Raw genomic sequence first — 72,089 nt, 5'->3', positions numbered from 1 at the left:
AATTTCCTTGAGTCAAAGCTCCAAAAATCCATCCCTCAAAACCTCTAAACCCAAAATTAACCATAGAAATACACTCTGCTCATCAAAGGCAACAAAACCTAACCAAGATTTTCCCAAAAACTCCAACAAATCCCCAAAACCCATACTCAAGCTTTCAAGCCCAAAATACCAGTCAAACTCACCTCTTGAACTCAAAACTCAAGAACACTTAAATCAAGAAAATTAAACATAACCAGCATCAGAATTTGAGCTTACCTTACAATAATTATAACCCCAGAATTGAATCTTAGTCCATCCCAGCTCCAGCCTTTAATTTCCCTAATCCTTCAGCCACTAATTTCCCCCTTAGCTTCCTCAAAGACTTCTCTAGCTTCAACTCTCAACTTTGTTTCCCAAGCCTTTAATCCTCAGCCATCCTTGACTTCTCCAAGCTTTAAACCCAAGTTCATCAGCTCCTTAGTCCTTCAATTTCTTCAAGAAATTCCAGCTTAGGCCTAATTCCCTGCCTTTTTCTCCCTTATTCTCAAAGCATAAAACAGAGAGAGAGAGAGAGAGAGAGAGAGAGAGAGAGAGAGCATTCGTGAGATAGAGAGAGAAGAGAGCCAAAGTTGTTTCTAAAATGTTGTGCCTTTACCCAAAATAATTATGAGTATATCCTTATTATGAAAAGTCTATTCTACTCTCCCATATAACACTTAGTCCTTTAATCAATCCAAGGGTAAATTAGTCATTTCGTTTCTAATTCCAACTAAATCCTCAAATGTTCCTATTATCCATCAATTAATTCTGTCATCCAATTAATTACTAATTATTTATTCAATATCTAATAATCCCCAATATATATTCTAGATTCCCAAAAATACCCCCAGGCTCCCCCGAGCCGGGTATAAATCCCCACCGTGACTATTTCGTCAATCCGCTCACTAGGACCGTCTCGAGCCATATACTGCAAATATATCCACATAATAATGTGATCTCAACAATTTATCACAAATAATTACATTTATGTCATCAACAGCCAAAATTACAAATATGCCCTTATAAGCTAAACATGGCCCACATGCATATTTAATACTCATAAACATACATTTAATCATATCCATATAATCAAGTATTTAATCATTTATTTACATATATACCAATTATGCCCTCCCGGCACACTAATTAAGGCCCTTAAACCTTATTAGCAATTTTGGATCGTTATAGTATGACACCAAAGAGGAAACGATGGATTCCTGAGCACACTTTGTACCTGTCATAAAAGAATGTAGAAAGAAGGTAAAGAATAAAGAGGAAAGGGGTTTTGGGAGAAGAAATAATCAAAAGAAACTATAATACCATGTAAAGTGTAAAAAATTGAATGAAATAGTAATTAATCAATGTAGACTTAAGACTATATTTATACACGAGTGAGATTACAAAAAGACTAGAGTAAATTGCGTTAACCACTAAACATAATTATCTACACTCTAACTAATATCAAAGGTAGAAACAGAAAGAGGGAACTACCTAATGATATTGATTAATACTATTATATGGTTAGGTGAAGTAAAATTTACTTATAGATTTAAATATAATTTTATTTTCATAAAAACGTTTTCTTCTAATGTTTGTCTCGGCTTCCTATAGAATAGTAATAAAAATATTTTTAATCATTATTGGGATATTTTACACAAGGAAGATAGAATTCATATATGGAAATTATAATCAACGAGCATTGTTATCAATGACATACATAGAAACCCGTAGGCAATGATGGAGCGGAGATTTGTAGGTAGGGGCCAATTATTTTAATAAAAATTATCTTATAATCTATGTTTACATACTCGATAGTTTATAGTAAATCATCTTGACGATTCAAGTACACCAAACATAATATATAATCTTTATAAAAGTAAAACATAAAAATAAAATTAATATACACTTATATGTAATATTATTATACTTTCAATAGAAAAATAATAATTATGTTAAATTCATATGTCTCAAAATATCAATTTCTTTCCTTAAATGTAAGTTATGATTGGCGATCTTCATAGATAAAAACTCATCTATAATTAATTTACTACTAAGCACAAACGGCACTAGGATCTAAAGCAGTACTAAGAACAAGCAAGTCTACTGAATGTTCCTTGAACCTAGATACAATTTAATTGTTGCAACTGGTAATCAAGAGTGTAGTAATAAAGATAACAAGTTGATAATATAATACGCCATACTAATATCATCTTGTTTATTTTGAATAAAAGTATCAAACTTAATTAACTAGAAATATCCTCCAACAAGAGAGACATTAAATCAGAAGGAACATCACTCGCTCTAATAACACAGTCACCTTGGAAATAAGAGGCTCTAGCAAGGCAATGAGCACCTTTGTGTTGGGGTTAGGCTATAAACAACCCAAGTTTAAGGATACAACTCAAGAAAAAATATACAAGTAATCAACCTTTAATGAAAGTAACACAAAAGTTACATAAACACAATGAGATCAAAGTTTAGAGTAAACCTTTCTTGAAGAAAAACCCTTTAAACACAACATCACAAAGCTGTAATTTTATGTGAGACACAAAAGTTGCAAGACTTGACACAAATGTAGATTTGTTTTCCAACAATCTCTATTCCTAGCCTTCTCTATGGAAATGCTTGAAGCTACAACAATGGAAAGAAATTGGGGTACACAAGCCTTGATCCTTCGAACAAGCCAAGCTTTATTAATGAAGATCTTGGAAAAAACTAGTAATCTTGGAGCTAGAGAGAGAGAGAGTTCTTCTTTTAGAGAGACAGAGAGATGAGAGTGACCAAGTCACCAATTAACTCATATGAACCCCTTAAATAGTATATAACCCTCATTAGACTCAACCAATGAGATTAGAGCATTTGAATTACGTAACCGTACAGTCATGCATTAAAAGCCCAGGTGATGCATCGCTTGGCACTAGGCGATGCATTTCCTGGTTTGTCTTGTTTAGGGTTTCGTGGGCCAGGCGACGCGTCGCCTCCCAGGGGCAACACATTGCTAATGCTCATGACTTTGCACTCCAAAAATATCTCAAAACATCCTCAAATGCTTCCAAACTTCTTGGGTACTCTTATATACTACAAATAATCATTTTTAACCCAAAAAGATAATTTATAAATGCATATACCGAAAGTCAACTCTCACATGTTGAGTTTTGTGAAATCGTTATTGTTTTAGCATCTCTTCGTGCCTAAACAATTCCACTATGTATTTAATCAATCTCAATACTTTGTTCACAGACCGCTTAATAAAATAAACATCAACATTGCATAAACTTCCTATCATTTGCTTGCAATCATTAATTATTAAACCAAAAGGAGAAACCAAAACAGTAGTATTCCTAATAGCTTGAACAACATTCAAGAAATAAGACTCAATTGTCATTGTGCATTCATGTATTATACCATGTATCTCACAAAACACATTAAATTCATTGGAAAAGTATTCACCGCCCCTATCACTTCTAATAACTTTTATTTTTTTTTCCAATTGATTTTCCACTCTGGCTTTATAGATTTAAAACATGCTAAAGGCATCATCCTTATTCTTAAGCAAGTACACATATGTGAATCTAGAACAATCATCAATAAATGTAATAAAATACATATGTCCACCTCTAGTAATTATTCCATTCAATTCACATAAATCACTATGTATCAAATCTAACAAGTTAGTTTTACTTTCAACACTTGGAAAGTGTTTTTTTACCATCTTAGATTTAACACATAATTCACATTTATCATGATCAACATCATTGCATACAATTAAACCACATTTTATAACCCTATTAATTTTACTAAAACCTATATGAGCAAGTCTACTGTACCTTAAATTTATAGAATTATAACCAAACACATAATAGGAAGATGAGCATGCCTTATTATCAAAAACATTGTCTTTGGTAGACAAATTTATCATCCCATCACAAACATACCCTTTCCCCACAAAGTAATTTCCCTTAGATAGAATTAACTTACCCGCCTTAAACACCGCTTTGATGCCCCGTTTGCTCAAAAAATGCCCACTCAAAGCTTCCTACTCATATCCGGAACATACAACACATTGGTCAAGAGAACCTTCGTTTTGGATGTGAAGTAAAGATCAATATTCCCCTTGCCCAACATTTTGGACCTTTTACATTCCCCATTTGGATCTCATTCTCATCCTTTGATTATTCAAAGGTCTTGAAGACCTCTCTATCATAGGCAACATGAATGGTGGCACAAGTGTCATACAACCACCCTTGCACCTTCCCTTGGATGGCATTCACCTCACTGAAATTTGTAACCAACTCCGCTTCGGTTGTATTGATTTTGGATCCATGGTTATGGGGCTTTCGATACTTGCAATCTCTAGCCAAGTGACCACTCTTGCCACAAACAAAACAAGGGAAATGTTATTTTAAGAATAGATAACTTATTCATAATTACTTGAAGCTCATGTACTTGGGGGGAGTAAGGGTTTAGGATGAAATAATTTAAATTCCATGTATTGAGTGATATGGAATTTATTAGTACTTTCTTCTTCAGTTTTGTATTTCTTCTCAAGAGCTTCCCATATCTCCTTTGCCAATGTAGTGTTTGTGTAGAGATAATAGAGACGATTCGACAAAGCATTGATTATGTGGCCTCTACAAATGAGTTCACCATCTTCCCTTTTCTTCCTTTCTTTAATCACTTCTTGAGAATCATCATCCTTTGGAGGCTCCACAGTCTTCAAATCTTTGTCAAGAATGTAGTGGACTTTCAATGTTGTGAAGAGAAACTTGATCTTGTATTGCCATCTTACAAAGTTTGAGCCATCAAACCTATCTAGTCTAACCAGATCTTGAGACATGGACTTCAGGGCTGAGATTGATGAGCTTTCTTCCATGACATTCACTAGCACAAAAGCCTTTAGAAATATACAAAATTTGACACAAAACAAATGTTTAGAAATATAGATTTTTGATTGTTGGGGTTGCGCTATAAACAACCCAAGTTTTGTGATACAACTCGAGACAAAACATACAAGTGATCAAGCTTTAATGAAAGTAAAACACAAGTTACATAAACACAATGAGATAAAAGTTTAGAGCAGACCTTTATTGAAGAACAACCATTAGAATGTAAAATCACAAAGCTATGATTTTATGTGAGACACAAAAGTTGCAAGGCTTGACACAAATGTAGATTTGTTGTCAAAAAATCTCTATTCCTAGCCTTCTCTATGGAAATGATTAAAGCTACAACAATTGAATGAGAATTGGATACAGAAGCCTTGATCCTTCATACAAGCCACGCTTTCTAGAAGAGGATCTTGGAGAAAACTAGTAATCTTGGAGCTAGAGAGAGAGTTCTTCTTTTAGAGAGAGAGAGAAAGGTGAGTGATCAAGTCACCAATTAACTTATATGAACCCCTTAGATAGTATAGGACCCTCATTAGACTCAACCAATGAGATTAGAGCATTTCAATTTAAGTTTTGGAGCTAAATTACGTAACCATACGGACATGCATTAAAGGCCCACACGATGTATCGCCTACCACGTGATGCATCGCCTAACACCACATCGCCGGTCTGTCTCGTTTAGGGTTTCATGGGCCAAGTTACACATCACCTCCCAGGGGCGACGCATTGCCAATGCCCCTGACTTTGCACTCCAAAATATGTCTCAAAACATTCACAAAATGCTCACAAAATTCTTAGGTACTCTTATATACTTCAAACAAAAATTTTGGACCCAAAAAGATATTTTATAAATGCCTATACAAAAAGTCAAATTTCACGTGTTGACTTTTGTGAAATTGTTATTGTTTTATCACCTCTTCATGCCTAAACAACCCCACTATGTATTTAATCATACTCAACACTTTGTTCGCAGACCTCTTAATAAAATAAACATCAACATTGAATAAACTTCCTATCATTTGCTTACAATCATTAATTATCAAACAAAAAGGAGAAACCATAACAGTAGTATACCTAATAACTTGAACAACATTTAAGCAAGAAAACTCAATCGTCACTGAGTTCCATGAATGCCTTTTGATCTAGCTCAACGCTTTTTTCATCCCTAAGCCTTTGACTTCCACTGGTTCACTCTCCTTGGTTTTGAACAAACAATAGCTTTAATCAGTTTCCCTTCATAATTTCACGCCACACAATTGAAACCATACTTGCCTTCATTTGCAAAGGTAGCTACATCCACATTCACATTGATTATATGAACTTGTGGTCTTTTCCGATGCTCACTCCAATATCCTGCCTTTGCACTACAAGAGACAGTACCATCCCTATTCTTTGAGCAGATAACAATTGATCTAGGCTTGCTTTAGCTTATAAAACTATCTCGTCAGTTGAAGCACTCTTTTGGTTCCATACTAAATTATTTCTTGCCTTCCAAATTTCCCATCATAACACCCTTGCCTCCGCATTTGAATCTAAAGCTTCTCTAGAGAACATAACTTCTATCCATTCTAAAAGCTCTGATAAACTCCATATATTACACTAAGGGCAGTTCTCCACTAGCAACTTTGGGCAATATTACAGAAAACTAACGCATGTAAAATAGTTTATGAAACATTATTGCACATGGGACAAATTGGGGATACACCAACCTTCTTTGTTCTTAGCTATATACATGTCGGAAGGCACCCAACAACTGTTCGCCACAACAAATTTTTTGTCTTTGGTGGAGTCTTTAAATTCCATAATTTTTTCCAGAAACCCGAATTGTTAAAATTTTCCCATCTTCCATGGGATTCCTGAAGTAACGTATAGGCACTCCTCACTGTGTAACCCCCTGACGTCTCCTTCACCCAATGCCATTGTTCATGGTTAGCATAGTCACTCAAAGGGATGCTCAAAATCAACTCCCTATCCCTATTGTCAAACAAGTCAGATTTAAGATCAATATCACATTCCCTAATTCCATCTTTCAATAACTTGTTCACCCTTTAATTCAATAATATGGGATGATCAATAAGAACACACAACTGGCACTCATCTGGTAACCAAGGCTCTCCTTGAATTGACAAGCTTTCCCCTGTATCAATACTACACCAAGCTCCTTTTTAGATAAATGATTGGGATTCCCAAATGCTACGCCAAATAAAACTCGAATTTGACCCCAAACTATCATTCACATATGACCTCTTGCAAAGTAACGAGCCTTAAAGATCCTCCCCACCAGGGTGTTCTCTCTCTCCATCAAATGTCAACCTTGCTTTCCTAAAAGAGCAAGATTAAAATCTCTCAAATTATAGAAACCCATTCCACAACAATGCTTCTAAGAAGTCACCCTCTCCCAACTTGTAGAGTTCCAGAACTTTATTTAGCTAGTTAGATTATATCAATAGTAGTAATGTGGATTTTGGTTCAAGCCGACACTTAGTTGAACACTCTAGCAACACTTATAGATTTTATAAGTTTAACCTATAGTTTAAGAATATTAATTTTAACATAAGGTTTGATTAATATAGCTGATTATAAAGATGTTATTTATTATATTATAAGGTTTAGATAGAACCAATAAGATCATGACACTTGTTGGGTGCATGTTTATTGAGAAATTAAGCATTTTTGATGAATAGTTTTATAAGAGAAATATTTGAAAACCCCATAACCTACCAGCAGCTTTAAAATTGTTATATGACTCAGTCAAAACTATTTACCCAATTCAAATTAAGCTAAAAAAGTGCAATTAAGTGTATAATATTTCAGCGTATGCCGATATATCGCAGCTATAGGGGCGATATATCGCCACATGGGGGATACGAAAACACGTGAACTTCGCACAAACGCATCGACGAACACTTGGGGCATAAGCCCAGGTGATATATCGCCTACAATGGGCGATATATGGGCCCTAGGGCAAGTTTTTCAAACATTTTTGAAATCGAGCTCATTTTATTCCTTAACCTCTTAGCAAGCCTCTGAACATTTTGACCGAGTCTTAAGCCTCTGCTGAACGAATATTCAAATGCTTTTCAAGTAATATTCATTATTTTTATAAAAGCTAAAAGAAGATCTTTACACTCCTTGAACTCTATAAATAGGACCTAGTACCCAGCCATTTCACTCATTCTTCAAGCTGTGTTCAGAGCCTTCAAGCTGCTAGGTTTACTATTGAGTGATAAACACTTGGGTTGGGTTATAAGCTTTATCAATTTAAGCTTTATAAACACTTGGGAAGTAAGATAATAGTGTGTTTTTCTATATCGAGGTGCAGTTTGGTTCTAGTACATCCAGAGGTATTCCTATTGCTAGTTCATTTCTGTATGTCTCTTTAGTTTCTTTTAGTTTTCATTCTGATCCTAACTCATTATTTTAAATTCTTGGTTAGGTATTTAAGTTCTTTGAATTTAAGGTTTCCTTTCGGTAAGCTCTTCTTCTCGGTGGTTAAGTTCATTTCTTCTTCATCTCTTTCTTTTTAGAGATACTCACATTTTTATTATTGGTTTTAGGAGTGTTCCAAATCACGTCCTTGTTCTCATATCCCAGTATTGGTAAGGAAAATAGGATAGAATTTTGTATGCTTATATGATATGTTATGCTATCTTATATTATGTTATCTTATGTATTGTATGTTTATAGACCTTGGGCATATGACTTGTATAGCTAACAAGCCCCAATAAATTATGGGCATATGACTTGCTTGGCTAGCAAGCCCCACCAATCTATTGGGCATATGACTTGTTTAGTTTACAAGCCCCAAGTAGTATAATGGCCATTGTAGTAGTATATGACATATGTTATAGTATATGTTTATGTTTTATGTTATTAGTAGATTTTCCTTGCTGGGAATTAGGCACATTCCTTTATTTTTATGTATGCAGGAAAATAGTTATGACAGTGGAAGGATTCTTGGCAGCTTGGGGTTGTGTATTAAGTAAGAATGGATTCAGTGAACTGCGTGAACGATTCGAGGACGAAATTATTTTCAGTTTTTTTTTTAATTTTCTATGTATTTTCCGCATTTGGTTTTGTAAACAATTTTAATTAAGCTAAAGTTATGTTTTATTTTTCAAACAATGGGATCCCATACCCCGAATTTATGAATTTCAACATTTACTTAGAGTTTTAATAAAGTTTGTGAATGTTTCTTATGTATGTTTTCGTGAAAGTAGTGTCTATGTATAGTAGTTTTAATGGTCCAAAGTCTTAGCATTAGTTGGGTCATTACACAACTCATTCAATTAATACCTCTCCTATTATTAGATGACAATATCCACCAGAATTTTCTCATCATCCTCTCAACATTCTTACAGACCTCCAAAAGAAGGAGAAACACATTCATTGCATAGTTAGGAAGAGATTGAACAATAGTCTTGAGAAAGATCTCCTTACCTTCCCTTGAAAGAAATTTCCCATTCCAACTCTGAATTCTCTTTCTTATTCCCTTCTTTAGAAACCCCAACAGAGCTGAATTATTCCTTCCCAACGTGCTCGGTAGCCCCATATACTTACTATGCTCCTCAACCTCTGCTATTCCTATCAAAGAAACAACTTGATGACGAATTCCCTGGTTTTTATTTGCACTGAAGAAGACCGAAGACTTTGCTAAGTTAACTTGATGACTTGATTCTTCTTCAAATCATCTAAGTAAGTTCATCACTCGCCCTGCCTCCATCTCATTAGCCTTATAATATCAGTAGCTATCATCTGCAAATAGCATATGGGATACCATAGGTGCCCCTTTAGCCACCTTCTCATGTCATATTTCTTTGTCAAGGCTAAAAAGCCTTATGCACAAATAATGAACATATAAGGTGAAATAAGGTCGCCTTGCCTAATCCCTATACTCGGACAGATCGACCCCACCTCATTTTCCCCACATACCATCTTATAAAATGAAAAACAACATTCAATAAGCCTTGCCCATCTATTTGCAAACCCCATTGTAGAAAGAATAGTGCAAATATAAGGCCACTCAATACGATCATAAGCATTGCTCATGTCAAGCTTTCACGCCATATACCCATCTTTTCCACGTTGCTTTCTTTTCAGGTAGTGCAAGACCTCAAAAGAAACCATTATATTATTTGTAATTAACCACCCTAGAATAAAAACTTTTTGAGATTCAGATACATCTTTATTCAAAACTTGTTTGAGGCGATTAGCTAACACCTTAAAGGCCACTTTGTATAGAACATTACAAAGAGAGATTGGCCTAAGATCACCCATCTGCTTCGAGTTCTTCTTTTTTGGAATTAACACCACTTTCGTATCATTCATACCTCCCGGAAGAGCACCCATAACAAACAAACCTCTAACAAACTCCACCATATCTTTCCTAACTATTTCCTAATATTTTTGGTAAAAAGTAGGACTCATTCCATCCGGTCCGAGAGACTTATCAAGATGCATTTGGAACAAGGCTCTCTTATCTTTTTCATCATCTATCAGTGTTAACACATCCACATTTTGGGCTTCAGTTATAGATGGTTGGACACAATCTAGTATCTCACTCCATTCAGTTTGAGAAGCTGAAAACAACCCCTGAAAATATTCAAGCATAACATTTGGCAGCTCTGAATTCTAGTATGCCCATTCCCCATTACTTCCACGGAATCTAACTATCTGATTGTTTCTACGCCTCCCAGTTACTGAGGCATGGAAGTATTTACTATTCTGGTCCCCTTCTTGGAGCCACAATTGTTTTGATCTTTGTCTCTAGTAAATTTCCTTTTGAGTTAATGCTTCAAACAATTTTTTCTGATCCTTCTTATATCTTGAAATCGCCTCAACATCCCTCCTACCTTTCAACGACCTAAGAGCTATTTTGTAGGAACTAATCCTTTTGTTGAAATTTCTTGTGACCTCTTTTTCCCATCTACCCCACACTTCACTACAATAAGTCAATTTCCCCTAAATATTCATATTACAACAAGCCTCCCAGCTCTCTTGAACAATTTGTTGGCACATTGGTTCCCTAAACCAAGCATTTTCAAAACAAAATTTCTTAGTAGAGGCATTAAACACCTCATATATCGGATCCAACAGTAAAAGAGAGTGGTCAGAAGTAGATGAGTCAAGATTAAATAATTTAACTAAGCCAACTATGAGAAACCAAGGCTCTATCGATTCTTTCCTCCACCCCATCTTTTGTTACCCTGATTCATCTCCCATGTGAGTTGGTACCCATTAAGCTCCATATAAATCAAGTTATAGTCCTGTAACACTTGTTGGAATCCTTCGAGCAGCCAAGTAGGGTATGAATATCCACCTTTTTTATCTTCTTGGCTCACTACATTGTTCATATCCCCTATTAAGCACCATGACAACTCTTTTTCCTCAAACAATCGCTGACCTTGAGCCCACATCCTTCTCCTTAGATTAAGATTTGGTTCTCCATAAATCCCCATGAGCCACCACACAATCACCCCTTCCACTCTAATCACAACATCTATATGGTTCTGAGAGTAGCTAAACAGCTCAACTTCTTCTTTACTTGTCCAAACAAAGCAATACCTCCACTTCTTGCTTGAGAATCAACTTAGAAGGGTCCTTCAAAACTATCTGGTTTCTTACCCTCTCTAATCGGTCTCATTTGCATAAAGTGTCATATAGAAAAACAAAACCCGGGCTTCTTTCGATACACATCATCTTTAAGGAATTGAAAAGCCCCTGGGTTCCCAAGCCAATGGTAGTTCCAACTTAGAATACTCATTGGGCTAGGTGAGTCCCAACTTTAAGACCCGCTATCTGCATGTTTTTTGAAAGCTGATCCTCCTTTTGGCCCATTAACACATCAGTTACCTCTTTAATATCCTTCCTCCTCTTCATTCATACAACTTTGTTTAAGGTCTACATTAGTCAACCATTTTGTTTGAATAACTACCCCTTTTCCCGCGCAGCCTACCTCTCTCCCATCTTCCTCATTTACACCTAGGTTCTCCATTAAATTTGGTTTTTGATGCATCCCACAATTTCCTCTATTGATACTCCCACCATCTTTCCAAAACTGTCCTGTCCCCATCACAACCGTATCTTTAGAAATGACTTCCGGTGTCAATCTAGCTTTTGCACGACTATCATTGTTGTCTTTGTCAGCTTCTCTGATGATCGGATTTTGGAAAGTTGAGATAGAACATGACCACTTCATCCCAATGTGCATATGTTTTTGCCAAGGAGAAGCTCTCATCCAAATCCAATAAGGTTTAACAATCTGCTCCAATGGAGTTTCAAAGAGCCTATCATAAAATTTCTCTAAATGGACAATGATGCCACAAATGAAATAGAACGTTTGAACTCGCTCATACTTAAACGATACCCAAAACCAATCTCTTCCACTCCTACGAATCTTCATCTTTCTCTTAAGAGGTTTATCAATATCGAGTATTACTCTAACCTTCAAATAATCTCACCAAACAGCTGTGAAATTATTCAGGTTTGATTCTATAAAGCACCATTCTGATTGCCCACATCTTTAACCACCCTTTCAGCCATGAAGCCCGACTACATTTCATGGATTTGAACATGTGTACCCTAATTTCAGCACTCAACTCGTGTACAGCTGGCAAATAAACACATGGAAGAAATAGCCAAGGAGTCCATTTATTATCCACGTAGACAGCACAGTTTTCATAATGGTTATATGAGTTAGGGATGCATAAGTTGAGAAGTGTGAGCTTATAATATTCATAAGGCACGACCTCCATAGTACAAGCTCGAAGGCATATCCAACCCATGGTAACTTGGATATATGGCGTATCCGTTGATCCCCGAAGATTCGGATATTTTATACAATCATTTATGGCCAGCCTGTGATATTTAATGTCCCAGATATTAGGAGACCATCTATTTCGTGATCAGATCACATTCTAGTATAAATGGGAATATTTCATATTAAATGTAATAAATATGTAAATCCATGATTGACTTACACGGTTACCCAAACCTGTCCAAGGAATTTCTCTATAAATACCTTAAAATATTGGACAGGAGGGGGGACGATTATTATGTAATATTGAAACTCTGCCAAAATAGAGAGAGAAAAGCAGTAATAATATAGACTCATGGACTAGGTGGATTTTAACCACTGAACCACGTAAAAAAATCAGTGTTCGTGAGAGTTAATTTCTTATTTTGGTTTATCTTCAAGCACTAATTCAACCTTGTTATTTTCTTAATTCACTGTTGGCAAAAAACCACATCAACAGTTTGGTGCTTTCATTGAGAGTTAAGGTTAGTGCTTTCATCAAAATCCCAATCAAACCTCATCATGGTGGTCACTTGTTTGATGAACGACAATGAGATGGAACAACCTGGTGGGCAGGGGGCCCACCATACCGCTCTTTCAAATGAGCATGGCCTCGAAGTTTAGCAATGACCGGGAAAGCAACTGGTGAGCCACGGTGATACTGGGAGTTTGGCGTCATTCCTGCCGAATCCAAACCCAGACTACTTGACTGTGGTAGAAATGGAAAACATGCAGTTAAGCCATCTTGCTAAGGCAAATAGGCAAATTGAGGAGTTTTTGGCTCGATTACCCCCTCTTGCAACCGACGTTAATGTCGGAAAGAAGCAAAGTGGGTCTCATAAGTCTCACAGGAATAACTGATCCAAACCAAGTCGGTCAGTCAGAACTGCCACCTCAAGTTTTGTGCCCACAGCGCGAGATTGCCAGAATGCTCAACCTAGTGGCCCTCCCAGGGGTCATCGGCACATTAGTCGATCGGTTAGAACTGTGACCCCGAGTTCGGTACCTTCATCACACGTGCCTGGAAATACCCATGGCAGCCTACGAGGAGGGGTCGAAGCAGGCTCACAGAGACAAAATGTTCCAGCCATCCCTCATGCGTCACGATCGGATCACCAGACACAAAGAGCTAGAAATGGTGGGGCGGAGTGAGCGCGGGCTAATTTAGTTCGCCCTGATGGGACAAGAATTGTCTCGCCAGTCAGGCATCCCCCTTCACTCATAAGACATCTGACACCACCTCGTTCTACACAGGACATTCCTGCTTATGGGGACAGCAGGAGAAATCCTCCTCCGTCTGCCCTTACTTATGTCCCGCGAACATGTGTCAATAATCCAGATCCTCAGCCTCAACCGCGAGCAGTGAGCTTCGCTAATGGAAGTTATTGGACTGAAAGTCAACGAAGTGGCATGTCCGAGGGCGATTTGAAAAATCTCCTAAGTTCGGCACATAGTCCTCGATACGATCCACAGCCTGATCTGCGAGAGCACCAAAATTCACAGAGAAGAAATTCAGCCTGAAATGAAGGAGTCAATTACACTCGTCAATGGGGAGTTCCTTTCAAAGTACGTGATAACGAGAATGCCCCACAAAACCAAGCCCGAACTTGGAGGGACAACAACCCGCCGAACGCGTACGATAGGACAGGAGCTGTTGAACAACCCCAGAATAACCAAGGAACCAGGGACCAAACCCTCAAAAGGCTAGCCCAGGTGGAGGAGCTAATGAAGAGGCTCCTATCGGAAAAAGAGAAAGATGAGTGTGATTCAGAAGATGAGCTCGAGCTTTTCATCCCAAATATTGCGGCGACTACATATCCACTGGGTTTCAGAATGCCACATTTGTCAAAGTTCGATGGAGATGGAGATCCGTCTGATCACTTGGGGATGTTCAGCACCATAATGATGGCCCACAACATCGGGCCTGAGCTAAGATGCCTTATATTCCCCTCGACTCTGATTGGGCCAGCTAGGCAGTGGTTCAAATAGTACAAGAGGCATTCAATTAGCTCATCGAAGTGTTTTTCCGCTGATTTCAAGAGAGAATTCAGGGCTTCTGAAGTAGCTCGGATTAAAGCTGACTCTCTGGGAAATGTAAAGCAGCAACCCAGTGAACCGTTGAAAGCATATCTAAGAAGGTTTGCCAATGTTGCTGCGCGAGCTAGAGACACCAACGAAAATTCTCAGCTCATGGCAATGAGGACGGGAATCCTTGTTGGAGGCGACCTGTGGCAGGAGCTACAGAGGAAATGAGTTAATACTATGGACGAGTTTTTGAAAGGAGCTCAAAGGTGGGTTAACCTAGAAGAGGCGCGAGCTTTCGTCGCAGGAACTAGCTAAGTCCTTGTCCAGCTTGTTGGAATGGTAACGGATGTAGCAGCTACGGCTCAAACCGTTGCCCAGACTAACCAAGGGGGGAATAATAAGAGAAAGGGAAATGGTGAGGGCAACCAGAATGCACTACTACAAAACTGGGCTTTCCCGACACCCAACCACGACAGTCAACACTGTTGACTGTCGTAATTGCTTAGTGGGATTTTACTCCGACAATTAAAAACTGTAGGCATAGAGACCAACGTCGACAACTAATAATTATCACCGTTGCTTTTGACTGTCGTTATTGACCCCAACGTCGACAGTTAATTCGAGACCAATGCCGACAGTAAAAATGTGTCGTTATTGACCCCAACGCTGATAGTTAATTCGAGACCAATGCTGACAGTTAAAAGGTGTCGCTATTGACCCCAACACTGACAGTTAATTCAATACCAATGCCGACAGTTAAAAATTGTCGTTATTAACCTCAACGCCAACAGTTAATAAAAGTCCAATAACGACAGTTATAAAATGTCGTCGAAATTCAAATAACAAAAAATCTAAAAATATAATTAATAAATAATTTAATTTTGAAAATAAACTAAATTTTTTTAAATATATATTTATGAAAATTATATAGATTTATTAAAAACTTTTAAAACTATTTTTTTTGTTTCTAAATTTTTCATATTATTAACTTTTGTATTTATAATAATTTTTATATTAAAATTAAAATTTAATTATATAATGAGACAATAGATGGATTTATGTCTCAAATTATGTATTATTTCTTGGAATGATTAATAAGTGACATTGAAATTTAGAAATGGAGAATAGATTGAATTTAAAAAGTTTTATTTTTGTTAAATGAATAATTTAATTTAAAAAAAAAACTAAATTATGTAAATATATATTTATAAAAATTATATATTTATTAAAAACTTTTAAAACTATATTTTTTTTGTTTCTAAATTTTCCATATTATTAAATTTTGTATTTATAATTAATAATTTTTATATTAAAATTTAAATTAGCTATGATATAAAGAATAATATACTTAAATTTAATTTAACTACATTATTCTTTATCATATTTATAAAATTAGTGTAATATTGAAAATGAGTTGTTCTATTTATTGGTTAAATATTGAAAATAATTTAAAAATGTTATATTATACAAATATATTCATAAAAAAGTATTAATTATTAATTTGTAACATAGAGTAATTATTAGTTAAAAAATAATTTTCATTAATCGTCTAATTTTTTTAATTATTAATTTAATTAGTTATTATATATTTAATAAAAGAAGTTTTTTTAAATAAAATTTTATTAATAATACTATTTCCCGCCAAGCCAAATAAAAAAATCCCCCAAAATTTGTTTTTCCCTTCGTAATATCCCATATACCCCAAACCCCAAATCCTCCAGACCCCAAACGAAAATTGGGTCTCACTCTCTCCTCTCAGACCCCAAACCCCAACCTTCTCTCCGTAAGTCTCTCCTCTGTCAAACATCCAAAATTCTCTCCTCTGTAAGTCTCCCTCTCTCACACTCAGCCATCTAGATCCGTTCGACCCCACCGAACTCAGCCTCTGCAAGAACTCAACTCTCGTCTTTCTCTCCCTAACGACCCCGCCGAACTCAGCTTCTGCAAGAACCAAGTGACCCCGCCGAAGCAAGAACCAGGCGACCACACAGTCTCTTCCGCTTTCTCTGAGGTAAACTAGGCAGCCAAATATTCTGGAATTTTGAATTTCTCAGCCAAATATGAATATGCGTTTGCGTTATTGTGCTCAGATTTCATTTGGTTGACTTTCTCTCTCTATGATCCATTCATATACATATATATATATGTATATAAAGATATAGTAAGTGTACCTTGAGGGCCATATGAATGGCTGATTCTGTTGTGTTCCTATCGTTTTGGTAGGAACAAGTGCCTAAGCCAATGAGAGGCATTGTTATTCCACAATTCAATCGCACCAGATTGTTCTTCATGAGACGATCCTGATCTTTCTTTTTCTTTTTCTCTCTATCTCTTATCTCTTATCTCTTTTTCTTCATGATACATCTTATGCTTCTCTGCCAATTCAAGAAGCTTTGTTTATATTCTTCATATGAATAGCCATTATTGAGTGAAGCATAACTCCCACCATAATAAACCAAGTTCTCAAACTTGGGGGCTCTATTTGACCCGAACCAATCAGAGAATTGGTGAGTAGTAGTAGGAGTAGTAGGGAAATAGCAGAAGTTAGTGGAATAAATAAGTGAGTGGTTAATTAAATATAGATATATGTATATTTATAAAGAGAGAGAGATGCTATTGTGTGCGTGTGGAATAAATATAATCATCAGTTATGTCAGAGTAAGAGTTAATCATCAGTGATTTGCCGAAGCTTAAAGGGACTTTAGTTTGTCTTATATGACTTAAAATTGAACTGTTCTAGTCTGTATATCATAGGAATTGGTGTATTCATTAGTCTATTATTTTAATGCAATTATTTCTCCACTTGAGCCCAATTTTTGTTTCTCTGAGTCTATCACTTCGAAACATTTGGTCTGGCAAGTCAAGTAATCAGTTTTATATATGTCATTATCCTTGGTAGATTGTCTTAAACAAATCTCATTTTTTTCCCTGTATAATAACATTCTCTTGCATTTCGTAGACGACGTCCTCTGATATTGGGCAGGTTCGATCATCCTCTCGGCACACAGGTATGTATGTATATATTTATATTTATATAAATATTTTGTTTGTTTTATTGTTAATTGTTAGCTTAATTTATATATATATTTGTGAGTCAGTGTAGTCTCGGTTAGAGGACTTTTCATTTAAGATTTTTTGTACAAGAAGACTATCATTATGGTTTAGTCTCTGTTTTGTGTTTTGTGTTTTGTGTTATGTGTTTTGTGTCTGTATACCTTAGCAAGCACCAAGACATAGGAAGAAAAAAAATAGTTATACCAAAACAGCTTACTAAATTATCAACAATGTATGTATATTTAGTATATTTATTTATGTAATATGTATATTTCTTCATTATGTCAACTCTATAATATGTATAAATAGGAATCAATTGCTGTGAATAAAAGTATGCTACTGTATGATTAATTAACTTGCATGTGTCTACTTATGCTTAAGATTGAGATTTGTTTTTTTCTTATATATATATACTTTAATATTGTAGATTTAATTTTCTATTTTGATTCAATTTTTTACAAATCTACAAAACTTGAACTTACACTACTATATAACTCTGAAGAAGATATATTTTTTTTATTTTAAAGAGAAAAATCACTAGATCTAACCACAATTATTTGACATAAAAAAGTATTACTTTTGTAAAAGTATGGAAAATGACTTCATGCTCATTTTTTATTTGTTATTTTGGAATATAGTTGTTATTTCACGTAGAATGTTAAATTTTTACAGGAGTTGGCGAGTGATGTTGCACACTAAGTTCATGATGCCAAATTTCCACAAGAACTTGTGTTTTTGTATGTATTGGAGATTTGGGTCTTATAATGTTTTGGTATATATTGACTTTTTTATTTTGTTTTCATATACCTTGAATAAAATAAAGTATTAGAGAGATAAAATTAGTTCATTGAAACTATTGAGTATGAAAAAATATTAAAAGAACAAGAGGGTAAACTTATGACTTGGACTAAGACATTGGTAGCAAGAGAATTGTGTAACAATTGTGAGTAAACTTATTTATTTACACTACAATAAAAATCTAGTTATAATTTTTCATGTTTGGTGTATTATAATGTGATTTTTCATGTTTCAGGGATGATTTTAGAAAGAAATTCATGGTAGCCAATTCTTACTTTGAAAAGACTATTGGTAACGAGGGTGAGTACAAGGACAAGAAGAAGAAATATATGTTGTTTGACAATGAATTTAGTGTTTTATTTTATTTGTAATTTTTATTAGAGTAAATAATTCTTTTTTGAATTGTTAATTATTTATTTTGTAAATCTAGTTATATATTTTTTAAGGTCAAGATTATTATGTTTATAGACAAGGCTATATGATTTTTGAGTCAAGTAGTAGTGTTATATTTGTCTAAAATTTGTTTTATTAGATTTGTAAATACTTTGTATAAATTTTGTTATTTTAAACTATAATTTTTTCTAGATTTGTATATAAATGTGTGATTTGAATCATTATTTTTAATTAAAAAAAAATTGGCGACACCTAATAACTGTCGGCGTTGCCAGCAATGGCGACACCTAATAACCGTCATCGTAGCCAGCCACGGCGACACCTAATAACTGTTGGCGTAGCCAGCAACGGTGACACCTAATAACTGTTGGTGTAGCCAGTAACGGCGACACTTAATAACTGTCGGCGTAGCCAGCAATGGTGACACTTAATAACTGTCGGCGTAGCCAGCAATGGCGACGCCTAATAATTGTCGGCGTAGCTACCCCTACGCCGGCATAGGAAAATACGACAGTTAGTCCACTGTCGTTGTTGCTCAATAACGACAGTTAAAAACTGTCGGGAAATCCCGTTTTTGTAGTAGTGATGGAACAAAGAAAAACAAGTCTGTGGAGAAATTTAAACTGGTCTACACAACATATACCGATCTCACAGATACTAGAGAACGCATCTTCTTGCCTAATTCTACTCGCCTTCCATGGAAGAAGCTAGAACTGTTAAAGAATCAAAGGGCGAAGAGAGATCCTTTGAATTTCTGTCGATTCCACAATGATATCGGTCATAATACTGATGAATGCAGACAACTAAAGGATGAGATCGAGACTCTCATCAGGGCAGGACCTTTGGCTCATTACGCTCAAAATCGCGCAACTCCCAGTCAGCTCGCTGGACAAAACACTCTGTCAGCTCTGGAAGCTCCAGTGAATCAAGACGGAGCTCAGGTGAATCAGGAAAATCCTCCTCCGATAACAAGAGGAGATATAGCCACCATTTTAGGAGGACCTCATCTGGCAGGCACTAGCAGAGGTGCCCAGAAGAGGTATATCAACGAACTAAAGTCCCATAACGGAGTAGAGTTCGTCCTGGAGCAATGACTATCAAAACAGAAACAATTGGGAAAATAACCAATTATTTTCACGGAGGAAGATGCCAGCCATGTCCAGTTCCCACATAACGATCCTTTGGTCATAACAGTTTAGCTGGCCAACCGGAGAGTTAGGAGGACACTAGTAGATAATGGAAGTTCTGTGAATCTACTCTTTAGGCCCACCTTAGAAAAAATGGGATTGTTTGTAACCGAGCTGCAGGCAACTTCCATGATTCTATATGGGTTTTCTGGTGAAGGGTCGGCAGCTATCAGAATGATCGAATTAGTGGTAACATTGGGTGAAGGTCCACGAACTGTCTCCAAGCTTCTTTAATTTGTGGTCATCAATTGTCCAGCTACATACAATGCGATTTTGGGTTGACCTGTGTTGATGGATTTTGAAGACATAACCTCTATTTGCCACCTAACAATCAAATTCCCCTCATCTGCGGGAATATGCAATGTCAGAGGTGATTAGGTCGCTGCCAAGGAATGCTATAGCATTTCCATGAAGGGAAAATCACAACTCGGGCAGCAAGCAATGGCCATAAGTGATGGAGGTGAGGAGTACCAGGAAGTGGAAGTTGCCCCCGGGACGGAAGAACCTCAAGAAACAAAGGATAGAGATGTTGCCCCAAATGATGATATCAACCCACGAATGGGCGAGGACAGATCAGAGCTCCAAGCTATTGAGGAGCTCGAGGAGGTAAATATAGATCCCAAAGACACTTCAAAAGTCGTTAAGATTGGGAAAAATCTTGGCGATAATAGGAAAAAGGAGCTGTTTAAATTTTTACAAGAAAGTCTAGATGTTTTCACTTGTCCCATGAAGACATGGTGGGAATAAACCCGAGTGTGATCATGCACACCTTAAATTTGGATAAAAGCGTGCTTGCAAAATCTGAAAAATAGAGACGTTTGGGAACAGTACGAGCTGAGGCCTTGGAAGAAGTAGCTCGGTTATTAAAGTGTGGGTTCATTCATGAAGCAAAATATCTAATCTGGGTTGCGAATCCTGTCCTGGTCCCGAAGCCAAACGGAAAGTGGCAGACCTGCATCGATTTCTCAGACCTGAACAAAGATTTTCCTAAGGATTTCTTTCCATTACTGATAATTGATCAGTTGGCAGATGCCACCATGGGGCACGAGCTCATGTATTTTATGGATGCGTATTTTGGATATAACCAGATCGCGATGAATCATGCGGACTAGGAGCATACTAGCTTTATGACTCCAACGAATGTATATTGTTATAAAGTTATGCCCTTTGGGCTAAAGAACGCTAGAGCAACCTACCAACGGTTAGTCAACAAAATGTTCATTGGTCAGATCGGGAAAAATATGGAAGTGTATGTCGATGTTATGCTAGTCAAATCCAAGATTGTCGATAACCATGTATCCAATCTAAATGAATGTTTTGAAATTTTGAGGAAATAAAATATGAGGTTGAATCCCCGGAAATGTATTTTTGGAGTGGCATCGGGAAAGTTTCTGGGATTCATAGTCAATACAAGGGGGATAGAGGCGAAACCAAATAAAATCAGGTCATTATTAGAAATGCCTTCGTCTAGTTCGCGTAAAGAAGTTCAGAGTCTGGAAAGGTGGCAATGCTAAACTGATTTATTTCAAAGTCCACTGACAAGTGTTTGCCATTCTACAACTTGCTCATAGGAAACAATAAATTTGAATGGATTGAGGAGTGCGAGCAGGCATTCCTCGACCTAAAGATGCATTTGGCCGAGCCCCCAGTATTGTCTATGTAACGCCCTGGTTACCCCAGAATAGTTACGATGATCGGTGAACCGGAAATTTGACCCGCTACCCGAGTCCTTTGGTTAAAAACGTGATCTAAGTGTTAATATCAGGTTAAGGTGAAAAACCAATAAAAAGGAAAGGGTACATTTCATTAAGTAAATAAACTGCTCATGAGCCTTTCAAAATATTTACAAGTGGTTCGTAATACAAAAGAGTCGCTACAGTTTCAAATTTACAATCCCCGCCGGCCTAAGCGGCAAAAATAGGGTAAACCCCTAGTCCCTCTGAGAACTCCTTGACCGTGGCGGTCAAGCGGCCCTGTATGTACATCACATCGCCCAAGCTCTCCACTCAGGGCTGGCCAAGCTTTTCCTTTCCTTTACCTGTACCACATATCACCCATGAGCCCAGGCCCAGCAAGAAAACATAATAAAACATGATATAATATCAACAACGATCATAGTAACCATTCAGGACTATCAGTCCAACAAATACGTGACAATAGCCAAAAGTCACGGTAATGAACATCGCTCCCTCTAGCCATGTGAAGATAGGGTCACCAGGGTTTAACGGTTAAGTGATTCTTTCATATGTTCGATCAGGACAGGTGCATGGTGATTAGTCACCAACATAACCCTCCTCACGACTCTAGAGTCGAAACTATGGACAACGTCCCTTAGCCACGTGACAAACGGTCACCGGGGTCATATACCTTGGCTATGGTCATCTGGTCGTAGACCAGGCAAGCGCTTATAAGTTCTTCGACCTTAGGTTTGGTCCCGCATTAATTCCATAGAGCCATTCAATGCGTGATCGTCGACTTTAGAGTCGGTCCCTGACTAGTCAGTGTCTTAAACAGGTAATCAGCATTCATTAGCATTTAATACGCAATCCACGTTCACATATATCAACCAACACGCTTTCATATCAAACCATGCATGTCATATACCTGTACAGGGTGCAACTGTATCCATACACTATTTTCTTACCTCAAGTTCGAGCGAGAAGTATGATAAAGACGACTCCTGAGAACGATCGATCTTTTAGTTCCTGAGCGGTTACCTAATCACAACCAATTATAACCTCCATTAATGAGAATCCACAATAATAGGGTCTTAACCTAAGCACCACCCTCGGGACCCCGAAACATGCCCACACGGTGAGTAGAATCGATCCCGAGCCTTAAGGATTGAAACCCCAAGTCAAAAACCCTTAAAAACACTCAAAACGGGGTTTGGAATGAACAGGGTAGCGCTACAGCGCTCAACCCCTAGCGCCACAACGCTCTACTCAGAACCTCCCAAAATCCAAAAAGTCTCCTGAGGAGCGCTATAGCGCCCTAGGGTGGGTGCTGTAGCGCTACCTCTAGCCCAGAACACCCCTGAACCGACCTTCTTCATCTCCTTCGATTCTAACTCAATTCCCAAGCTTCCAAAGCCTATTCTTGATGCCAAATGAACCCAAAAACCATCCCCACACACCCCAAACATCACAAGCATGGGAACCCTAGCCAAAACTCCCAACAAAACCCATGAATTCACCCTAAACATTTCAGCTGCAAAACAAAACCAAAACAGAGCAAACCAGAGAAACTATGGTTAGAAACTTACCCAAAGCTTGGCTTATGATGGCCTTCAATGATGGAACACACTCCCAAACTCCCAAGGCTTGCTTCCTAAGCTTGAATCCTCAAAATTGGTTCAAAAACCACAAAGAACAGTGAGGAGAAGAAGGTACGGGAGAACACTAAAATATACTCTGTTTTCCTTTACTATTTCCTTCAGCCAAGAGTGTTATATCTATCCTAGGGGTGAAATGACCATTTTACCCCTAGGTCAATTAATGGTTTCTAAAGACTCCCAAGGGCATTTTTGGTACTTTCCTCCTAACTCGTTAATTATAATTAACGCTCTCTAATTCCCGCTATTCTCAATAATCATAAACACCAAAAATTCACATCCCGTTACCCTTTATCTCCCGGTAACGTTCTAATCATCAAAATCACCCCGAGACTCAACCCAAGTCCCGACACTTAAACCCGTTGTGACTAAACCGCTAATCAATATTCTATGATCATCTCATGTCGAATAGCTCAAACAAACCCACATCATAATGTGGTCTCAACATATATCACCGACATGCATACAATTAACATTATATTATAATATAATTCTCATAAACATACATAAACACGTTTAATGGCATAATTAAACAATTATGGCCCTCCCGGCCTACAAATCCAGCCGTTAACCATAATAGGGAATCCGGGGCATTACAGTCTAAGCCTGTGTCTGGAGAGCCCATGTTCCTTTATTTGGCTGTGACAGAAAATGTAGTCAGCGCCGTGTTAGTTTAGGAAGAAGACTGTGCTAAAAAACTAGTGTACTATATAAGCAAAAGACTTCTTGGGGCTGAATCACGGTATCCACTGATAGAAAAGATAGCATTCTGCCTAATATTAGCTTCTAGGAAGCTTAGACCATTCAATCCACGTCATGACCAACCAACCTCTAAAGTAAGTATTGCAAAAACCTAAAACGTTGGGACGTCTTTTAAAATGGGTGGTTGAACTCGGCCAGTTCGAGATACTGAACGTACCATAGACCTCGATCAAAAGCCAGGCCCTTGCTGATTTTGTGGCTGAATGAACCAGATTTCAAGAGGAGCTTTCGAAGGAACCGGTGTAAGATTTGTGGAAAATATTCATGGAGGACTCATCTAACGAGTATGGATCCGGAGCTGGGATCATATTGATCTCTCCAGAGGGGCATCGATTCCATACAGCTCTGAGATTCGGATTCGAAGCATCTAACAACGAAGCCGAATATGAGGCTTTGTTAGCCGGACTTAGAGCGGCAAAGGAACTGAAAGCAATGGTCGTCCAGTGCTATATAAATTCCCAGCTCGTGATCAATCAGGTGTTGGGGAAATATCAAGCGCGTGGTACCAAGATGGCGGCTTATCTAGCTAAGGTGAAGGGAGAGTTATCAGAATTTGAGTACAGTACTGTTGAACAGATACCTTGTGAGCAGAACTCTAATTCTAATGCTTTGGCAAGGCTTGCCACCACCAAGGAAGCTGAGACTTTGAATGTAGTACTAGTGGAATTCTTGGAGAGTCCAAACGTGGCAAAAAAAGCGATAGAGGTCGAGATGATTGACACAAGGCCGACGTGGATGACCCCCATAGTGGAATACCTTACAACAGGAAGGCTACCTGGGGAAAGAAAGGATGCGAGAAAGATACTCTATCAAGCCCAGAGGTATGTGATAGTGGATGGAACATTATATCGACGTGGTCATTCACTACCTCTTCTACGGTGTGTTCTGCCTGAGGAGGCTAAAACCATTATGCAAGAGGTGCATGAAGGCTTTTGTGGAGATCATGCTGGGGGCCAAAACCTAGCCTTAAAATATTAAGGCATGGTTATTTTTGGCCCACTTTAACAAAAGATTCCATCTCCCATGTTCAGAAATGTAAAAAATGCCAGCGCTTCGCCACAGTCGCCCGAGCTGCTCCAGTCGAGCTAACGATGATCTCATCCCCGTGGCCATTTGCAGTATGGGGAATTGAATTAATAGGATCCTTACCTATGGGAAAGGGAGGATTTCATTACGTGGTGGTGGCAATCGATTATTTCACGAAGTGGGTAGAGGTCGAGCCTGTGGCAACCATCACTTCAAAGAGAGTTCTGGACTTTGTAGTGAAAAAAATTGTATGCTGATTTGGGCTTCCTAAAAAGATCGTGTCAGATAATGGAACCCAGTTTGACAGTGATCTCTTCACTAATTTCTGTTAAAAGCACGGAGTTATTAAAAGATTTTCTTCTGTTGCATATCCCAGGCCAATGGACAGGTTGAGGCTGTGAATAAGACCCTAAAGGCGAGCCTTAAGAAAAGGTTAGATGAGGCCAAAGGAGTATGACCCGAGCATCTCCCGCAAGTACTTTGGGCATACCGAACTCCCCACAGGACCTCCACAGGACACACTACTTTCTCCTTGCCTTCGGAAGTGAGGTCATCCTTCCCGTCGAAGCAAAGGTAGCAACGCACATACTAAGGACATTAAGCCAAGGGCGGAATGATGAGTTACTTAATGCGTCTCTAGACCTAATTGATGAAAAATGAGAGGATTCACAGTTACAGCTCTCTCATTACAAACAGAAAATCACTCGTTATTTTAATTCTAAGGTAAAAAGACGTAGTTTTGGATTGGGCGATCTAGTTCTCCGAAGGGTTTTTTTGGCAAACAAGGATCCTAAGGACGGTGCTTTAGGCCCAAACTGGGAAGGATCTTATCAGATTGAGGAAGTTTTGCATGATGGAACTTTCAAGTTAGCTCGGCTTAGTTGAGAAACAGTCCCACGGACCTGGAAAGCCATGCACTTAAAGAAGTATTACCAACCATCTATGTAAGGCTTAGTTATAAAAGCCATTTAATTAAATAACGGGGGATTATTCTGTAATTTTTCTTGTTAGCGTGGTTTTACATAATTTTTCTTTATAAGGTTATTTATAAATTAGCTCGTGTATTGATGTTTGTAAAAGCAACCAAGAAAGTCTTTACATTTTGGTTACTTGGGGGGCATATAACCTGAGGTGGATCAGAACAAGGTTGCCGATTGAGTTTAAATTTTTAGATTACTTAAAATCCCGGATACAACCAGGTATAAAACTATCCTGGATACAACCAGGTCAGAAACTTAGAAGCTTGGAAAATTGATTATCCGGCAGCTTTTTAAGAGCTCGAGGTGTCAATAAACCTAGCCCAAACTAAGTTCAAATAAGTTAAAACCTAGCCTTACAGTCAGGTCCAAAACTTAGAAGTTAGCGAAATTGAATATTCGATGGATTTTTTAGAATCTCGAGATGCAATAAACCTAACACAAACTAGGTTTAAAATATTTAAAATCATGGATATAACCGGGTCCAAGGCCTGACACTTAACATGTATGATATAAATCAACACATTAAATTTGGATATAACCAAACTCAAAATATCTATCCCAATCTAAAAATTGATTCCTAAAATCTCGAATGTGCAAGTCTAAGAAAGCATAAACATGAGGGATAATCAAGGAAAAGACAAATAGATTAAAAGTTAGATATATGAATTGAAATTCAAGTTGTCCCCAGGAGAAAAACCTCGAACTAAGCCCAAGGGCAATTGTTTACAAACAAATAAAAAAAAAGAAAGAGAAAAACAACGAAGACTTCATTGAGCCCCTCCAGGATGTTCTGAGGATGTGACCTCTTCGATCTCTTGCTCGCTCGCTGTAGAATCCTCCCCTGTTGCCGACAGCTCTTGCAAGATCCGGGCCTTGAATTTTTCAAGGTATGGATCCCACAGTTCGGGAGCCATGAAAGAAAAGTTTCCATCCTGGTTAAAAGCCCAACAATGGAACAACATGTCTTCCATGGAGGACAGTGAGGCCGCCTTCTCTTCCTTGACTGCAGCCTCGGCCTCTAGCTGTTTTGCTTTGGCCTCTAGCTGTTTTTCTTCGGCCTCAGCAACCTCGACATGGAGAGCAGCCAATGCAACCTTTACGGCCTACTCGCTTTCTTGAGATGATGCAAGGGCAGCCTTGGCATCACACTCACTCTTTTGAGCAGCTGCAAAGGCATCTTTGGCAGCTTGCTTGCCTTCTTGAGCAGCGATCAGGGCGATCTTGGTGGCATTGAGCTTAACATGGAGTTCGTCATTTCTAGCTCTAGCTCGGGCTTTACTATAGTGCTAAGGTAGGGCAGACTGCAAAAATAAAAAGGCAAGTTAGATGTATACTTTGGCAAGATGAAGAGAAAAATTTCATTAAGGAATGATATCTTACTGTGAGGGTCATCCCCAAGGCTGACTCCAAAACGTTCTCCGGGGTCCGCACTTCTATCGTGCTCAGGTCCCTCAGGTTGGCTTTATAAGCGTGCCCCACCATGTGGCTTGCTGTCTCGTAGAGGATTCCCCGAAAGGCATCGGGGATCTTCTCCAGATCCTGGGGATTGACTGGGATGCGCACAGTTGCGGCTGGGACAGGAGGAGCTGGGGGGTCAGCTTGTATTACCTGATCTCAAGCATGTGTGAACCGAGGAGGAAGGGGAGGATGAGGAATCCTTTTCTCCATCATGGTAGATGTCGAAGCTATTGAGCTCACACCTTTCCCCTTAGCAGGGGATTTGGAGGTGTTTCCTGCCACATGAGGGGTTTTCTTTGTAAATCGGGGCCTCTTCACGATAGGATCTGAGTTGGAATTTCCGCCCTGGAAAGCTGTACAGAGGTTAGGAGCTATGGATCGTTCCATCTCTTTGCCTGAAAAGAACAAAAAGGGAATTAATTCACAAGCAAAGTTGGGAACATATGCAAAGGAAATAAATAAAGGTCCTACCCTCTGGGCTGGGGGAGGAGTCTATTATCATGACCTCCAGCCTTGGAACTACTGGAGGAGAAGGGGAATCTAAGTCTAAAATTTCTTGGATTATAGGAGGTTCGGGCTCAGGTTCTACCTCGGGGCTAGACTCGTCTACATATTGCCTAAATCCCGGGGCAAAGGCACCCTGGAGCAAAGAAGGCCACGACCTACGATTGGTCCCATACTCCTCAAAAATGGCTAACCTAAAGGTTGAGGTATTATCTACAACAATAGTGCCCTTAGGGTAACTAATATCATGGCACAACACTAAGTGATCCACGCACTGGAACAGGGTAATGTTACAATTTGGATTGTTAGGGTGACAATGGATGAGCTGGTTTGGGTTAAATCTAACTAGCCTAAAGTCGGCGACAACCCTATCTAATACCTTATAAGGGTATGGGTTACCTTGGCCGGAGGGGCCCGACGCAGCTCGTTCTAAATCAGGTTTCCGAGCAGCCTCAGGAACCCGCCTCTTCCACACAAGAGGCACCTCGTCTTTCTCTTGCTCCTCACCTTCAGTAGCTACTGAGTATTCTTCTTGGGAAGGAGGGAGCTCGTGGACTACCGGAAGGGTAGCCCGGGTCCTTCTTAAGGCCAACGTCTGGCCTTCGCCGATCAACTTACACGCTAGCATCGTGACATCATTCACAAGCTGGCGATAGTCCTTATCGCTGGGTGGGAGCCTAGACAATGTTTTATACTGACCCCCAAGGGTCACTGACTTCTCCATCCTTGCAAATATGGCTATACAAAAAATAATAATAATAAAATCAATTAACATATGCACAAGGAGTATGTCTTAAAGAAAAAAAAAGAATGACTTTACGAGCTGAGAAAAGAAACAAAACTTATGAGGACGGTTGAAGTATCGATGCTCATAGTTTCGGAACCTATTCGACATAAAGAACTGGTCATTGTAGTTGTTGGGGTGGCTTGGGAGCTCGATGACTGAAGTAGAGTTCGGGAATCTGGTGAGGTAGGAGAATCTGTCACCTCGCCCTTTTTGCTCTGGGCTGGCCTTAAGGCAGAAGAAGTATAAAATATCTGTCGGAATGGGGACCTCCCACTCGTGCTTCAAAAAGAGATATTTCAGCCCTGCCAGAAGTCTATGAATTTGGGGGGAGCTGAAAAGGTGCCAACTTCACGTAGTTCAGGAAGTCAACAAAGTATTGATCCAGGGGAAGGAAGGCCCCTATTAGACCGCGAAGTCATCCTGGAGAGGCGCGCAGCTCTGTTCCCCTTTGAATGGAGGTGGGGCAATAAGGACTCCAGACCCGACCTTTATATTATGGCTCAACATACTTTTGTTGACCCTTCCTTGGGTCGTAATCTTGGAGGCAATTGTCTTTGCCTCGAAGAACGTGTTTGGGTCAACCACAATCTCCCTCTCCACCACTGGGTCGAAGTGAGGAAGGGGAGATTTGGAGGCGATCTCTTTTCCCTTGTTTGCTTGTTGAGCAGACAAGCTAGATGCATTCTTCTTTGGTGCATTCCTCTTGGGTGCCATTAGATCGCCTAACGAACAAGTATGATGAGTTACTTAGTAGGCGACCTAAGATTTTGTAAAGGTTATGACATGGGTGTACAGGGGAGAATGATATCTCTGATATACAAGCTGAGTTAGCCTTATCCTGTTGCGTGATCCCACGCGCTACCCTACGCTACGCACCTCGGTTTCCCAACAAACCCTTGATGTTTAGGGATCCGTGTGTCAGAAAATCCGGCCACTACTGTCCTTGGGGGACGGTTTAGAGTAAAATCTCCCACGAAGCATGTTCCCTAAGTAATCTGGTTTCGAACCCTAACATTTCATCTTCTATCTCCCGAATGGGTATTTCCTAAAATTCTCCATAAGCTACCCAAATTTATCCTGAAATAACCCAGTTTTATGAATATCATAGTTTTAAGAGATATTTTAAGACCTACTCATTAAACCTAAGTCGAAGCCTATGTACCAAAAACATTTAGAAAACAACCTAATATTGACTACGGTGAAGTGTGGATGAGCATGGTAAATAAAACACAGAAAGCAGTAAAGAAAAAGTTTCTTCGAAACAAAAAGACTTAGAGTGTGTTCGTCGATAGAAGAAGTAGATTTTGTAAGGGAGAGTTCTTAGAAGACTCCTGAGTAATTGAGTAACTGGGTTTCAGAGAGTTTTTGCAACGGATGGTTTTTGGGTTTTCTCTGAGAAAGAAGAAGGGTTTGAAAACGCAGAAGAGAGAAAATGAAGAAAGATTTCGAATAAAAGGTGGTGAACTGTGGAAATTGTCCACCCTATTTATACGTAAACAGAATTGAACAATTTGAGCCATCCGATTTGGTCAGTACAAGATCCAAGGGCTATGTTTCAAAGGACAAAATGGTGGTAAATAGGTGACAAGACAATTATTTCAGTCCTCGAAACTCGAACAGACACCAATTGTAGTGTTCCACGTGTCCAGTACTCAAGTAGTGGGTAAGCATTGTTTATTGCAAGAGAAGTCTAAAAGTCCCTACTGTGTAGGTCAGAAGGTGATGTCATAAACCACGAGTAGGAACTTGGGAGGCAAATGTGTACCCTAATTTTAGCACTCAGCTTGTGTACAACTAGCAAATAAACACATGGAAAAACTAGCCAAAGAGTCCATTTACTATCCACGTAGACAACACAATTTTCATGATGGTTATACGAGTTAGGGGTGCATAAGTTGAGAAGTGTGAGCTTATAATATTCATAAGGCACGGCCTCCATAGTAGGAGCCCGAAGGCATATCCAGCCCGTGGTAACTTGGATATATGGCGTATCTGCGAATCGCCGAAGACCAGGATATTTTATACGATCATATATGGCCAGCCTGTGATATTTAATGTCCCAGATATTAGGAGACCATTTATTTCGTGGTCAGATCACATCCTAGTATAAATGGGAATATTTCATATTAAATGTAATAAATATGTAAATCCGTGATTGACTTACGCGGTTACCCAAACCTGTCCAAGGAATTTCTTTATAAATACTTGAGAATATTGGACAGGAGGGGTGACGATTATTCTATAATACTGAAACTCTGCCAAAATAGAGAGAGAAAATCGGTAATAATATAGACTCGTGGATTGGGTGGATTTTAACCACTGAACCGCGTAAAATGATCAGTGTTTGTGAGAGTTAATTTCTTATTTCGGTTTATCATCAAACACTAATTCAACTTTGTTATTTTCTTAATTCACTGTTGGCGAAAAACTGCGTCAACAAAACCCAAATGTCAAGCTTATTCAGACGTATCTGTCAGGGATTATCACCTTCTTTCACCCGCTCAAAAATCAATTACATTCTATCAAAATTCCAAGGACTCCCTTCCATAACTCCTGGTTTCTACTTCAAGATAGAAATGGAAAATAAATATATTTTTTTTCAACTCCTTCACATACATCACTTTACCTAGTTTCCACAAGGCAGCCATCATATGCTGCATAGCCTAAAAATCCACGATTCTTTCTGTCAAAAAATGCCCAACCAAAGACTATCTTACATTTTCCCTTCATCCTCTCCATGTACAGCTTCATATGATAATCCACCTTCCTCCTCTTCCTCAAGACAAATACTCGCATATCTTTCCTTCAATTCTCTAATTGATTGACTATCAGAAGCCATCCTCACAGAACACTACAAATCAGTAGATCAAACAAAGTACAAGAGAAACTATAGACATAACCGATAGAGAAAAAACCATGTCAATAGACAAGACATTATTTACTTCACTTCAGATTTTCTAGCAAGGAATTTACAATCATTTGTTAATTTGGAGATCTTCCACACCTTGTAACACATTGATAATCGATATATGGGATAATAATTCTATGTTAAGTAGTTTTTGTGTACTTGTAACAAGAAGTATAACGTTCAAAATATCTTGTGATTAACGTTGTAAGGTTACACAAAGAATACGAGAAATTTCTAAAATTTATTTTATAAAAAAAAATAAATAAATAAATTTGAAAGATAATTAATTGTAAGTGAAATTTACATCACCACGTTGAGAGTACCGAACTCTTTATTTTTATTTACTTATGAAATAATAATATAAATTATAATTTTTAATTAAAAATTTTAAGGGAGGCCTCCCTAGTTCCCTAGTTCCATCATTGCCTCTAGGAACTCTTATATAGAAAAGGAAAATAATAATAATAATAATAAAAAGGTTGTAAAATGAGTAATTATTAATTGATCAAAACTTGGAAATATTTGTATTATACTACTTAATCTAAGGTCAAGGCCGGGAGTATACATAACTCTAAGTCGTGCAGATGAAGATGGAAAAAGAAGAGACATAAGCAAACAAAACAAGAATTAAATATACTAGTAAAAGTAACTGAAGTTAGGAAGTAAAAGTTTACTCTCTAGTTTTTCTCGCCCTTTTTCCCATCTTTGCCTTGAGAATTATCTGGTTTTCAATGCTGCGTATCCTTGTTTTTGATAGTATACCAGCTCTATTTTGGATTACAATTTAATCTTAGCTTTCAGCCAAAATACCCAAATTTGGTCTCTATTTTGTACATATATTTTTTTAGATGAGTTCAATTATATATTATTAACGTCAAATAGACCATGTAGCTATATTAAGGTTTGTGTAATTCTTCATTGACTATTAGCTTTATATATATATATATATTGTTGTAAATCCCTACAACACAGACCCAAAGCAAAACAACAAACAAAACTAATCAAAGAATCAATATAAACTTAATATTGCTAATGCTGATGCTAAGAAAATGAAAACAGTAATGAAAAATAAAGCAAATGAACACAAGAAATTATCCTGGTTCGGATCTCAATGTGAGTCCTATTCCAGCTCTCCCTCAAGGAGTTTCTCCACTATCAAAAGGTTGATTACAGACACCAATTCAAACTATGCAATGTTACAACAGAACACCACTAATCTGACTTTCTTCAAGCTTGTCAATCCACCATGAATGCCATGGTTAAGTAGCACCTTTCTTCTTGAATCTTGGTCTGCTTCTTTCTCTGTCTTTCTCTCAATCTCTGGTCTCAGATCTTTCTCTCTCTCACATATGCTATATATTTTTTAATGTCTCAATAATACAGCTTATATAGCTTTACAAAACTTAGCCAACCGACTTATGACATCAACTAACAACTAACTTATAACAACCTTTTTAACTAACTATTAAAACATAGTAACAGTAGTTCTATTTCTAATTTTCATATGGATTACACTTCACAATTTCCACCTTAATCCATGAAAATTAGGAGTATCTTCGTCCTTGAGGGAGTGAACCTGATTGCTCAAACAGGTCCAAGGTTGAGCAAGTCCAAACAGTGATTGAACTTGCTCACAGGCAGCACTTTGGTTCCTGCATCAGCAGGGTTCTCTTCAGTAGGCACCTTTTCCAAATTGATTTCACCAGCTTCTATCTTGTCTCTGATCCAAAACATCCTTATGTCAATGTGTTTGGATCTTTCATGGTAAACTGGATTCTTGCTCAAGTGAATTGCTGATTGACTGTCCGAGAATACATAAACACTACCTTTTAGCATACTGATTTCTTGTAAAATACCCTTGATCCATGTTGCTTCTTTGAAGGCTTCTGTAACAGCCATGAACTCTGCTTCAGTGGTGGATAATGCAACAACATGTTGCTGCTGGGATTTCCAGTTGATACAGCATGTATTCAGCATAAAACAGTAACTGGTCATTGATTTTCTGGTATCTCTATTGGAGGCATAGTCAGCATCTACATATCCTTCTAACTTCAAGTCATCTCCTCCTTTTTCGAATTTCAAACCATAATCTGAAGTTGTTTTCAGATATCTCAATAGCCACTTCAAACCTTTCCAATGATCTTCACCAGGGTTTGACATAAACCTGCTCAATGTGCTAACAACATATGCAATGTCTGGCCTTGTGCTTATCATTGCATACATCACACTGCCAATTGCTTTGGCATAAGGGATCTCTTCCATTTTTCTCTTTGACATGTCATCTTTTGGAGATTGTTCAGAGGATAAAATAAAATGGCCAGCTAGAGGAATCTTGGTCTCCTTTCCACCTTCCATATTAAATTTCTTTATGACTTTCTCGATGTATGCTTTCTGTGTAAGCATCAGTTTCTTTTCTTTCCTGTTTCTCAGAATTTCAATACCAAGGATTTTCCTTGCTACCCCCATATCCTTCATTTCGAACTCACTATTTAGAACATACTTGAGCTTCCTTATCTGATTTTGATCTTTCCCCATGATTAGAAGATCATCAACATAGATTAACAGAAAAGTAGCAGCTTGAGACTTCAAATTTGTGAAGTATAAACATGTATCAAAATCAGATCTAATATATCCAAACTTGGTGATCACTGAATCGATTTTCTTGTACCATTGCCTTGGAGATTGTTTAAGCCCATATAGTGATCTCTTTAATAGGCAAACAAGTTCCTCTTCCTTTGATTCCACCTTGAATCCTTCAGGCTGATCCATGTACACTATTTCTTCAAGTTTCCCATTTAGAAATGCTGTTTTTACATCCATTTGTTGTATATCCCAGTCGAGTTGAACAGCTAGTGCAATCATCATTCTGATGGTCTTCATTTTAACAACAGGTGAGAATATTTCTTGGTAGTCCACCCCTTCAACTTGGTTGAATCCCTTTGCAACTAATCTGGCCTTGTAAATTTTTGGTTCAGCTTCTGTTATACCATCTTTAACTCTGAAAAGCCATCTGCATCCAATAATCTTTTGCCTTTCTGGTTTCAAGACTAATGACCATGTTTCATTCTTCTTTAATGAGGCAATTTCTTCATTCATAGCTGATTTCCACTTCACTGAGTGCCTGCATTTTAAAGCTTCCTGATAGTTGTTTGGCACAGCTTCTTTTGATTCCTTTGCTATAGCAAAAGCATAAGCAATAATGTCAGCTTCACCATATCTGGCAGGAGGTCTTATTTCCCTTCTTGTTCTGTCTCTTGCTAATTGGTAGCCTTCTAAGTCCTCAGATTGACCTTCTTCTTCAATTTCTTGATCTACATCAGTGTGATCATTTGAATCTAAATTTGCATGCTGCAATGGTTCCACCTCAATCTGAACTCCACTTTGAGAATTTGTACCTGAAACATCAGACAAGATACCTTTCTCATTTCTTTTAAAAGGGAAATCATTTTCATTAAAGACTACATCTCTGCTAACTAGGACTTTATTAGTTTCAGTTGATAATAATCTATAACCCTTGACACCAATTTGATATCCTAACAAGACACATTTAACAGATCTTGGTCCAAGTTTATCTCCTATAGTATGTGCATAAGCAGCACATCCAAAGGTTCTAAGATGCATTAATGATGGTGGTTTATTATTCCATAATTCTTCTGGTGTTTTAAGGTCTATTACTCTACTTGGGCTTCTATTTATTAAGTAACATGAAGTATATAATGCTTCACCCCAATATTTCTTAGGCATACCAGAATTTAACAAAATACATCTGACCTTGTTGAGTAGTGTCCGATTCATTCTTTCGGCAACACCATTCTGTTGTGGATTCTTAACAACTGTCTTGTGCCTTCTGACACCTGTTTCTATACATAGCTTATCGAATTCATCATTAACAAACTCAAGTCCATTGTCAGTCCTCAATGTTTTAACTTTCTTATCAGTTTGGTTTTCAACAAAAATTTTCCAATTTTTAAACTTACCAAGACAATCATTTTTGTATTTTAATAAGAAAACCCATACCTTCCTGCTATAGTCATCTATGATTGATAAGAAGTATTGATTTCCACCTGGAGTTTTTACTCTGCTTGCACCCCAGAGATCAGCGTGTAGATATTCCAGAATTTGTTTAGCTCTATAGTTGCTTCTCGAAAATTTTATCTTGTGTTGTTTTCCCTGCACACAGATCTCACAAAAAGGTAAATTTGCATGAGTGTAATTCAAAAGCAAACCTTGTTTTGATAGTTCAACCAGGCCTTGTTCACTTATGTGTCCCAATCTAGCATGCCAAACTTTTGAATCTGTTTTACACTTAGTGACTGCTGCAGCTTGTGCTGGAGTTATTGTTTTTCCATCCAGAAAATATAGACCATTTCTTTTGATGCCTCTCATGACCAGAAGTGCTCCTTTTGTGATTCTCATTGTACCTTTACCAGTTCTGTATTCTAAACCTTCATCATCTAAGGTACCAAGTGAGATCAAGTTCCTTTTCAACTCAGGAATATGTCTAACATTGCTGAGTATTCTAATAGTGCCATCATAGCTTCTTAAAGCAATTGAGCCGATACCAACAACTTGACACTTGTGATCATTTCCCATCATGACATTTCCACCATCAATCTTTGTATACTCACTAAACCATTCTTTGTTTGGACTCATGTGGTAAGTACAACCACTGTCCAAAATCCACTCATCAGTTTCTTTACAATTTGAACTGGTGCAAGCTTTCCCTAAATCTGCATACTCCTCCAGATCATTAATAGCCACAAAAACATCTCCATCTGAACTGTAGTTGTCATCAACAGCTGCATTAGAGTCGCTTCCTTTTTCTTCCTCATCCTTATTCTGCTTTTTCTTATCTCTGAGTTCCCAGCAGTGCCTTATTAGATGACCTGTTTTGCCACAGTGATGGCATTTCCTAGTTTCTCTTGGTCTAGACTTCGATCTGTTGTACCCTCTTGTTCTTGAGTTGTATCTTGGTTTAGAGTTCTCTCTGAACCATGAATTTCCTCTTCTTGGTTGTCTTCCTCGAACAGTCAATGCCTCCTCAGTTCTAGCTTCCTGTCTTGCTGCCTTTTGCCAATTTAATTCAGCATCTCTCGATCTCAGTGTGCTCATTATATCTTCAAGGGTGAGGGTGTCTCTACTGTACATTATTACAGTTCTCATTTCTTTGAACTGATCTGGTAAGGCATTCAATATGATTACTGCTTGGTCTTCTTCTTTGATTGTTTCTCCCATGTTGGTTAGAGATAAAACAATCTTGTTGAGGTCATCCAAATTCTTCTCTAATGAGATGGTGGCATTCATCTTGAAGCCATAGAATTTTCCTTTTAAGAATATTTTGGTGGCTGTCGACTTAGCCATGTACAATTGCTGCAACTTGTTCCATATCCCCAAAGCTGTTTTCTCTCCAATGACTTGCCTCAATACATTATCTGCAAGATTCATTATTATGGCCGATCTTGCTTGCTTCATGATTGTTTCTGTTTCACTTTTCTTTGTTGCATCAAGTTCCTTTTCTGTCTTTTCAATCTTTTCCTCTAATGCACAATCTAACTTTTGGTAGATTAGGATTGCCATCATCTTTTCTCTCCAAAGACTGAAATCCCCTGATCCATCAAACCTCTCTAAATCGAATCTGGTTGATGATGAGGCCATTGATCAACTCTTTCTTGATTCTTGGTTGTGTTGCAACTTGAGTCTCGGATCCTTCAAACCTGGCTCTGATACCACTGTTGTAAATCCCTACAACACAGACCCAAAGCAAAACAACAAACAAAACTAATCAAAGAATCAATATAAACTTAATATTGCTAATGCTGATGCTAAGAAAATGAAAACAGCAATGAAAAATAAAGCAAATGAACACAAGAAATTATCCCGGTTCGGATCTCAATGTGAGTCCTATTCCAGCTCTCCCTCAAGGAGTTTCTCCACTATCAAAAGGTTGATTACAGACACCAATTCAAACTATGCAATGTTACAACAGAACACCACTAATCTGACTTTCTTCAAGCTTGTCAATCCACCATGAATGCCATGGTTAAGTAGCACCTTTCTTCTTGAATCTTGGTCTGCTTCTTTCTCTGTCTTTCTCTCAATCTCTGGTCTCAGATCTTTCTCTCTCTCACATATGCTATATATTTTTTAATGTCTCAATAATACAGCTTATATAGCTTTACAAAACTTAGCCAACCGACTTATGACATCAACTAACAACTAACTTATAACAACCTTTTTAACTAACTATTAAAACATAGTAACAGTAGTTCTATTTCTAATTTTCATATGGATTACACTTCACATATATATATATATAATTTGTACTAGCTCTTTTGCAATTTTAGTTCAGTGTGTGTTATAAACAAAAAAAATTCCTTAAAACAAACATTTAGCTGTATACAAATAATGTAATACTTATATAATAAGAGCATTTCTAAGTGACCCTCTAAAATAGTTTTTTTTTTAGCTATTATAGGGAGTAAAATATAAAAAAAAATAGCACTCAAATGATTCTCTATATACTCACTTTCTAAAATAAAAAGTCATAAAGGGACTAGCTAAATATAAAGAGGTTTCCAATTTTTTTCTAAATCCTTTTAATTGTTTTTTTATCATATTTACTTTTTTGTATGTAATATTTAATAATAATAATAATAATAATAAAAGAAATTCAAATTTGTAAAAAAAAATTATTAAAATAATTTATATCAGCTACAATATGAAATATGATTGGAATGAGGTTGACAAAAATAATTATTTAGTCATTTTAGCTAAAATTGAAGTTAAGAAATTTGAAGCACCAAATTTCAAATAATAATTATAATAACACCCGATATGATTAATTTCTCAATTTAAAATGAAGTCATATTCCCTCCAACACTAAATTAATACAGAAATCGTTGCTATTCAACTCTTAAAATGTGAATAGAAGTACCTACCAAAAATGGACCATCCAACTACCAGACCTGAACACTTTTATCAATTTTCGTAATGATGACCACCTATGATTAGGATGTCCATCCACGTATATAGCCATTTTAAAATTAAACATTTGTAATAATAAGACCATTACCCCTCATCAAAATTTTCAAAGTCTCCTCCAAGCCAGTCACTCCAGACTAATAATCTTATAATGAAATCCTTAAAACCTTAACGTTATTACAGGATATATGTTAAATTCTTGGCTTATAAGTCAAAACATGCACATGGGTGGGTTAATTTGCCACTAATCCAATAATTTCCCAAGAATACTTTTGTATATTGTCAAAAGCCACGTAATAATGTCAAAAATATGAATGAAAAATGCTATTTGTATCCATCACGAGACATTTGAGTTCCACTATACACATAGATAAATATAGGCATAAATTTATTGAGAATATGAGTTGGTAAAATATAAGTAGTGTAAAAAAACAGAAAATCTCCACGAATTGTTTACAACTGTCAATGTGGAAAATGAAATTACACACGTGGACATCACGTCCTCTGCCTATAAAGGCCATGAGTAGAATTTTTTAAAACAGCGAGAAGAATTAGTTAAGGTCGTAAAACTAAAGTATAAATTTAAACAAGTTTGACAAAATCAAAAAGAATAACTAATGAAGTCTCACAGCAATCATTGGGGTTCTTTAGTGGCATAACATGAGAAGAGATAGCATGGTCGCTTCGGCAACTGTGTTAAACAACCGTGAAAGTGAACAAAATCATAACTCTGGTTGTGGTCACCCGCGACAACTTAAGGTGGGGGATAGAATGATACAAAAAGTAAGATCAATATGGCGTCTAACACAAGTCCATACAAATTTGTATAATTTAATATTATTTTTTTAATGATATTTATCAATGAAGTTATCATTGTGCTAAAAAAAAATAGGCCTTATATATTTTATCATTTCCAAAATATTTTAATTTTAATTAAAATATCTAATTACTGATATTAAATTACATTAACTCTGGTATGCCGTGATTTTGGGTAATATTAGTATCCATTAAAAACTCTCAAAAGTAAAGGAAAAAATGGATAGTTATATCTTTTGAATTATTGTATGTGTCTATTTTTATCTCATGAATTTTTGTGTCGTAAAAATTACCCAGAACTATTACAAACTAAGGGTGAAAACAGAGTGGTAATTGGCGAGGGGTGTTCTCTCGCCTCTATCCCCGTTAACAACTTTAATCCCCATCTTCGCATATTTTCCGTTAGGGCAGAATTTCCCCGTGAGTACTTATTTATTTAAAACTAAAACAAACAAAAATAAATTACCTAAAATCAATATATATTACACTAAATTAATCACTCAAAGTATTAAATATGCTACAAAATCAAATAAAGAAACATCTAAAATAAATAAAAAATTAAACCAGGCCCCGTCAGGCAGGAAGTGCTATCTCCGTCTCCGCCCCGTTTCGAAGTTTGAAAATAGCTCTCATCCCCGCTCTGTTCCCTATTTAGGTGGGGAATCACAGCCCCATTAAGGGCGGGTCCTGCGAAGTCCCATCCCCGTGGGAAAATTTTCTATCCCTAATTACAAGTGCTTGAAAGTCTCTTGTTTGTTATCTTCCGTCCAAATTAAGGAAACAAAGTAGACCTTATAATAGTTTAGGGTTAAATATGTATTTTATCCTCTACCATACAATAACAAGGATTAGGGAAGTTATATTTGCTAAAAAAAAATATATAAAATCACGCGATCTCAAAAGTATTTTTTATTTTATATTTATCCTAAAGTATAATGACTAAAATATACTACTGTAAATCTTTAAGTCTATTTATAATATTTTAAACTTAGTACGTATACTCCAATTCTAATCAAATTAAAAAATTCTAATTTTTCTGCTTTAAATTAAATCTTTCTAATATTTGAAATAATATATTTATCAATATAATAGCACAATAATAAAACTTTCTTAATGAAGAAAAAAATATAATATAAAAATAAGTGTATTGTATTTTTCCTTTTCGTCCCTAAATTTATATTTACGATTGTATTAAACATTTATTTTATTTAAAAAATTCATAAATAATTTAAAAACTCTAATTCCCAATTTTGAGTAAATGATTAGAAGCACAATTTTTTTTTTATTATTTTGATTATTAGAGGGATGACCAATTCAAGACCTAATTTTAGTGTTTGATTTAGGATATAACTAAAAATGAATATATGGGGCGTAATTATAAATAAATACGCATTTTTTAATTTATGCAATCGGGTGTGTTTAGTTTAGGGTGTACATATAAATTGATGGAGTGTAAATATATCTCTCCAAAGGATTATACCATTTTAGCATCCTATTATTTGCTTCAATGCCAATTTATACTTCTATAATTAGTGGCGCACCAAACTCCTCTGAGCATCGATACTAGGCTTACTATCCTCCTCCATTAATCAACGATGCATCACCATTGAAGGGCTTATACCCTTAATATTCGCCAAAGTCCACCCAATAGCTAGCTTGTGAGCCCTCAACACCCTAAGTATCTTCTCTTCTTCTATAATAGACAACGAAGCAGAAATAATAATCGGTAGTGTATTTTTCCCACCCAAATATGCATACCGAAGGTGATCAGGCAATGTCTTTAACTCAAGGACTGGATGCTTCTCAATAGATGGGAGTGGTCTCTTAGGAACTTGCCCCAACTCCTCATATTTCTTTTTTATAAACTTGCCTCGCTGAGTTCAACCACTTAACATATTCGTTGGCTTTAGTACCGTCACACTCCTCTTGACTTGAAACCAAACTCAAGTGGGTCCTCAATAGACATGAGCCCTTCACCTTGTTCATCCAATTCACTGACACTGAAACAACTGTCACTAACATGAGGGTAGTTTAAGACTTTAAAGACATTAAAAACTACCTCATCACCTTATACTCTAAGCCTTAACTCACCCTTCTGGACATCAATCAAAGCCTGCCCTGTGCCTAAAAACGTTCTTCCCAATATAATAGGCATGTCCTCATCTTACTCCATATCTAATACAATGAAATCCGCTGGAAAGATGAATTTATCTACGTTTACTAGGACGTCCTCTAGAATCCCATGAGGATGCTTGATAGACCTATCTGCTAACTGTAGTGTCACTATAGTGGGACGCACTTCTCCTATCCCCGATCTCTGATAAACTAACAGTGGCATTAAATTGATAATGGCGTCCAAATCACAAAGAGATCTTTCACACTGAAAAAGTTCCTATGGTGCACGAGATAGTAAAACTTCTTGGATCCCTTAATTTCTGAGGGAACTTCCTTTGTAAGATGGCGCTACACTCCTCTGTCAAAGAAACTATCTCAAAATCCTCCATTCTCCTTTTCTTATATAATATATCCTTCATAAACTGCACATAGTTGGGCATTTTTCCAAAGCCCCAGAGAATGGTATGTTGATGTGAAGTTTCTTAAGCACCTTAAGAAACTTGGAGAACTGCTTATCGAGATTATCATTCCTAAACCTCTGAGGATACGGTAATTTAGGATTAGATCGTCAATGACCCTCTTTTGCTCTGGTGTAGTTGCCTGTTTATCCTGACTCTTCACCTCTTCCTTTGGAACTTAAATTGAAGGCCCCTTATAACTGGTCCCACTCCTTAAAGTGACTGCTCGACACTGTTCTTTGGGGTTTACCTCTATGGAACTAGGAAAATTCCTTTGCAATCTTCTAGAAAGTAACTTTGCTAACTGATCCATTTTTGTCTCCAAATTCCTGATTGAAGACCTTGTCTCTATCATGAATTGATTTAAGTGGTCAGGTTGAACTGTTGGTGGGTTCATTGGAGGATGTGGTGGTGGATCATAATTTGGCCTAGGGTGAAGTCCATAGGTCAGTTTGTGAGGTGGATATTGTGGTTGTAATCCTTGGTTATTTTTCCAAGATAGGTTGGGATGATTCTTCCACACGGGTGTATAAGTATTTGAGTAAGGATTGTTGGAAGGTCTTGGAAAGTTACCAATAGCTTATGCCTGTTTCAAAGGAAAACTGTTCATATATGTTGAGCAACTAACAGCGCTCGACCACTGCTCATAAGAATGAGGATCCCCACAAATCTCACAGCTAATAACATTCTGTACTTGCATTGCTTGGGCAGCAGGACTATTCTACTGTAATTGTTTGCTTAGAGATGCCATTTGAGCAGTCAATAAAGCAACAGCATCGACCTCTAAGACTCCTGCCACCTTCTTATTCTCACGCTTAGTGGGCCAATTATAATTATTCAGGGCCATCTCTTCCAGTAATTCATAAGCTTCATTAGCATTTTTTCTCATAAATGCTCCACCCAATGTTGCATCAATAACTGTCCTTGTATTTCCCCTCAAACCATTGTAAAACGTGTGCACCAGTAGCCACTTCCCTATACCATGATGTGGGCACTTCCTTAGAAACTCTTTAAACTATTCCCACCCATCATATAACGACTCCCCATCCAGTTGATGAAATTTATTAATCTCTCTTCTATATTGGGCTGACTTCGCAGGGGGAAAATATTCAACAAAGAATTTCTGAGCCAAGTCTTCCTAAGTGGGGATAGAGTTGGCTTGTAATGAGTTCAGCCAACTCTTAGCTCTCTCTCTTAATGAAAACAAAAATAATCTTAATCTGATAGCATCATTACACACCCATTCATTTTGAATGTTGCACACAACTGTAAGAAGTTGGTGATGTGGAGATTCAGATCCTCATTTGGTAGTTCCCTGAATTGCACACAGTTCTGTACCATTTGAATGATTGAGGGGTTTATCTCAAAAACATTTTCCTCGACAGTTGGAGGACGAATACTTGAATGTATTCCCATAATAGTAGGGAGTACATAATTTCTTAATGGCGGGTCAACCTCAACTGCTGCGTTACCCGCGTTACCCAGATTTGCATTGTTGTTGACACCGTTATTTGCATTCTCAGTCATTCTCTCTAACCTCTTATGTTTTCTATTCCTCTTACTAACTCTTCTAAATCTCAGGATCAACAAGCAATAGTGACACCAATCCCTTACGTCGCATACACAAATTAACCTTGAAATCAAGAGGTAAGTTAGGAAATATATTAACTAAAATGTCAAAGAGAAGCCAAATTAGAACAAGAATCAATTATTTTGATATTGATTAATAGTCCTTGACATCAGCGCCAAAACTTGGTCGGTAAAATAATGCACGCAAGTATACATTGTCGCGATAGGTAATAATTTCCGTAAGAACGAGATCGTCCCATAGAGACTACTAATTAATTATCAATAATTTGCTTGGTTTCTATTTGACAATCATAATTCAAATTAATTAATAAGCTAATAGTAGAAACTAAAGTAAGCAAAGCAATAGTAACAAGTAATTCAAGAATAAAAACCTTAGATATTAATTTCTTCTACTAATTCACTTGTCAATTTAACTATTTCAGCACAATTCAATCTTTTAATTCTATCTTAATAGCGGGTTATCAAAGGCAATCTCAATTATTTATCAAGATAAAAGGAATTCAACCTATATGCAAATCTTCTACATATATGTGACAGATTTCAACACATAGCAGGCATTAAACATCATAACCCTAAAAACTACACAAATCATATAGAGACTACCATCCTAAATGCAATCTATGTCTCAATGGCTATAGAATATTGTAATGACCCGACTAACTTAAAGACCTCAGACCATTAAAAACTACTAAGCATAACTACTATTTTGGAATACATAAATAAACTAATAGAACTTTATTATAAAAATCCAAATACAGGATCACATTGTTATTACATAAAAAAACATTAAGAAAACTTAAATCTTTACATTAATCGTTCAAATACTAAATGCAGAAAGCATAAATACATAATTAAAAAGACTTGAAACAAAACGCCATCCTCGATCTTTCCCATCTGTCCATTCATTTAGTTCTCGCACAATACACATGCCAAAGCCACCTAGAATCTATCCCGCCTTCCATGTTCATTTACCTGAACATCTAAATAAAAAAGGAATGAGTCGAATGCCTAGTAAGGAAAATCTACTAAAACATATCATAATTCATAAAAACATAAAACGTACGACGTACGACGTAAAAACGTAAATCATAAAATATAAGTCTACAATATTAATGGCCATTAACTCATTACCGTAGTATGTGATAGAAAACATCTAGGTCCTCTTGCTACTATTTATAGGTAGGTTTAAACACAAATATATTATATGATAAACCATCTAGGTCCTCTTGCTAATATTTAGAGGTGGGTTAGTCATAACTATAGTTTCCGATAATGATAAATATCTCAGGATTTGATATCTAAGCAACTATATTTCCCAAGCGACTATAAGCATAAAAACAACATACATATATACATACACATAGCATATAAACATAATCATAACACATAAAATCTAACTTATTTTCCTTACCAAAAACTGGGATATTGGAGACAAGAGCAGGATTGGAAACTCCTAAAACCAAACAGTAAAAAATCATAAGTTTCCTAAAGAAAATAAGATGAAGAGAAGAGCTAAACCATCAAGATAAGAACTTACCAAAATCCTTTAGTTTTAAAGGAATCAAACACCTAACCAAAATCCATTATAACAAGTTAGGATTTAGAAGAAAATGAAAAGAATAAAAGGAACTATAATGAACTAAACCTGAGGATTGAGAACACCTTAGATAAATTAGAACTTTGATCTACACCTCAATACTGAAATATCACTCTATCTTACTTCCCAAGTGTTTAGAAAAGCTTGTATTTGAAAGCATTTAACCCCAAAACCCTAGTGTTTCTCTCTAGAATGAACTTAGAAGCTTGGAGGCTTTGAAAAATGCTTGAATGATGAAGCAAATGGTTGAGTGAAAGGTCCTATTTATAGAGTTCAAGGAGTGAAACTAACTCCTTTTAAAATGAATAAATAATTAAATAAAAATGGAATTTCTTCTCAACTGATGCCCAGAACTCGGTCAAAATCGTTCAAGAGTAAGTCCAAGTTGTTGAGGGTTGTTTCTAGCTCAGATTTGACGGATTTTCAAAAATGCCAAAGGAAGTCAATATATCGCCTGCCCCATAATCCCGAGCCTATGTGGTCTCATTCATGCGAAGTCGACGTGTTTTCATATCAATCATAGGCGATATATCGGTCCCTATAGCTGCGATATATCGACATACGTAGATATATCAAACACGTTTTTTCACACTTTCAGCACACTTGAATATGTTTAAACCACTTTGACTGAGTAAAACATGATCCTAACAGCTGAGGGAAGGTTCTAGACTTCCTAGGTTTATCCTTGATTAATTTATTCATCTAAAATCTTTAAATTCTTAATAAACATACATGTGACAAATGTCACGTTCTTAATTATTCTATCTAAACCTTAAGTTATAATAAAGAACATTTCTAGGACCAGATATATTAATCAACCTTATGTTAAAATTAATATTGCAAAACTATAGGCTAAACTTATAAAATCCATAACTATCTCCATGAGTTTCCAACTAAATCCCGGCTTGAACCAATAACCACGAAAACTAAAATACTGCACCACAAGCTACTACTATCTAGCTAAGTAAAATTTCAAGACGCCACAAGTATTTAACTCTCCCCTCTCGGATCTTGAATTAAAATCATAAATCATACAATAAATGCCCAGTAAATTGTAACCATTAAACACAATTCGGTAATGATTAAGAATAAAAGAAGAAGAAGAATAAAATTGCACTTAATAGAGAATTAACAAGATCCAAAGTGACTGCATTAAACCCTAGAGAAAAATGTTTATTTCATGGCAAACATGGCTAACACAATAAAGATAAATGTTATCCTCCTTAACATCCAAAGCTTGAAAGAAATTAACAAAGAAGAAAAATTCATAAATAAGTCTTAGCAGTCAAAAACTCTCTAAAATTTGTAATTAAAACCCTAATTAAGAAACCTCCTCCTAATGTTTTTTTACCTAAATATTGTTTTCTTCTCTTCACGAAAGCGCATCACGGCTCGTGTCTTCAAAATGCTCAAGGAGGTTTCCGCCTCCATCTTCAAGCGTCGCGGCTAATGCCCATGCCCAGTTTTTCCTTTGCTCTCTGCCACTCGTCATTCCGTGACCCTAAAGGGCATGACGTAGCATTAACTCATGCGAAGTTTGAGTAGCTTCTGACTTTGCTAAAGCCACAACCCTTAAGCCCATGCCGCGACTTTAATTCTATTTTTTCAAAACTTGACCAATTTAAGTCCTTCCTTCATCAGCTTCATCAAAAACTTCTTCTAACTCCTCCTTGATGCCAATTTGACTCGAACAACCACCAAAAGCTCCATTTTCCCACCATTTCTTCTTCTTTCCGTGTTTAGCTCATGATTCATAGCACCGACCTACAATAAAAAGAAACACAAACGTAATCTTGCTTAAAACAAACAAAAATACTCAAAATTATCACAAAAACACATCCTAAAATGAAGTTATCATTAATCTGATTGTGAGTATGTTATGTTATATTTATGTATTGTTTATGAATAAATAATGTTTATGAATAATAATGTTTTTCTTATAAGTTTTCTTAGTCTGGGATGGGGAGGGTTGTGTCTTACACATCTCTTCTAACTGGGTGTTAGCTCACGGGTACTCTATGTTGCAGGTAAAGGTAAAGATTTAGCGGTGGAATAATGAGTTGGAAAGCTTTAGTGGAGGGCGTACAGGTTCAGGATTTAACGACCCTAGTGGTCGAGCATACTTGGATTTTTTTTCATTTTAGTTTTCTTTTATTATTGATGAAAGACATTTTTTTTAATTGTAAAAAGTTTTTAGTATTAAGAACTGAACTATTAGTTTTATTTTTCAACCAAAGATGAGACTCCAAAGTTTCTTTTGTTTTTAAAGGGAGTTAGTTGTCAAATTATTAGTACAGTTTATGCAATTTAATTTGAGACACATTTTCTTATTTAAATAAATTATAAAAGTTCATGCACATGACGCTCTAAGAGATTGGGGCGTTACAAGTGTGGTGATAATTTTTCTTTCAACTCTTGAAAACTCTACTTGTATTTGTCTGTCTAAACGAACTTTAGATTCCTCCTTGTTAATTCTATTAACAACGTAACAATCTTACAAAACCTTCTAAAAATGGCTGATAGTACCTGGTTAAATCAAGAAAACTTCTTACTTTCGAAGCATTTTTTGGTCTTGGCCAATCCCTTACTACTTTGATCTTAGTTGGGTCCACCATAATCCCTTTCTTGGTTACAGTGTGCCTCGTGGAGGCATGTTTCACTTAGTCCAGCTCAACAACACCATGGTCATTGATGTCCCGTACAGTTTTGTAGCTTTCTCCTCCTTGACACTCCACACGATTGTATCTCTTCCCTTTCGGGTACTTCTTATTAACGATCTCCCATGTAATATTCGCTTCTACTAGTAAGGGTATTATGGTAATCTAGCTTGGGTCAGGGTATTCTAGTAAATTGTATATTTTTATGTGTTTAATTATATGAACTATGATATACAAGAATTATGGTGTATGTTTATTTTATGTAATCCGCCAGATAGTCCACACATATGTTTTTTCAAGTATTAGAGGGTCAAATGGTAATAATTATTATTATATGGGGGTCAAAGTAGAAATATAAGCTTCTGTGGTAGAAAGTGTAATTATGGAAAAGTAAAACTATTAGTTTAAGTAAAAGACAGGTAGGGGCTTTGGAGGCTACGGTAGGAAATGTAACGATTAGGGATATTGATGTAAATTTTTTTTATACGATTAAAATCAGATTAAATAAATAAACAATAAATAAAATAGGTTTAGATGTCGTATGAATTTTTCAGACCTCTGGTTTTGCAAAAAGGGATTACTTACCAAGAACAATTCTCTTGTTCTTGTTCTGATTCTTAAAGCCTAAGGTTTCGGAGGAGAGCATTGTTCTGAGTATTGTAGGGCTAGGAGATCTCATAAGGCGCAAGGATCTAAGCTTTGTGGATGAGATTTTGATCTGTAAGTGTTCAAACTTTATTGTTTAAGTTTTATGTCAGATTTAGTTTTGAGGGTAAAATTGGTTATCAGTTGTGTTAGATGGGAATTTTAGGTTCTCTTCATGTTTAGAGTTGAATCATTACGATTTATTAAGGATAGAAACATGTTGGGATTGATTTGCTAGTGGTTCAAAGCCAAATTTTACAACTTGGGTCGATTTGTAATTTTAAAAATTGCATCTGTGATTTCTATAATAAAGACCTAGTGCGACCGCGCCAACCCCTGCCATGATCACGCTACATGGCTGGTTAGCCTGGGCGCTCTGTGAGAGCAACCGCACCAGTTTCCCAAAAACCTGTATTTTATGGATTTTAATGCACCCTTTAGATATAAATTGGTACATTTTTGTTGGGGCTTTATGCAATAGAGTTTTAAGACTTTCTTAAGGATATTGTGGGGATGAATTAGCCTTAAAAGGACATGAGTGTATTTTAATATGGTTTGGTTTGAGGTTTTAAAACTTTGATGTTATGTGATATATTTAGGCTCGATAAGGATACATGAAGAGATGCGTTTGTGTGTGTGGATCGCTGCTGCTTTTGAGGTAAGAAAAGATGACACCTGCACACAGGGTGTATGCTTGACGTACTCTTATGGTAGAGTTTTTATTATATGGTAAGGTTTTTTTTTTGTTTGAAAATGTTAGTGTATGATTATGTTAAATAGCTGGTTTATGTGATATGTATGTATATGTGATAATTGTGTGGCATGCCAACGTTTTAAAATTCATGTCTACGTTACGAAATTGCATACTTATGAAATATTGAAAATTGCATGCTTACATTATTATGTGTTCACTGCACTTGTCCAACTTTATTTGGGCTACGATCTTTCACTTAATGTGGTGTTTATGATATAATTCTTTTCAATTTTGTTTCTAAATTATTGATTTAAATTCCTGGTTAAGGTTATGGGTTGTGTCCTACACAGCTCTTCTTACTGGGTTTTGGCTCAGGGGTACTCTGTACTGTAGGTAAAGGCAAACATGTGGTTACAACGCAATAAGTTTGAGAGCTTTAGCGGAGGGCCTACATGTCAAAGATTTAACGACCATAAGGGATCGGGCCTACTATGGAAAATTTATTATGTATTTTGAATGATGTTTTAAGTTTTATTGTGGAAATCAAAAGTTTGTTTTATTTTACTTTATTTACGATAACTACGAAACTGAGGATTTTCATTCCTTTGAATGCTTGGTTTGTTATTCACGATGGATTTTGTATTAAAGGGTGTTCTTATTTCAAAACTAATTATTGTAAGAGTCAGTTAACGTTTCAAGAAATTAGGGCGTTACAGTTGGTATCAAATAATTTTTTTTTGGTATCCTGTAGACTATTCTGACATGTACTCTCGTCGCTAAAGACAAGCTCTACTTATTGCACAATAAGCTTTATTTGAGTTTGTTGTGGTTATGTGATTGTTTGCCTTACATGTTTTAGTGCTTTATCTACATGTATAGAGTAGTTGGTATGGCTTGTGAGCTTGTCGCTTGAACAAGACTCAACAAAGGAAGATAACAAGAAGGATAAGAAGGGTACGAAGGATAAGGATGCAGTGTTTTGCGGAATGAAGCATCCAAAAAATAGTGTACCATTGTGTGATGGTCAACCATCGCATTCAAGATGGGGTCTAGTAAGAAGGACTATTAAGCTGTATGAAGAAGTACGAAGTGTTTACAGATACCATTTCTTCAAGAAGGATGCAGAAGAACTTCAAGGGGTATGGAAGCACGTACAAGATATGGCTTTGGAAGGTGCTAAGTACAAACATACACTTATGGTTTTTGCAAGACAACATGAGCTCGAGATGGCTAATGAGCCATTTGATCTAGGAATTTTTGTAGAGTTGTTGGACAAACTCAAAATTTCTTTTCCTGTGCATAAAATGTGGTTGTAGACGTTTCACTATATGCGGATTGGTTTTAGTCTGATTTATGTATTTACTTTTGCTTGTGAACTTTGTGAATGATGGATGTTTCAAGATATTTTGGCTTTATGAATAAATGGACATTAGTTGTTTGATGGATTAAAAGTATGTTTTGGTTCCAGATTTGGAAAAGATGCACTAAGATACACTATTGATTTCAGGAACGAACTAAAGTCATGCCTCCTAGGAGATCAGTACGAAGGAACGCTGGGGTGAACCGCAACTTCTACATTACACATGTGTTGAGACCTAATACGGGAGCTAACTACAATGGCAACACTCCCCCAGCTAATGGGGGAAATAGGCGCGATGAAGATCTTCATAATGCCTACCAAAGGTTGGAAGCACAGTTTATTGCCATGCAAGAAGACATGAGAAAAATAGGCTGAAGAATTAAAGGAACGGAGACAGCTGAATGAGCAACAATCTCAGCCATCACCATTAATCACAGACATTCAACAACCATTAGCATCTATTGTAGCTATTCCTAAAGCTGGTAATCATTTGGAATCGTTGTATGAAAGATTCAGGAAGCAACATTCTCCATTGTTTGAAGGGGGCATTGATCCATTGAAGGCTGAACAATGGATGAGTATGATGGGGTCAATTCTGGACTACATGTGAGTTGGAGGAAATTGATTAAAGTTAAAAAATTTCCAAAGGAATCCCTAGCTGTGGTGGTCGAGTAAGCTGGATATGTACACGCCGCCACCAAAGCCCTCCAACTCATGGCTTGTTTAGCTTCCCTTTCCCATTAACTGCACCACATTGAACCCGTGAGCCAAGGCTCAACAAGAAAACTTAAACATTCTCATAAGAAGTTAATAACATATTACATAATCATTATTAGCATGGCTATCAGAAATAACCCTACTCGTGCATGCATTCTATCCAGATAAGTGACTGTAGAGTCACACCGAGGCCCGTTTCCCTAGGATAAGTGACTGTAGAGTCACCCTTGGGCCCATTGCCCTATTTTCTGTATAACCAGCCTTAGAGTTGGCGAAGAGTACCTAGTGCTTTATTTTCTACGTGACCATAGTGTCGGTCAAGTGTATACCATGCTCCTGGATAGGTCTAACCATATCAGTATGCGCTCAGTGCTCTATTTCCACCCTTGACTTATAAGTCAAGCCTTTCGGCCTACACTCAGCGCACTATAGCCGCCCTTGACTTATAGCCAAGCCTTTCAATCAAGTAAAATAGATAAGCATACATTATATATTACAAGTATGCACAACACATTTAACATGTCTAATAAAACAGTCCAAGCATGGCCATAACCATGTTTTAAAATTGAGCCAAGCCCTAATCATATATTGGGTGCAATTTTCTTATCCATTGTCCAAGTACTGGATAAATAAAAACAACCCTCGAGCATGATCTTGTCCCAAGCCCTAGCGGTAACCTAGTGATAACCATAAATAATATCCTCATTAAGATTCAATCATGTGCCCTCAATACCTTCAATTCCACCCAATGGGGTGGTGGAATCGTCTCCCGAGCCCCCAAGTTCTTCCCAAGCTCTAAAATTGAGGCTTGCTGAAATTGACATAGGGCAGGGGCACATGTGGTTCCATCTGCCTCTGTAAAACCAACCTGAGATGTTGCTCATACTCTTCCTTTGGTTGAGAATAAACTGGAATATCATCGATGAAGACAATCACAAACCAATCCATATAATCCTTGAATACCCAGTTCATCAGGTCCATAAAAGTTGTGGGGGCATTAATCAAACCAATTGACATGACTAGGAACTCATAATGCCCATATCTAGTGCGGAAGGATGTTATTCTTATATATTCCTCCTTGATCCTTAACTGGAAATAACCAGATCGAATATAAATCTTTGATAATAAAGTCTTGCCCTGCAACTGATCAAATAGGTCATGTATCTTATGCAGAGGATACTTATTCTTAATGGTTAGATTATTCAGTTCCCTGTAATCAATACACATCCTCAAAGAACTATCCTTCTTCTTTACAAATAAGATTGGCGCACCCCATGGAGACAAATTGGGTATGATAAAACCCAAGCCTAAAAACTCATGTAACTGCACCTTCAATTCTTACAACTCTGCTTGGGCCATTTTGTATGGGGCCCTAGACACCGGTTCTGTCACTAGTGTCAGTTCAATAATAAACTATATCTCTCTGTGTGGCAGTATCCCTAGCAATTCCTCTGGAAACACATCCAGAAACTCACAGACAAGTTTGGTCTCTTCTAGTTCCACTGGCACGACTTAAGTGGCATCCACCACACTAGCTAGGAATCCTATGCAACCACTTTGCAATAGGTCTCTAGCCCTCAACCCTGATATCATAGGTACACGGGGTCCATGCACTGTGCCAAAAAATACAAAGGGATCCTCACCCTCAGGCTTAAAGGTTACCATCTATGGTTGCTCCATACTTAACTAGCCAGCCCATGCCCAAAATCATGTCGAAGTCATTCATAACTAAATCAATCAAATCAACAGACAACTCTCTGCCATCCACTATCGCTGGTAGTGATCTAACCCATCTCCTTGAAACTACTAGCCCCCAGTGGGCAGTATGATTCCAAACCCACAGTATAATAATCATATGGTCTACACAATCTATCAATTATCCTACTAGAAACAAAGAATGTGTAGCACCAGAATCAATCAAAACAATATAACAGGTTCCAATACTAGAAAACTGACGTGTCACTACTGAGGGACTAGCCTCAGCCTTAGCCTCATCCTCTGCCTGTGTCAAGGCACACACTTGAGTTAGAGTCAAGTTGTCCGCTTTCTTTGGTACCTCTTTCTTCACTTTTGTCCTGTCTTTCTTCAAATGTCCCACTACCCTGCACAGAAAGGAGGCCTTTACCCGACACTCTACCACATGGTGCCTTCTACATCTAACGCACTCAGGGTAAGCCTTCTAGACCTCATTTCCACCGTGGCGGCCTATCTATATACCACGTGGCCTCCTGTTGAGGCCTGAAGCAAAAAAGGTGTCTAGAGCATTCCTTTTATAGTCTCTAGGGCCTCCCCCATACCAGAACCCACAAATGGAGGTCCCATCCTCATAATGTCTCTCCTGGTCACATTCTTGCACCAATTTTTTTTCTCTGCGCCCTCTGCAGTAAGGGATTTCTCTAGCACCTAGCCACATGTCATCACCCCAGGCACGATAGTTATTCAAACATCTCAGGCTATCATATGTTGTAGCCCCTGAAGGAATCTATCATACCTTGTCCCATCAGTGGGCACCAAGTCCACATTAAACTTGGCCAGTCTGTCAAACCTCAGTGCATACTCTGTCACTGACATATTTCCCTATAGCAGCTTATTGAATTCCTTTGCCTTTGCAGCCCTAACTGCATCATTGTAATACTTTTCATTGAATACAGTTCTGAATTCTTCCCAATCCATGATTTTCACATTCCTGGTTTGGGATATCACTTCCCACCAATTTTTGGCATCCTCCCAGATCATATATGTGGCACAAGCCACTCTTTCATTACCTTTTACCCTTATAAAGTCCAGGAAAATGGTAATCATGCTCATCAATTTCTCAGCCTTTGCCAGATCTGCATTACCCTAAAAATCTGAAGGGTGTTGTTTCCTGTACCTTTCATAAAGGGATTCCCATCTATTACCAGCCTCTAGTGATTGTATTACTACAGGTACAACCTCAGGTGGCACTATTGGCTGAACATTCCTTGCTGGAACCTGTTGCTGTCTAAGTAGGCAGATTTCTTCTTCCTACCTCTATAATCTAGCTTGCATATCAGAAAGCACTTGCGGCCAGTTCTCTAGAGATAGAAAAGGGGTATGGCTCTGATTATCATTCTCGACTTGTGTTTCTTGGCCGACTAATGGATTTGACTATCCTGGAAGCATACTTCCAAATTTATCACTCTCTGCAGTTAACAACTCAACTGATTAGGTAATAATAACAATACCTCTTGCCACCCTGCACTCCAAGACCAAACAAACAAGCATTTACATAGTAGTCAAGGGCCAGGACCTATCAAAATATCTCATTTTTCCTAATAAGGCCAGTAGATAAGGTATTAATATCTGTTATCCAAAAAACAAGCATGGATAACATAGCAAACATTTAGTACACGTGGCTAACATCTGGCAGGATTCGTGCTCGACCATCGACCAGGAAGACATCTACTGTCACAACGTTCGTTCTCTTCATACGGCTAGCTTGGTCGTACGCACGCTATACGCGGAAAAGATCTTATGCAGTTATGATAGTATCCAAAATTATCTCCCGTGATTTCCTGAGTATCCGATTATTTAGGAAATAATATCTGTAACAAATTAATGTAAATCCTCCTTGAGCCTATAAATAGAGAAGGAGGGCTCAAGGGAAAGGGATCTTCTTCTTTTTCGCTTTCTGATCATTTGATATATTGTCTTGTTCTTTAGAGGTTGGTGAAACTCATTGAACCCTAGTTCTTTGATCACTCCTTTGAATTCTATATCAATAACAATTCAAGTGGACGTAGGTTATTACCAGATTCTGGGGCCGAACCACTATAAACTCTTGTGTTCTTTATTATTTCGTCATCACATTCTTTCCAACGTTTTTTTCCACATCAAGCAAATTTGACTCCGTGTCAGTTGGCCAAAATCAGGTTCAACATTCTGGTGCTTTCATTGAGAGCTTGATACATCATCGTTGAAAGATCAATGGCGAAAACTACCAAGAAAACTGGATAGGCGGCCGGCGTTGCACCATCTCACCCGCCTCCTCCTCCAAACGTGGCTAAGGATGAGCCACATTTGGAATTTGATGGGGAAGAAATGGACTCCGAGACGGTGAAAAATACCCTAGGGGTATTGTAGGATGAACTGGCCAATCTGAGGGCCAGCCAGGAAAGTGCTGTCGAAATCATGGCACGGCAGCAACAAGAAATTGAACGACAGCGCCTGGAGCTGAGTGAAAGACATGCGGAGATGGACCGTTGCCAGAGGGAGGCCATGGCAGCCCTCGAGGCAGCCCTACAACTAGCTAGGAATCAGGCTGCACCTGCCTTGCAACCTGATCAACCTACGAATGGGCCACCCCACAGGGGTCCCAATCCTAGCCCGCCTATCCAACCCTCAAGCCCGCAAAGGCCCGAGCATCCACCGGTACCTCAGGACAATGTCCCGCTGATGGACCCTGAGGCACAGCCTCTATCCCAAGCTGGTTGCGGCAATCCCCCATAGCAGAGGCAGAATAGGGCCAGGCAGCCGCCTCGCAGTCCTAGACGCCACAGGGGCGACGAGCCAAACCCTCCGAGCAGAGGACAGCATCCACCAGGTAACAGGAGGAACTCAGAGTTAGGCTCTGTGGTCCGAGGCCCCCCACAGCATGATAATACACGGGGACCTGCCGACCAACGCAGGCCACCCTCTAATGCTCGGGAGGATCCAGCCCGAGAAGGCAACCATGGGAACAGTCGATCCCACCATAGCAAATCAAGATTCAGAGATGGCCATGGTTATAATGAGGCCGACTCAGGCAGAGGAAATGTCGGTCGGAGGAATGAAGAAATAGGTGGAGGCAGGAGCCAGCCACCTCGGGATGACCAACCCGAAAGACGGGACGCTGGGGGGAAGCCCAGACAAAATAACGTCTTCAACCAGCTCGGAGCTAGCGAGCAGCGGAGGAGAGAGGAGGATTTGAGAGATGTACTCAATGATCGCCTCGAGCGGCACGACGAGTACGTCCCCCTAGCACCAGAGGCCATGGCGATTCCTGGCGCCGTACAAGCCCAGATAGATGCCCTCAACCAGGCAGTGCAGCAGTTGGTCGGGGGAAGAACATCTTATATCGACCACGATAGGAGAAAAGGCACTCCTTTCGTCTAGAGGATAGCTATGGTAGAAACTCCCAGCAAGTTTAAGATGCCTACGCTTCCAAATTTTGATGGGTATGGTGATCCGGTATCTCACGTCAACAAGTTTGAGATACAAATGGACATTCAGAAAGTGTCTGAAGAAGCTCGGTGCAGGATCTTCCCTGCAACACTTTTTGATGCCGCACAGGAGTGGTTTCTCAAATTCCCTCCTGCAAGTATAGTTTCCTGGGAAATGTTCGTAAAGGAGTTCTACAGACAGTTCTACGCGGGTCGTGTGCACCCGACTGAGGCAAACCAGCTGGTTGAAATACGCCAGCAAGACGGAGAACCACTGAAGGACTACGTCCAGCGCTTTATGCGAGCAGCTGTTGGAGCAAAAACAGTGGGAGACGAAGGCAAGATGATGGGCATAACCGCAGGGGTTAAACACCGCATGCCGCTCTGGGAGAACCTCATAAAACATGGGGTTAGAACTACCCAAGAATTCTTGGATCAAGCTGATCGATACATCAAGCTCGAAGAGGCTATTGCCAATGAAGGGAAGCCCCTAGGCAAGGATAAGGGGACTTCCGAGCCCGCCAAAACCGCCAATGGGTCCAAGCCTAACGACAATGGCAAAGGCAACGGCAACGGCAATGGCAACAATGGGGGGAAATGGCCACACAATGAGACTTCCACCTCTAACAGTAAATGATCCAAGGGTAACCGTTATGAACCTCGGTTCACTAACTATACTGCCCTTATTGAGTCTCGGGGAGAGGTTTATCAGGCCACGAGTTCCAGCGTGCCTTATAAGAAACCTGCTCCCATTCGAAAGGATATTTCAAGAAGAGACACTACCAAGTTCTGTCGTTATCATAACGACTACGGACATGATACCAATGAATGCAACCAGCTGAAGGACGAGATTGAGTTCCTTATTAGATAAGGACACTTGAGAAGATATATACGGGCCTCAGGAAATTCCCAACGAGAAGCTCCAGGTGGCAACGAGCAAGCGCCCACACGCCAACGCTCGCCACCTTTGTAGCCTGACCCTGTAACTGGCACATTGTTAACCATCTGTGGAGGCCCGCACCTCGCGGAAAGGCCAGAGAATGATATGCTCAGACTCTGCGCCACGACCAGGACATCGAGATGATGACTGTGGATGACCACGAACCGAAAAAGGCTCGGTCAGAAGAGGGCGAAATAACCTTCTCTGATAGCAACGCCCAACATGTCCGGTTCCCACATTCTGATCCGCTGGTCGTGGATATCCAAATGGCCAACATGATGGTGAAGAGAGTGCTAGTTGATACAGGGAGTTCGGTGAACATCCTATATAAGTCTTCGCTGGAACGCATGAAGTTGCTCATTAAGGTCCTGGAGCCCTGCAACCAAACAATATATGGCTTCTCTGGTGAGGGACTCGCCTCCACAGGGTCAATCAGACTACCAGTGACAACAGGTACAGTGCCTGGTACCAGGACATTACTTGCTACTTTCACAGTAGTCAATTTTCCTTCAGCGTACAATGCCATCATTGGGAGGCCTATACTGGTTAATCTACGGGTCGTCACCTCTATATGGCACTTAGCCATGAAATTCCCGACAGACGCTGGAGTAGGACGAGTGTTGGGATACCAGAGGGAGGTCAGGGAGTGCTACAACGCCTCAGTCACAAAGGCGAAGAAGGGAACGTCAAAGAGCACTCCCCTAGATAGGTTGCAGATGGAAATTGATATACAAGCCCAATCCGGTGATGAAGTCACCAAATAGGGTGTTGCCCAAAGTGAGGATAGAGATTTAGATCCTCACTTTGGGGATTATAAAGAAAATGTTGGACCCGTCGAGGACCTGGAAGAGGTCCAACTTGACGAGAAAGACCCGACCAAAGTCATGAAGGTCGGAAAAAACTTAGAACCAACCACGAAGCATGCACTGGTGGAGTTTTTACGGAAAAACCAGGAAGACTTTGCGTGGTCGCACAAAGACATGGCTGGGATAGATCCTGCAATTATCAGCCATGTCCTGAACATAGACAAGAGTTTTCCACCTGTGCAACAAAAAAGAAGGCTGCTCGATAAGGATCGGTCGAGAGCCTTAAAAGAAGAAGTTGAAATATTAAAGTAGAATGGGTTCATCAGGGTGGGTCTCTAATCCAGTACTGGTTCCCAAGCCTAACGGCAAATGGCGAACCTGTGTGGATTTTACAGACCTCAATAAAGCCTGCCCGAAGGATTGCTTCCCACTCCCAAGGATCGACCAGTTGGTCGATGCTACTGTAGGACACGAGATCCTCTCCTTCATTGATGCATATTCAGGCTACAATCAGATTAGCATGCATCCCCCTGACGAGGATCACACCAGCTTTCGGACCGATACGGGATTATACTGCTACAAAGTAATGCCCTTCGGACTGAAAAACGCAGGTGTGACTTACCAGCGATTGGTTAACCACATGTTTAAAGAATTGATCGGCGTAAACATGGAGGTGTACGTGGACGACATGCTGGTAAAGTCGAAAAAAGCAGAAGGACATGTGAAGGATTTACGAGATTGTTTCAACGTATTGAACAAATATCAGATGAAACTAAATCCTCTCAAATGTTCCTTCGGAGTTGGATCAGGGAAATTTTTGGGGTTCATTCTTAATTCAAAAGGAATCGAGGCCAACCCCGACAAGATAAAAGCCATGATCGACATGAAATCACCAGAGAAGATCAAGGATGTACAAAGTTTAATTGGAAGAATTGCAGCCCTAAGTAGATTTATTTCCAAGTCAACGGATAAATGCATCCCTTTCTTCAATCTACTTAGGGGCAACAAGAAGTTCAAATGGACAGGAGACTGCGAGAAAGCTTTTCAGGCCCTAAAAGCCCATATAGCACAGCCTCCTATTTTATCAAAGCCTATCGAAGGAGAAACTTTGTTCATTTACCTGGCGATCACTGAAGTTGCTGCTAGTGCGGTACTAGTACAAGAGGAAGAAGGCGTACAAAAAGCGTTTTATTATGTAAGCAAGAGGCTAATCGAAGCAGAACTGAGGTATCCTCCCATCAAGAGGTTAGCATATTGTTTAATCTTGGCCTTAAGGAAGCTACGTCCTTACTTCCAAGCCCATCCCATTACAATCTTAACTGACCAGCCCCTTCGGCAAGTCCTCCAAAAACCAGAGGCAGCTGGGCGTTTATTAAAATGGGCAGTCGAACTAGGGCAGTTCGATATTACATATTCACCGTGAGCAACAGTAAAAGGACAAGTCTTGGCTGATCTTATTGCAGAGTTCACCGAGCTCCCAGACAACGAGCAGTGCGAAAAGCCTAGTACGCCTGAGCCCCAAGATGAAGCTCCTTCGTGGAAGCTATTTACGGATGGATCGTCCAACGAATCTCACGCGGGAGCAAGAGTGATTTTGATAATGCCAAAAGGGCATCGATTTCACTACGCCATTAGGTTCGACTTCACAGCATCAAATAATGAAGCCGAATACGAAGCATTTCTCGTTGGATTAAGAATGGAAAAAGACATGACTATAAAGGTGCTGGATATTTACAGTGAGTCACAGCTGGTAGTGAATCAGGTTCTAGGGTAATATCAAGCACGAGGCCTCAAAATGGTGGCCTACTTGAACAAAACTAAAGACCTGTTAGCCCAGTTCACGAAGTATACCCTCCTGCAAATCCCCCGGGATCAGAATTCGAACGCAGATGCCTTAGCCAAACTCGCGAGCGCGAAAGACGCTGACACTTTAAATATCGTGCCAGTGGAAAGATTGAGCGAGCCAAGCATACGAGCAAATGAAACCAGTATGGAAATCCGAATGGAAGATACATGGATGGCGCCTTATTTGGAATATCTTACAAATGGTGTACTACCAGCAGACAGGAACAAGGCTAAAACTCTTCAAAGGCAGGCTGCTAGGTATATACTGGTCGATGGTGTACTATACCAAAGGGGATATTCCATGCCACTGGTCAGATATATTACACCAAAGAAAGCTAAGGAGCTAATGAAGAAAGTACATGAAGGCTTTTGCGGGGATCACGCTGGGGGGCAAAGTTTGGCGAAAAAGATTCTAAGACAGGGTTATTTCTGGCCGACTATGAATGAAGATTCAATGGAGTTTGTGCGAAAGTGAGATAAGTGTCAAAGATTTTCCAAAATCCCACGCGCAACTCCAAATGAGTTAAAGCAGATGCAGAGTCCTTGGCCTTTTGCAGTATGGGGTATAGACTTGATTGGATCCCTGCCAACGGGAAAAGGCGGAGTGAAGTACGTAGTTGTAGCAGTCGACTACTTCACCAAATGGGTCGAAGCTGAACCACTCGCTACCATAACGACCAAGAAAGTTCTTGACTTTGTCATCAAGAACATTGTTTTCCGATATGGTTTGCCTCGAAAGATTGTCTCAGACAACGAAACCCAATTTGACAGTGACTTATTCACAGACTTCTGCGAAAGGCGCGGGATTATTAAAAGCTTTTCTTCAGTCGCGCATCCATAAGCAAATGGGCAGGTCGAAGCAGTGAATAAAACGCTTAAGGACACCCTGAAGAAAAGGCTTGAAGACGCTAAAGGAGCATGGCCAGAACAGCTGCCTAAAGTCCTCTGGTCGTATAGAACTTCTCATTGAACAGCGACAGGTCATACCCCATTTTCCTTAGCATATGGATACAAAGCTATGTTACCTATCGAATTAGATCCCCCCTCACATCGACGCATTACATATGACCAGAGCCAGAATAGCCAACTAATGATGGAGTCCCTAGACTCAATTGAAGAAATACGAGAACGAGCCCAACTCCGAGTTGTTGCGTACCAGCAAAAGGTCACCCGGTATTTTAACTCAAAAGTAAAAGAAAGAAAATTCAATGTTGGAGATCTAGTGCTACGACAAGTTTTCTTAAATACCCGCGACCCCACTGCTGGAGTACTCGGACCAAACTGGGAAGGACCTTACCAGATTGAAGAAGTCCTTCATCCGGGCACCTACAAACTTGCATGCTTAAATGGAGATCTCGTTCCACGCTATTGGAATGGAGAACACCTGCGCAAGTATTATCAATGAACAGTCCTTCTTAAAGGACTGGCTTATATTAATTTTTACTTTTTACAAGTTTCAAAAAAGGGTTAGCCACGTTGTATGGCTAATCGCTTATAAGTGTAAGATCTTTTTAAGATCACTCGTACAGACATGATTGGTCCATTTTTAATACGAGATTATAAGGGACTGTGCGCAGCCAGTCATTCTTGCCAACTTTTGTAAATTTATTTTTACAAGTATTTGTTCATTACGTGTGTTGTTTTCCTGTATTTATAAATGTTATGTTTACTATCCAGCAGTAATGTTCGCACAGGTCGTGGTCAAGGCAAGTGACCAAGGACCTAAAGCTCATCGATCACTTGGGGGGCACATAAGGTACATCAATAGCAAAGCATACCAAAGGGTATGTAAACACATGAACAAAATAAGTGAAAGCATGCTACGGTACTTAGAGTATTTTTCAAATTTTATGTTTTGTTAAATCAAACCAAAGTACTATGCAAAGTTCGGTCATGCGAACAGATATTATAATAAAAGAAACATCATAATATTAATAAGGCAATCTTTTACACCGTGATAAGTATTGCTTGGATGTAATTGTTCAATTAAAAGTAAAAAGCTTTTGCACTGCGAGCAGTATTGCTCGGATGTAATTATTCAATTATAAGTAAAAAAGGTGCCCTTGCAGTAACAAAAATAAATTGTCTTTACAAACAGACCCGTGGGCCATAAAAACCAAAAAGAAAATTTTTTACTGAGCATGAGGGCCTTGAGGATTAGGGGGAGTGCCCTGGTCGGCAGGAGGACCAGCTTCAACATCAGCAGCAGGAGCCTTAGCCTTAGCCTTCTCCTCTACCTCCAACCGGGTGGCGCACTGCGCCATCAAAGTTCTCTTCAACCGCTCGGAAAGATAGTTGAAGTTGGCATCCCGGTTGTGCTTCCAGAAGTCGTAAAAGCAGAGGAGAGTGGTCTCCTTATACTTCTTCAAGTTCATGGCCCCTTCCTCCTCAACCTCCCGCACTCTCCCCTTTAGTTCCTGCACTCGCTCTTCGAACTTCTTCGCCTCATCCCTGCTGGCGGTCAGATCGAGTCTAAGCTTCTTACACTCTTGGGTAACAAGTACAGAACTTTCCCTCCATTTCTGTCGCTCCTCGTTGGCTTTCTTCAAGGCCCCTTGGCTGTCTTGAAGCTCCTTGGTGAGAGTGGCTTGGTCCTTGCACAGTTGTTCATTCAGCTTGGACAACTCCTTATTCTCCTCGAGCAGCTTGTTGTTCTCATCCTCAAGTGCTTGCTTAGCCTGGGCAAGCCTGGAGTCGAAGTTCTATCCCCGAGAAACCAACGCCCCAGCACGGCGCCAGCTAGCAGTTAAAGACAGTAGCCCCTGAAGACAAAGAATGAGATAAATTAAGGAAAATAAGTCAGACATAAATGATGAAGTAGCAGAAGGTGACTTACGCTGACTATCTCATTCAACCCTCTGTTGATGATTTGGTCGACCTCCATTGAGGCAGTTTCATTGATGACGGCCTGGCTACGTCTATGCTTCAAGAGCTTATATATCCTTTCCCTGGCCGACCCGACCACGAGGCTGGACAGGGAGCCTTCGGGCAAGTTGTCCAATGCCTCCTTGTCAGCGGCCCTAGAGGAGGGCTGTGGATTCACAGGTGTGGGGGTCGACTGCTCGGTGGGGGGCGGAGGTGTCGTGTTCTCCTTGGAAGGGACGGCGGCTGGAGCATCGTCTATTCGAGCCTTCTTCGAGGGGGTCTTGCTACTTTCCCCTCGATCCCTCTTGCTATCCTTCTTCGGGACAGAAGAGGCTGCGGCAGCCTGATAGTGCACAAAGACGTCCTCGGAGTCCATACCTACTCCAAAGGGAACAACTCGAGCAGTAAGATTAAATGGTCATAGGGAGAACAGAGATAAAAGTAAAAGGATTACAAGTAAAGTACCCAGGCTACAACTACTGGTCGTAGCATTATTTACTGAACTACCTAGTTCCTAGAAGAAATCTGAGTTTAAAGAGAGAGCATTCCTAAATTTGCTGTCCCCATCAAATAGATGAGAGGGAATTGGAAAATTATTTAAAAGCAAGATTATTGTACCATTTACAACTGACGAATCGTTAGAAAGTTCAGTAGGCTCGACAACCTTTTGTTTTCCCTTGCCCTTAGGGACTGAAGGTTTCTCCGCTTGGGGGGGGGATGGCAGGTTCCTTGATTGTAACCCCAGTTGGCCGCCTCTGAGGAGGAGGCACCTGAGGTTGCTACTCAGAAAAACACTAAGTAAAGAAGCTACTAGCGTAAGAATTTTTACCTCCTCGGATGAAGGCCAGGTTGTCTGCAACAAGGTCAGGAGTGAGGAAGTATTCATGGTGATACTTCCCCACATTAGAGATATGGGTGGTGTCGGACAAAAAGGTGTCCAGATTCCTGGTGGCAGAAGTGAAAAAACCCCGTACCATCTTGGTTAGGGTTGGACTTAAGGTCAAAAAGAAAATTGACCTCGTGGGGGGAAGGTACTGGCCATTTTTTGAGCTTATAAAGGATATAGAGTGCGGCCAGCATTCTATATCCATTCGGGGTGATTTGGAAGGGGGCTACTCCAAGGTAATTAGCGACCCCCTAAAAAAACGAGTGAAATGGCAAGGTGGCACCTGGCTCAATGTGGAACCTCGACCAGGCGCTGTAAGCCCCGCCTGGCAAGTTGGCTAGCTGGTCGATAGATGGTTTAACTAAGGTCACACCCGTCAGATTGTATCTGTTTAAATAGTTGGCAATCATCCTCAATGTCACCGTACTTTAAGGAACGACGTGCCACGTAATGGCTGGCTGGTCAACATGGCGAGGGCGGGCACGCCTTTGGACATTGGTCTCTAGAGCGAATTTGCCTCGACCACTGGTCGAGGGGGCATCAGCAGAAGGCTGGCCTGAGGAGTTGGGGTCTTTCCTTTTTCGAGCCTTTGTTTTTGTTCGGGCCCTTCTTTGATTGGGGACTGGAGGACGGTTTGAGCTAGGGCGAGAAAAAGGAATTTCTGGTATCAAAGTAGATGGTTTCTCTTCGCCTTCGAGTAGTTGGGCCAAGAGGTCATATTCAATAGGTCTTTCTCCCCCCCAAGGGTCTTGCATATGAACTATAAACAAACAATGGAGGAGATAAGACACAGTCTGTGAAGTAGTGTGGAAGGTTGGGATAACATTGCTCGTGTCTAAATAACCAGCAACATCCTACTCCTACGCTAAGTTCGGCACTAATGGTTTGAAAAACGGATCAAAGAGGAAATAAATCATTTTCTGAAAGAGAACTGTTTCGACTCCTAAAGGGCGGGAAAATACCCAGTTTTTTCACCTAGCTTAAAGATTGAATTTTTACGTCGATCTTACGCCTTAAGCCTATGATCCTTACTATCATACTAAGTCCTAACCTATACAAAGCATAAAGACGCCTTCTTACCAGGCAATGGAAGGTTTATACAAAAAGATCCTCATAAAACCCTATTCAGGAACACAGAAATTATAGAACCTAGAAACGGCGTGCATGGTATAATGAAAAGTTTAAAAAGGCAAAGTGATTACCTGGGCGAAGATGGAGATTCGGAAGAGAATGAAAAAGTTCGAGTCGGAGAGATCCTCGGCTAGGCGACTGACTGGTTTCGAAGCTCTGTACTCTAAAGGCAAGGTTCTTGAAGTTCTTGACAAAGATGGTAAGAAAAAATTTTATAAAGAAGAAAAAGAAGGTATTTATGGGGACCGAGGTATGGCCAAAAAGTAGCAATCATTATTTTTAATTCTCGAAACGTGGGGAAGTGTATAAGCCGTCAATTTGTTTCTTGAAAACTGAAAAGGCTTGATTAGACATAATTATGTCACGATTTTCAAAAACGCACGAGGATCCTGATAAACATTATGGGGAAATGAACGGTTGTTTCCTTAAAGTTTCTTTATTGCTGGTCGCACTAAACAAACTTGGGGGCAAATGTTATCCAAAAAACAAGCATGGATGACATGGCAAACATTTATTACACGTGGCTAACATATGGCAGGATTCGTGCTCGACCATCGACCAGGAAGACAACTACTGTCACGACGTTCGATCTCTTCATATGGCCAGCCTTGTCGTACGCACACTATACGCGGAAAAGATCTTATGCAGTTATGATAGTATCCGAAATTATCTCCCATGATTTCTTGAGTATCCGATTATTTAGGAAATAATATTTGTAACAAATTAATGTAAATCCTCCTTGAGCCTATAAATAGAGAAGGAGGGCTCAAGGGAAAGGGATCTTCTTCTTTTTCGCTTTCCGATCATTTGATATATTGTCTTGTTCTTCAGAGGTTGGTGAAACTCATTGAACCCTAGTTCTTTGATCACTCCTTTGAATTCTATATCAATAACAATTCAAGTGGACGTAGGTTATTACCAGATTCTGGGGCCGAACCACTATAAACTCTTGTGTTCTTTATTATTTCGTCATCACATTCTTTCCAATGTGTTTGTCCACATCAAGCAAATTTGACTCCGTGTCAGTTGGCCAAAATCAAGGTCAACAATATCCTATTTAAGCAATTAAATACATAACCACATAAATAGTTACCAAACCCTGAGTCGAGCTTGTCTTTAGTGGTAAGTGTACATGCCTAGCCAGTCTTCAAGAACCCTTAAACCTTGCCAGCTCTGATACCAAGTTGTAATGCCCTACATAGCCAAGACCATTACATTGCGTATTTTAAATAATGCTTGACTTGCTAATCAAGTCATTTGGACATAAATGTGTAATTAAAAGTAATTAACGATTATGGTTAAATTTTTTGGTCAAAGGAATATTTACTTTCATTAAAAGTGTAAGTTAATACATGGGTTCCCAAAATAAACATTTAAAAAGTTGTTTATAATCCAAAAGGGTGGTTACAACACAACCCGGCCTAAGCGGCAAAATTAGAGTTTAACCTTAGCTCCTTTGTGAATCCCTGACCGTGGTGGTCGAGTAAGCTACATATGTACATGCCGCCACCGAAGCTATCCAAATCATGGTTGGTCCAACTTCCCATTCCCCTTACCTACACCACATAGCACCCATGACCAAAGGCTCGACAAAAAAACTTAAACATGCTCATAAGCAGTTATTAACATATTACAAAATAATAATTAGTATGCCTAGAAGTAATAACCCTACTCATGCATACATTCAATCCAGATAAGTGACTATAGAGTCACATCGGGGTCCGTTGTCGTAGGATAAGTGATTGTAGAGTCACCCTGGGGCCCCTTACTCTATCTTTTATATAGTCAGGCTTAGAGCTGGCCAAGCTAACTTGGCACTTTATTTTCTACGTGACCATATCGTCGGTCAAGGGTATACCATGCTCCTAGATAGATATAACCATATCGGTCTGCGCTCAACACGCTATTGCCACCCTTGACTTATAAGTCAAGCCTTTTGGCCTATGCTCAGTGCACAATTGTCGTGCATAACTTATAAGTCAAGCCTTTTTGCCTGCGCTCAACGCGCTATTGTCGCCCTTGACTTATAAGTCAAGCCTTTTGGCCTATACTCAACGCGCTATTGTCGCCCTTGACTTATAAGGCAAGCCTTCCAATCAAGTAAAACATATAAACATACATTATATGTTACAAGTATGCACAACACAGTTAATGTAACACCCCAAAGTCCCAAATGTGGCTTAGTGCTTGGATTAGGGGGCCGGAAGGCAATAATTGTATTAATATTGTGCTTATGTGTTGAGCATGTAATTATGTGAATTATATTATAATATAATTATGCTTGCCTATTTAGGAGTATCAAATATGCATGTGGTCCCGTTTCTTACTAGAAGGGCATTTTGTAAATTTGACCCATTGAGGGTATAATTGTAAATATATATATATATGTGTTTTACGATTGAGACCACATTATTATGTGGATATATTTAGGTTATTTGGCACGAGGCGATCCTAGTGAGCAAGTTAGCAGAAAAGTCACAACGGGGTAAAATACCCAGGTCGGGGTGAGCCTAGGGGTATTTTGGTAATTTAGTACCTTACCGGGGTTATAGGGTAATGGGAGATTTTATGATTTTTACTTGGAGATAGTTGGGATTTATTTGGATATGTGTAGTTTATTAGGAACTAGAGCGAATGGTGGTAATTGACCAAAGTATCCTTGAGAGTATTGAAGAGGAAAATTAGGGTTAAGGGTATTTAGGTCTTTTGGGTAGACCTTGGCTTGACTCAGCTAGCTTGGAAGGGTGTAGAGGACTAGAGAAACACTTAGAAAACAAAAAGGAATAGCTCTTACTCTCTCTTTCTCTCTCTCCCTTCTTGGTGACTTGAAGATTTTGAGAATTTGAGGAAACAAAGCTTGGGAATTGAAGGTTTGGTGTCTAGGATTATGCTAGGAGAAACTTGAGGTCATAATCCTGCCACTGAAGGTAAGAATTCATTCTAGTTTTGAGTTTAATTTCATGTGGTTGAAGATTTTTCTAGAATTTTAACCTTTGTTGGATTTTAGGAGAGTTTTCCATCAAGTTTTAAGTTGGGTTTTGTTGCTGGGAAAATGGTGAATCTGTTATGGGAATTGAATTGAGGTTCTAGGTTTGATTTGGGGTGATTTTGATTGGGTTCAGCTGAAGGAAAAACCAAGAATTCTGGGTTCGAAGAGGTCAGGTCGCGACTCTCTTGAACCTAGGGAGCCAAGGATGGGTTCTGACGCGAGGGCACGCCGTGGCGCATGTTCAATAAAATGGAGGATGGGGCCTCTGACTTGGGCAGGCCGCATCACAGGTGCTAGGGGCTGCAGCGATTAAGGGGTTTTGAGCCTCGAGTGGGTTTTTGAGTGCGGGAACTCAACCCTAAGGGCCCGGGATCAATCCTACTACCCGGTTTAGTAGAATTCAACGTCCCGGTGGCTAGGAATCAATCTAGAAGCCTTTATTCACTCATTATTGATGAGATCCTATATTGTGGTTATGACTAGGTTATTGCTAGGGGATCAGAATAGGGATCGTGCTCGAGGGTTGTTCATTGGTAGCCTATACTTGGACCAAAGGTAAGAAAACTGCACCCGATATATGAGATGCATGTTTGGGGCTTGGCCCAGTTAATAATGTAATATGATTGGGGCTAGGCCCATTTGCTAAATGTAAACAAGATTAGGGCTCTAGCCCAGCTAGTGAGCATGATTATAATTATGCCTATTTATATCTACTTTGGTGTATTGTAATGCATTATCCTTGCATGTATAATGAATGTATTATGTGGATGTTTGTTCTGGCTAGAAAGCTCGATTTATGAGCCGAGAATCTCCTTGTTGCATTTGAATAAGGCTGGACCTATTAGTCAAGGGTATATTTGGTTATAAAGGGGCTCGGCTTATAAGTTGAGGGTTCCCAAGGCTTAGCTTATAATTCATGGATCCATAAGGATTGGCTTAAAAATCGTGATCGGCACTATGCGCATTGAGCGCAGGTCACTATGGCTAAGCCACCCCAGAAGTGGCCTATGCACTTGACTAGCTTGGATGCCATATGAATAAGTGGGAGTGCGACACGCACTAGTGTGACCATATGGTCACTTATCCGTACAATGTTTATGCTTGATTTCAGTTATTAATGCTAAGCACGCTGTTATACTCTGTGAATTATCTCAATATGTTATATTACTGAGTCTTTTGGCTCACAGGTGCTTTGTGGTGCAAGTAAGGGTAAGTAGAAGCATGGCCAGCCATGAGTTGGAGAGAGATAGCGGTGCCCGATCGACGGCCATAGCCGAGATATTGTAATGCCCCGGATTCCCTAATGTGGTTTAACGGCTGGATTTGTAGGCCGGGAGGGCCATAATTGTTTAATTGTGCCATTTAATGTGTTTATGTACGTTTATGAGAATTATATTATAATATAATGTTAATTGTATGCATGTCGATGATATATGTTGAGACCACATTATGATGTGGGTTTGTTCGAGCTGTTCGACATGAGACGATCGTGGATATTGATTAGCGGTTTAGTCACAACAGGTATAAGTGTCGGGACTTGGTTTAAGTCTCGGGGTGATTTTGATGGTTAGAGCGTTACTGGGAGATAAAGGGTAACGGGATGTGAATTATTGGTGTTTGAGATTATTGAGAATAGCGGGAAATGGAGAGCGTTAATTACGATTAACGAGTTAGGAGGAAAGTACCAAAAATGCCCTTGGGAGTCTTTAGAAACCATTAATTGACCTAGGGGTAAAATGGACATTTCACCCCTAGGATAGATATAACCTTTGTTGGCTGAAGAAAATGTTAGAAAACAGAGTATGTTTTAGAAGTTCTCCCGTACCTTCTTTTCTTCACTGTTCTTTGTGGTTTCTGAACCAATTTTGAGAATTCAAGCTTAGAAAGCAAGCCTTGGGAGATTGGGAGTGTGTTCCACCATTGAAGGCCATCATAAGCCAAGCTTTGGGTAAGTTTCTAACCATAGTTTCTCTGGTTTGCTCTGTTTTGGCTTTGTTTTGCAGCTGAAATGTTTAGGGTGAATTCATGGTTTTTTTTGGGAGTTTTTGCTAGGGTTCCCATGCTTGTGATGTTTGGGATGTGTTGGGATGGTTTTTGGGTCCATTTGGCATCAAGAATAGGCTTTGGAAGCTTGGGAATCGAGTTAGAAACGAAGAAGATGAAGAAGGTCGGTTCAGGGATGTTTTGGGCTGAAGGTAGCGCTACAGCGCCCACCCTAGGGCGCTATAGCGCTCCTCAGGAGGCTTTTTGGCTTTTGGGAGGTTCTGAGTAGAGCGCTGTGGCGCTAGGGGTTGAGCGCTGTAGCGCTACCCTGTTCCTTCCAAACCCCGTTTTGAGTGTTTTTAAGGGTTTTTGACTTGGGGTTTCAATCCTTAAGGCCCGGGATCGATTCTACTCACCGTGTGGGCATGTTTCGAGGTCCCGAGGGTGGTGCTTAGGTTAAGACCCTATTATTGTGGATTCTCATTAATGGAGGTTATAATTGGTTGTGATTAGGTAACCGCTAAGGGACTGAAAGACCGATCGTTCTCAGGGGTCGTCTTTTTCATACTTCTCGCTCGAACTTGAGGTAAGAAAACAGTGTATGGATACAGTTGCACCCTATACAGGTATATGACATGCATGGTTTGATATTGAAGCATGCTGGTTGATATATGTGAACGTGGATTGCATATTAAATGCTAATGAATGCTGATTACCTGGTTAAGACACTGACTAGTCAGGGACCGACTCTAAAGTCGATGATCACGCATTGAATGGCTCTATGGCATTAATGCGGGACCGACCCTAAGGTCGAAGAACTTATAAGCGCTTGCCTGGTCTACGACCAGATGACTATAGCCAAGGTATACGACCCCGGTGACCGTTAGTCACGTGGCTAAGGGACGTTGTCCATAGCTTCGACTTTAGAGTCGTGAGGAGGGTTATGTTGGTGGCTAATCACCATGCACCTGTCCTGATCGAACATATGAAAGAATCACTTAACCGTTAAGCCCTGGTGACCCTATCGTCACATGGCTAGAGGGAGCGATGCTCACTATTGTGACTTTTGGCTATTGTCACCTATTTGTCGGACTGATAGTCCTGAATAGTTATTATGATCGTTGTTGATATTATATCATGTTTTATTATGTTTTCTTGCTGGGCCTTGGCTCATGGGTGCTATGTGGTGCAGGTAAAGGAGAGGAAAATCTTGGCCGGCCTTGAGTGGAGAGCTTGGGCGATGTGATGTACATACAGGGACGCTTGACCGCCACGGTCAAGGAGTTCTCAGAGGGACTAGGGGTTTACCCTATTTTTGCCGCTTAGGCCGACGGAGTTTGTAAATTTGGAACTGTAGCGACTCTTTTGTAATATGAACCACTTGTAAATATTTTGAAAGGCTCATGAGCGGTTTATTTACTTAATGAAATGTACCCTTTCCTTTTTACTGGTTTTCCACCTTAACCTGATAATAACACTTAGATCACGTTTTTAACCAAAGGACTCGGGTAGCGGGTCAAATTTCCGGTTCACCGTTCTCCGTAACTGTTCTGGGGTAGCCAGGGCGTTACAGATATCATAGGGGAGCTGTAGATTTCCATAATGTTTACATAGTTAGCTAGTTAGTAGTAGTTGTAGTATTTTAGATTTCATGGATTTTGGTTCAAACCGGGACTTAGTTGGAAATTCCTAGCAATAGTTATGGATTTTATAAATTTAACCTATAGTTTAAGAATATTAATTATAACATAAGGTTTGATTAATATTTCTGGTCCTAAATATGATATTCATTATAACCTAAGGTTTAGATAGAGCCAATAAGAATATGACACTTGTCATAAGCATGGTTATTAAGGAATTAATATTTTAATGATAAAATAAGGAAATATAAGCTTTAGTCTTCACCAAAAATTGTTAGGGTCGTAGTTTGACTC

The 72,089-nt window shown here is 38.9% G+C and overlaps 1 non-coding gene across 1 annotated transcript; it reads left to right on the top strand.

Moving 5' to 3' along the window:
• Positions 1 to 43,265: 43,265 nt before the first annotated feature.
• On the top strand, positions 43,266 to 43,371 carry LOC133803029 (small nucleolar RNA R71). Its single transcript, XR_009877762.1, has one exon. It is a non-coding gene; the product is annotated as a small nucleolar RNA R71 (small nucleolar RNA).
• The last annotated feature ends 28,718 nt before the right edge of the window (positions 43,372 to 72,089 follow it).

This window comes from Humulus lupulus, chromosome 9 (assembly GCF_963169125.1).
Source record: "Humulus lupulus chromosome 9, drHumLupu1.1, whole genome shotgun sequence".
Taxonomy (NCBI): Eukaryota; Viridiplantae; Streptophyta; class Magnoliopsida; order Rosales; family Cannabaceae; genus Humulus; species Humulus lupulus.
Note: the sequence above shows the minus strand (reverse complement) of the source record. Positions and strands in the feature narration are given on the sequence as shown.